This window comes from Erpetoichthys calabaricus, chromosome 12, assembly GCF_900747795.2.
Source record: "Erpetoichthys calabaricus chromosome 12, fErpCal1.3, whole genome shotgun sequence".
Classification (NCBI taxonomy): Eukaryota; Metazoa; Chordata; class Cladistia; order Polypteriformes; family Polypteridae; genus Erpetoichthys; species Erpetoichthys calabaricus.
In genome coordinates this window covers 77,333,816-77,405,904 of record NC_041405.2, presented here as the reverse complement: position 1 = coordinate 77,405,904, position 72,089 = coordinate 77,333,816, and the positions used below count along the sequence as shown (strand labels likewise).

At 38.0% G+C, this 72,089-nt stretch overlaps 1 protein-coding gene and 1 long non-coding RNA gene across 2 annotated transcripts; both read left to right on the top strand.

The window, feature by feature from the left end:
• The first annotated feature begins 62,649 nt into the window (after positions 1-62,649).
• On the top strand, positions 62,650-66,200 carry LOC114661510 (uncharacterized). Its single transcript, XR_003717844.2, has 4 exons — positions 62,650-63,381; positions 63,612-63,677; positions 64,420-64,562; positions 66,054-66,200. It is a non-coding gene; the product is annotated as an uncharacterized LOC114661510 (long non-coding RNA).
• Positions 66,201-67,065: 865 nt separating this feature from the next.
• Positions 67,066-70,390, top strand: LOC114645068 (G2/M phase-specific E3 ubiquitin-protein ligase-like). Its single transcript, XM_028793012.2, has 4 exons — positions 67,066-67,218; positions 68,363-68,532; positions 68,772-68,986; positions 69,963-70,390. Exons 1-4 carry the CDS (start codon positions 67,081-67,083, stop codon positions 70,199-70,201), a joined length of 762 nt encoding a protein of 253 aa, XP_028648845.2. The 5' UTR covers positions 67,066-67,080; the 3' UTR covers positions 70,202-70,390.
• Positions 70,391-72,089: the final 1,699 nt, after the last annotated feature.

The window sequence follows — 72,089 nt, the reverse complement described above, 5'->3', positions numbered from 1 at the left end:
CAGACAGTAGCAGCACAGCACAGCACAACAAATTTATTTTACATTATAACAACATTCTTTTGACTGCCACATTATATTTGGGCATAGATCACTCAGGTACTGAACTTCTAGGCAATTCACATGGGACAGCTTCAGCCAGAGGACTTACTGTGTCTTGAACTCTGGCACATGCAGTGCCTTTGGCTAAACCCCACTACCGCTATATTACTGTATCTGAAGGAACATTTGTTTATTTGTAACGATGTTAGTGATGTCTTTTCTGTGACACACTGTAGTGCCCTGTTACTAACAAATTTCTGTTATTACTGTAACAAAGAAGGATAGAATTAACACAAATTACTTAAAGATTCAATTACATTAAAACAATGAAGAATCTATAAAAATGATCCTTTACGCCTCATATGCATAAAGAAGAGGAAAAGAAGAAATTCAAAACGTGTTGATTGGCTTCATGCTGAACTGTAGCTTTTTTAGAAACCCCTTTTCAAATATACAGTTTGTTATAATTATCTAAATTTGTGTTTGTAAAATTTAACTGATTTCTGGATAGTGTAGTGGAGCCGTCAGTGAGTCTCAAACCCTAAACACAAACACATATATAGTCCTGGTGTTCAAATAATGGTGTGCTTATTACACACAATTCCACAAAAGTAACACAAGCACAAGTACAAATAATCTTTTTCTCTCTCTCACTCTCTCTCTCCACAATTCCTCTCAACACCGCACTGCCCTCGTCCAGTCGAGTGTTGCTAAACGTCCTCCCAGCTTTGATTTGCCTGGATAAGGGAGTAGCCCCCGTTTATTGAGGACCTGGGAGTACTTCCAGTGCCAGGACCACTACCCGATGGAGTCCCTTAAATTGGGGAGAGCATCTCCCTACAGCACCTCCTTGCAGCACCCATGGTTCTCAGCAGGGTTGTATTGATGACTCACTCTCAGGATTCCCTGCTGGTTCCCGAATGGGAGCTATCATGGAGGGCTGCTGCCATCTAGTGTCTTGGGGAACTAGATTTCCCTCTTCAACAGTCTTTCTCTGTCCTTCCTTTTTCTCCCATCCAGGAAAGGTATTGGAACCATGTCCGGCTGGGATGTCTATCCGTCCCCTAGGGCAGCCTTGTTCAGGTGCGACTTCCTTGCTTCTCTTGGCCGGGATGCCTTTTTGTATTCTTGGGGCCTCCCATCCCGGTAAGGGATCTTCCCAACTTTCTGCCGGGATGCTGGTCCATCTCATATGCCTCCTACAATAGAATAATTGATACTGGTTTGACAACATCATTTTCTTTTTAAAGCATATTTTATGTTACCTTCTGTTATTAAAACATGTCTGATATGTTTAATTTAAAGCCATAAGGTTTTTTTTTCTAAAAATCTTACGTATTTGTAAAGATTGTACTTGGACATACTAGCCTAAAAGGGTTAATGTATCATAGAGCAAAATACAGCTTTATGATTAATTTGAATAAATAGGGCTTTAATGTGGCATCATCGATAATGAATACGAAATTAATGCTGTTATGCAGTGATCTCTGTCATTGGCCTGTGCTATGGTCTATTTCCCCACTGAAATCTGTAAGTAAATATTTTTAAAAATGTAAGGATTTTTGTTAGCATAAAATTAAACAATGCTACTTTTATGCATACCTTTTAGCGTTTTTCAATTAGTACATTAAATTGATTAGTATTTTGCTGCCTGTATTATTTTTTAACTGGAATGTATTTATAAATTGGTGTATAGAGGAAAACTGGACTAAGGCTTCATAAGAAAGAACTAATTTAATATAAATTGTCATTAGTTGCTTTGGTATGACTTAACTGAAAAAATGTTTTATTCTGGAATTTCATACTTTATATCTACAAACTGACTGAGTAATATCCATCCATAAATCCATCTTCTGAACCCATTTCTTCCACTGCAAGGTGGTGAAGGAATCTGAATTTATCCCAGCAATACTAGGAAAAACCCAGGATAGGATGTAAACCCAGCCCCTTAAGCACTCATACACTCATACCAGGGCAATTTAGTATCTCTTACTTAACATATACTTTTGGCATGTTGATGGAAAATGTAAAGAAAAGAGAAAGTGCACACACAGTAACTTGTGGGAGGTATCCAGCAATTTAAATACAGTAAGTTAAACAAAGACACTGGTTACAAAATCCTGGCCCATAGGATCGAGGATCTATCCAAGCATATTGTATTACAGTTCACTTGTATTGATCATATTATTATTGATGTCTCTTTTTGTGTCTTGACACACAAAAGTCACTTATCAAAAGATTAACTGAAGCTGAACTTAAATTTTTACTTGGTTCATGTATTCCCCCATTACTGAAAAACCAACTAACCATTTAACCTCATCATTTATCTTCTGAGAGGCTGCATTTACCAACCTCTCTGCTCTCAGACTTTTCATCTTTACTCACATTACCTTCCCAGATTTGCTTAATCCACATCTGGTGATGTTTGAAGCATCAACAGCCTAAATATTGTGTTCCTAGCTTTTATTTTATTTTTGTCTTATAATTAAGCTTAACTTAAGTTTTCCATTTGACTTTTTTATAATGATGGATTTCAGTGCATGCTCATTATGTATTCTCCAAACTAGGACCTTTATACGTTCTTTTAGAGGTAGCTCTCTATATTTTAGCGATGTCACTATTGGACCCATGCATCCTTTAGATCAACTTTATTCCCATATACTTTTTTGATACATGTCAAGTTTGAAGTCACTCACTCTCACTTCAGTTGATGTCTTAACCTGCTTTTGGTTTTCCAGTACTTATTATATAACTGGATTGGACTTAGACTTATTCTGAGTCATTGATTTGTTCACCACTACCTGTTCAAGAACCACCATCAGCTGCTTCTCCTTTCCTCTTCATCTGGGAATTTGTGATCTGCAGTAAAATTAGAATCATTGAAGCCACATCTGCCTTGATTGAATATACTGTAGCTTTCTGTCTATGCTGGAGAAAAGGCGGCTTAATGAAAGGGACTACAAACTGCAAAGATGTTAAAAATGGACAGTGAGATGTGAGTGTTTAAAAAAAAATCTAGAATACTCAAGCATTGCTAACAGAAACAAAATCAAGTTGACTAAACAATATGCAAATAATATGCAATGAAAACATGAAGACTATGAATTAAATTGGGAAGTTATGAGACATTAACCAGAATACCTAACACTAGGACTTCAAGACTAGCACTAATCTATCTTTCTCAGACAGAGAGCTGAAGTGTTGCACTGAGTATTATTGCAGAGCCTTTGCGACATGACGTGTGTGGCTCACGGTTGGCATTCTTTAGCAATGCTACACTGTGTCCTAGCTGAAACTCTACAATGGCAGTGCGATGCACTTAAATAACAAGAAATATGAATATCTTATTTAAAAAGAATGAATCCAAAACACACATGTGGTCATGTGTCTTGAAGATAAAGATTAAGAATATTCACAACAAATGAACAGCAAAAATGTATCTAGGGCAAAAAATATTTTTAGTCTGAGGTTTATCAATTCATAACAATCATACTGTTATATTTTTTACAAAATATTTACTCATTTTGTGTTGGGAGTTGCTTATTCAAATTGAAAGATGTTTACAACAGTAGTAACAAGTAAAGGGTATATTTAAAGTTGATCGTGCTGCTTGATGAAATCTGCCAAAAGGTGACTTTTACTTCCAGTTTCCCTTTGCTATAGAATAATTGTGAGAGACAAATTTGTTTAAAAGTAAAAATGTGTTGGAGGGGGATAGACTTTACATTTTTCTTAAATTAGGTATCAGGCAAATTGTGCAAAATCATGCTAAAGTTGTGCAGACCGAGATGCCAACAATTATTCATTTTATAAAAACGCTGACAATTTGTTTACATGGAGACCGTAGGACAACACTTTCCTGTATTAAAGAGACAAAGAGTGACAGACATAAGACATTCAAGCTGGGGAGTGTCTCATATAGAGACACTTGGTATAGAGAAACACGAGTGAAAGATAGAGGGTGAAGTACAACCTTAACATGGTTTCTGTTCCTTTTAGAGTGAAGGAGAAAAACATGGAGGAAAGCTAACATCACTTTTTTTTAATGTCACTACCCCTGCCTTTTCTGGCTCCCATGGTATTTAGATCACCATCAAGTCTCTGGTTATTTAGGGACCTGCTTTTGAAGCTGACAAGGTGCTATATAAAAAAACATTATTGCCAGCTCAGAGGAGCCATCTTTATCAATGGAGGACACTGATATTTCCTTCTCACAGTTTTCTTTTTCTTTGTTTCAATGAGACATTAAACAGCTAGTGTCTATTTTAAAATATTTAGTATTGATCATTCTAAACTCACACATGATAGATAGATAGATAGATAGATAGATAGATAGATAGATAGATAGATAGATAGATAGATAGATAGATAGATAGATAGATAGATAGATAGATAGATAGATAGATAGATAGATAGATAGATTATGACATACTACATGCATTTATTTATCTGATTACCATGATCTCGATTTTTTTCACCTGCCAGTTGGGCCTCTGCACAAAACTGTCTCAAGGCTGAACTAGCTCTCTGGCTTGGTGCAAATTTAAATGACTTGGAGCTACTTCTGAGATTGGAGTTGATTCTGAACACTCCCTTTAAAGGAATGACAAAGTCTCCTAAATGACATTCAGTTATGTTCTCCCCTAATGGTTAGGTGGGAGTGTACTGGCTTCCTGCTGGTCTTCCCTTGCTGTTCCTTTATCTCGTATGCACTAGCTGGCTCATTTGACCTCTATCATTCTGGAAGAACACTGTATGTTTGATCCCAGAACACTACTCTCTCTTTCTTTCTCTTACTCTAGTGCCTCTGCAGGATTTTTCTCCGAAGCAATCTACACAATAGGACCTGGCACCGCCTGGTGATTTGATTCCAGATTTCTCTGACTGGTATGCAAAGTTGTTTTCTTGATGTCAGTGTGGGTATCTCTCTAGTACAGAGATTTCTTAAGGAAATTTGTCTTATCCAATGCCATCCTGGTGGTGCTTTAAACAATGACAACCTCTTGCTATTCAAATCACCTATCACATAAAGTTATGTACTATATATACTCATGTATAAGTTGGGTCTTGAAACCCAAAAAATCGATCATAAAATCAGACCCCAACTTATGTGCCCGTTCAAAAATGCGACGCTTAAATTTTTTTTTACATCCTCTTGCCTCCACCAATCTCACATCAGTTTCTCAGGCGCATCAAAGTTTGTTGCAGCACCGCAGTTACCAATTTCTTTCGCTACTTCAACGATGTTTAATTTAAGACCAGCTTCATATTTTCTTCAGATCGAATGCTCCATTGTAGATAAAGGATGTTCTTATGATAAAGGTGTATGAAGGTGTGAGATACAAAAAACACAAAACAGTGAAAATGTCCCTTTGGAATATTTCTGGTATTACTGTGTGGTCACGTAGGCACAATACATAGAAAAAAAAAGGCAGTGTGCTCCATGGTTACTCACTCAGGTGGGCGTTAGCATGTCATAATCTCTTAGACCAAGAGCGTGAGTTTTCCGCATTCGACTTATATGACCGACATTATAAAATATGAGAAATTATACGTTAAAATCAACTCCCGATTTATTCGTGGGAGAACTTATCTGCGAGTATATACGGTAAACATTACTGGCATAGGAACTCTTTACAATACTCTCTTAATACATGCTAGGGAAACTACTTGTAGGAAAGAGCAGCTGAATTACTTTCTCTTTAATCCCTCACACCTTCTATCTCTCTTTGATATGGTATCTGACTGTCTTTCTGACTTCAAGCTACCTTTTCCCCTGACTAGTGAGTAGCTTTGTGCTGATTTCTGCTTTCATATTTAGTGTACACTGGCAGGCAATGATCATTTATACCCTTTCATGCACCTTCCTTCCAGGGTAGCCAAGGCTAACTTTGCATAGTCTTGGGACCATCAAACTGGAAATCCATCTGGCATTTCTTGGGCAGGATTGTCCCAGAGCTGTCTAAACTACTTGAGCTAACAGAGACCCAGTCATTTGTCTGTGGCAGGTAAAAACGTAGCCAGAGTAGCTGAATGTCCTCCATTGCCACCCCTTTGTGCGGTACTCACTAGCTTGCTCGTTCTGTGGCACTGACAACAGGGTATAGGATAACCATCCCACAGCAGCTTAGTCACTGCTAATACAGGGAATCATCCATCACTTAAATGCAAAAAACATACTGAAGTTTGTCTCTTGGTAATACTCCTTATCTAATGATGTTAACCACAAGTGTTCCTTCCCTGTTTTGATATTCTGTCTGATGACCTTTCTCTTTCTGGTGGTTATCCTTTGATAAAATAACTTGATTTTTCATGATCTAGTACATAGCTTCCAAATGAGAGATGTTTAAAACAATAGTAATTGGTAAAGGGTGTATTTATAGCTGCATATGCTGCTTGATGAAATCTGCCAAAAGTTGAATTTTACATCCAGTACATAGCTTAATTAAATCCAGCCATTTTCTTATTTAGAATTTGCACACCATTTAATGGCCTTGAGATATCTTATTCATTTCATACAATGCACACTCTACAGTTTTTAGGATATAATTTCATATACTAGAATAATTTATAAGGTATGATGTTAAAAGGCCTTTGAGAAATCCTTTCAGAATATCATGAAATAACCTCATTAGGATGTCTGAAACCTTGGCTGAGACATTAACACAGGAAAAAATGTGCAGCTTTTTACTCTACGTAAAGTTGTCACAGCAGGACAGAATTACCTTTCATCGCAAACCATAAAATACAGAGAAATGTTTACATCCTAACACAAAAAGTGTCATGAAAGACTGCTGAAGAGGTGCTTCCTGAATTATAATATTGGGGATAGCAAAGCAACTGGTAATTTATTTTATACAAGAAAGGTAACTTTAAGAAATGAAGCACAAACAAAACCAACTGGTGACAGAAAAGAGGTTAGATCATACCCTTAAATCAGTCACTGTCTCAAGAAAAAGAGGAAATATCTGTTTTGATGAATTTAACAAATGTCAGCCGTCATTTGATGATAATAGATATGTTCAGAAAATGGCATCAATTTAAATGTCAAAAAAATGCAATCTATTTTTTCCTCTTTAAATCAATTACAGTATTTTATGTGCGGTATGTTACTTGTATTTAATTAAAAGGCCACGGCTGACAGGAATCCCTCTTTCAGAACTGTATACCTATATTCTTTTTGGCATAACATTTTCTTCCTTACTGGGAGGCACAATGATGGATTGGTTTGTACTGTTGCCTTAAAGCTCTAGTGACCTGTGTTTGATTCCCACCACCTTTGAGGAATTTCATGTTCTCACTGTGCTTTACTGTTACATCCCCAAAACATACACGCTGGATTGACTGATTGTGATAAATTTAAGTTTGAGTATATTGTGTGATGTACTGTTGTCTCACTGGGGACTTGCTGTGTGTAAAAGCTGCCAAGACAACCCAGAAGAATAAAAAAAAGTCCAGAAACAGGATGAATACATTTTCTTTACTACTAAGTTCATAAAATACTGAGATATTTTTGTGCTTTTTTAAACATATAATTCCAGATTTTATATCTGAAATCTCTGTAAGTAAAATAGCACAACGCTTACAGCAGTAGACAGAGACTAAAGATATTTGGTAATTTCATCCTAATCTAACATTCCCATAAGGGACAGTAGTGTGGCTCTGGTAACCTTTGAGAATCACTTTGCCTTGTGAGAAGAGCAAAATTATGAAAAAATTTGTAAGACACATAGAAGGCAAAACTGGTCAGGAACAGACCCAAAGTCTAGGCATTCATAGCTAGCAATACAACCTCCTTTTCCATTATGTCACCTTGATATGTAAATTATGACAATAATCAATTGCATAACCTAAAATCACAAGAAAAACGTATTCACAAAGTGAAAAGTAACAATGAGGGAGAAAACACACACGCTGTTTGTGACCAGTGGTGTAGCTTCCTATGCACTGTTATGGTAGCAAATATTAGTAAAGAACAACAACAACTACATTTATTTATATAGCACATTTTCATACAAGCAACATAGCTCAAAGTGTATTACAAAATGACATAAAAGGAAGTTAATATAAAACATAAACAAACAAAATTAGGCAATAATATTATATAATATGTAACAAAGAAAAAGGTACGGTCAAATGGCCAGGAGGACAGGAAAAAAAAATTTAAAACACCAGTTAGGCTGGAGAAAAAAAACAAAATCTGCAGGGGTTCCAAGGCCAAAAGACAGCCCAGTCCCCACTGGGCATTCTACCTAACATAGATGTTCTAAATTAGTCCTCATAGTTTTCAGGCTTCACGTGGAAGAAATTGATGATGATGGTCATGTGGACATCTGGAACACCCACCATTCAATCCATAAACACAGGGGGAAGCATGGTACAGTGGAACCTTGGTTCACGAACGTCTCTGTACACGTACAAATCGGTTTACGACCAAAACGTTCGCCAAACTTTTGCCTCGGTTCACGACCACACACTCGGTATACGAACAAGCCAGTTTCCCTTTCGATTTGTACATGTTCAGTCTCTCCCTGTGCATTTCCTGTGCAGCAAGCAAGAGAGAGAACAAGAGAGCGTGACACACACACACACACACACACGCACACACACACACACAGGCAGCGTGAGAGAGAGGCAGCACGAGAGACAGAGGCACACACACAGGTAGCACGAGACAGAGAGAGCCGCGCACACACACACAGGAGCGTGAGAGAGAGAGACAGACGCGCACACACACGGGAGCGGTCGAGAGAGGCGCGTACACACACAGCATCGTGCTAGAGAGACACACACACAGGCACTCCAGGCTCGCAAAAGAGAGACGCACGCACACACACACAGGCGCGCGCGGGAGAGAGAGAGCGAGCGAGAGAGGGAGGGACGCATAAGGTAGAGAAGGCTTGTTTTTGTTTTCAGTTCTGTTTACAGTGATCGGTTCGTAGCCTGCATTGTTGCAATGTTACTTTTCTTGGTGGTTTATTAAATTACAGATTTTTCAAATGTTCATTTTTTCCCTTGTGCTTAAAACTCATTAAAAAAAATGTTTTTAGCGAGCGGTTCCTAGCACTATAGCGCAAACTATTGCAGTGTTAGTTTTCTCTGTTGTTCAAGGTTTTCTCAGTGTTATTCAATGTTTTTATATTTAGTTTACTATTACGCTGTGCATTCTATGGTATAATTAACTATATTTGTGCTTAAAAACTAATATAAATATATATATATATATATATATATATATATATATATATATATATACATACAGTTCGTACGGTCTGGAACGGATTAATTGCATTTACATACAATCCTATGGGACAAATTGCTTCGGTTCATGACCAACTCGGTTTACGACCAGAGTTTTGGAACGAATTATGGTCGTGAACCGAGGTTCCACTGTACCTTGATCAGGTGGTGATGGCACAGATCGCCACTACAGAAGGACCAGAAAAGACTGTAGAGAACTGTACAGATTAGTAGGGAATTTCAGAACCCAGAGGAAAATAATAATTCAATGCCCATGTTAATAAATAACAAAAGGGTTTTCTCAAGTAACTATACAGTGGAACCTTGGATTGCGAACATAATTTGTTCCGGAAACGTGCTTGTAATCCAAAGCACTCGTATATCAAAGCAAATTTCCCCATAAGAAATAATAGAAACTTAGATCACTCGTTCCACAACCCAAAACTATTCATATAAAAATGATTAATACAAAATATAAAGTAAAAATACATAAAAAATTAACCTGCACTTTACCTTTGAAAAGAATCATGGCTGGTGTGAGGGAGACAAGAGAGAGGATGGTTATTGTGTAGGACGACTTTCATTCTACCTAATGGAATCCAGGCTATCTGTTGACTCACTGGAATTTTCCTCTTTTTTTCCGACTTTAACAAGGAACCTATCCAATGACAGTTGCTTTTGCCTGAAGAGTCACTACACTTGGACACAAAATAAAAAAATGCTTTACGCACTGTAAGGTTTCTAAACTCTTTTGGGATTCCACCCAACGGGACGACACACGGAAGAGCATCCCGAAGTAACCGTAGGCTCCCAGCGCTGTAGCAGTTTGCCGTAAAAGCAAATCTGAAAAGATCGTGGACATGATATAAGCACCTGCCGTTGATGGGTGATACCAGGAACATTATAAATGTGCAGGGCACAGTATTACTTGGCCACTAACCTAGCAATGACCCTAACTGACTACTGTGTCTGTGTATAGGAGAGTGGCAGATCCGGCTACAATAAATAACCACGCTGTCCTTGTTTCAAGCTGAATAAAGCTGAGACTCAGCTTCGTGTTTTGGGGTGCAAGACAGGGACTCACACGTTACAACACACACATGTGCTCACAATGCTATAGTAAACAGTATATGCTCGTACAGATGTTGGCTATATGAGTGAGGCACGCTGACTGAGACAGAGAATGGGAGACGATTGCCCACAATCCCGCAGTGAGAGAGAGAGAAGAACCATCAGCTCAGTTGTGATCACGTGACGCTCAGCAGACAAAGCGTATACGTACTACTCGTATTGTAAGACCTCGCTCATTTATCCAAGTTAAAATTTATTAAAATTTTAACTCATCTTGCGAAACACTTGCAGACCAAGTTACTCGCAATTCAAGGTCTTACTGTATAGGGAAGTGGTTATAATGGGGGGACTAGGAGCATCCCTCCCAGGCCATGTAGATTGCAATTAACAACTGCAGCGAAACGTTTAATTACATTAGGGTTATGGTTAGGGTTAGGGGTAGAAAGAAAGAAAGCCTGGAAAGAAGGCTCACACTAAAAGCTCCTGCAAGTCATGTAACCAGTGAGACTAGACTTAGGAAATAATACCATGTTTGGGGCTGTAGCAGTAGGTAAGTAGTCTAGCCCATTGTTTCCCAACTGCCCATACATGGTCTGCAAAAATCAGTGATTTCCTAGGTCATGCTTTTTAGCTAATATGAAAACATTTCAGATACCATTTTAAAAGAAATATTACATCATGTTGTGTCTGGATGTTTGAAACTCTAAAGGGGAATTATACTTAAAAAGAGTACCAGCGCTAATGTATATCACTTCAGGCATTGTTGGGACAAAATTATGGTACAGATTTCTTTATTATATTTTCCACCTCACCAGGCCAATTCACAGGTCAAAAAATTTGAAAACCAATGATCAAGCCCATCCCAGCTATAGTAGTAGCAGAATGAGCTGTAGTTGTAGTAGTACTAGTAGAAAAGAAAAGAAAAAAAGGATAGAATGCAGTGAAATTCTTCCTTGTATGGCCAACCAACTAGCAACATGTTGCCACTATCAACCACTAAGATAAAAAAAATGTATTAAAATACTCCATTTTATTTAAAATAAAAAACACAGATTAGCTCACCTGATGTGCCAGTGTGACACTGTGTCAGTGTCCGAAACCTCCAGCAGAGTTAACACTACCAGTTATACAATATATATTTTGCTATTCCTTCCTGTTTTAAGTACCCTTGTATGTTTATTCTGGTTAATAAAATATTTTCATTTTACCAGGAGGTTCTAAGTATTTTTTGGTCTTGGGTACAGCTCAAGAATGCCCTTAAGCTAGTGTCACATTACAAAACTGCTAGTTAAGGTAGAAGTTAAACTTGATAATTGCAGTTGCTGATCTTGTCACCTAAAGTTGATCAATTACATAACTACTAATTCCATAGAATGGCAAATTATATGACTCTGTGATGAGTTTCCAGCACAGATTCACATTTCCAAAACACTGCAAGCTTGCCCCTTTTCAAACAGCTGTTTATTTCATGTCATTTCTAAATGCAGAATAAGGAAAAATAAATTAAATGAGATCAATTAGAAGTAAAATGACTCACCAATTGAGAAACTGGTTGGGATAAAACCCTGTAGCCAGTTGAGGTCCTCAGGACTGAGTTTGAGAACCACTGTGGCATACCTGGTTCATGTAAAAGCCCTGTGCTGCCACCAGATGGTTTGGAAGGAACTCTCCCAGGCTTCTTCGCATCTCCATGGACTAATCTTCTATTTTAATATCCAAATCTCTTTAATTAGTTTTTGGCCTCTGTGATTGTGCATAATGACACTGACACTGTGACAGGCTCTCAGTGGGCTATTTTGAAATATACCATCAGCCAAGTACAACCTCTGTTATGCGTTTTCCCCATGCCCCATTTGCTCCTGGCAAACCCCTTATCAACAAGGCAATTTGTACCAATATTGTACAATAAAAATAGAATATACTTTACTTAACAATATGTTAAATCTTGTTGCATATTTTTCTAAAATGCATATGAAGATTTATTTTGTTATATGCCATCTAAAAGCGAAATATGGAAGCAGTCATCCTTTTAGGACTCAAGTGAATCATTTTATGATTTAAGCATAATCTTAGTGATTTGTATTCAAAGCATTTGGCTGTGTGACTTGACATTTTATTTCTCTTTCCTTTAATAACTTCACCATACTGCAATATTGCCTTTGAAGTATAGATTATAATAACCCCTGTGTTCTCCAAGTTATTTTTCCATTTTGTTCATATAGAGAATGATGGCACTGACCCATTGGGAATAGATTTTCGTAAACTTGACCAAGACAGTTGGCAGGGTAAATGGGAGTGTGGCATTTCCTATGAGAGGAAGTGCCATTTGCTATTTGACTGTAAGCTCAGTCGATTCTTATGACAGGTGCCCCACACACTGGCCAGAACAGCTATTAGTAGGAAATACTGCAGGAGATGCTTAGGACCAAAAATATACAGCTCTTGAGTTTGGTAGAAAAATTAATAATAGAGGATGAGTTGCTGACAAGAAGACAGAATCAAAATAAGTACTGCAGATGACTGTAATATTCTAAACTAAAAAACAAATAATTGCAGTATAAAGTTTCTAAATATGGAAAATAACAGCTGTATGTGAAAGACAAAGAGGCAAGTTGGGATTTGGAAGTGAATGAAGACAAGGCAATATACGCAGATGAAAACAACAGAGTAATATATTTTATATTGTGCCTAACTACATGGCAGCTGAAAAGCTACAGTGGTAAATAAGAAGAGGAGAAAAATGAATGGGGTAAACAGAGCATTACAGAAGGGTGCATAATAAGAAAAAATTATGCTAATATTGCAAATAGAGAATAATAGGTAGAAAACATCAGGTAAACGTGATGTGTGTTTTTGTGATATGTTTCAGTTTGTTTACACTTAGATTAATGCAATTCATTTATCTCACATCAATAAATTACTGGTGAGCTGCACTGAGTGTCTGAAACATGGCTCCCCATAGGAAGAGATGGCCTTTTGCTTTGCAGACTCAGATCCCTTTTTCAATTCCAATAAGTAAATGCAGTGGTCAAACACACCACTGTCATGTATAATGTTTGCTTTTGCCACGAAAATTACTTGTGTTTGCCATGCTAGAAATGAATTTATACTTACATTTATTTATTCTGCAGATACTCTTATCCAAAGCAGACTGCAGCTCACATTAACCCAGTAGATGACACATTAGGTTTAATAAAATTACAGATAAATTGACTCAAAATACAATTATAGGTTATTGTATGATAGCAGGTTAATACAAATAAATGCTCATGAAATATAATGATGTCAGGCCTCTGGGGTTAAATGAATTTTTTAAAATGTAAGTTTTGAAATACTGAAGTTGGGATGGATTGGACAGACAATTCTATCTGAGCTGACTGCTTTGTGAAGCAATCAGCTTAAGGTTTTTAATGTATTTTCTGACACTCAAAACATGTTATACAAAAATACAGTTTCTTTTTCCTGAATAATTATAATCAGAGCAATTTAAGTATATGTATCCTTGAAATAGACATATGTAGACTAGTTAAAAAATCAAACACTGTATAACTTTTCTCATTGCAATGAATAAATCCTGGACAAAGATTTTAATAATATTCAGGAAGTAAACTGCATCCTTAAGAGAGAGTTGACTTACATTTTGAAAAATCCTTGAAATACTGGTATTAGCATAATGGTAAAAGCATATGCATCTTCATGTAAAATTCTTTTTTCTTGCATGTTTTAATTTTGGTGAAATAAAGAAGTAAAGAAATAAATTAATTAAAACTCTTCAAGTTCACTTTAGTAGTAATGTGTACATTGCCCTCAGTGATAACGTGTAGTATAAAATCATCCCAATATAAATCATACTTTCTTTTGCATATTTCTATATTTATTAATATACCATACAAATCATAATAACTCTTTTCATGATAATTACAGATATGTGTAACTGTCTCAGTTGCATTGTAGTAACACTGAAACGGTGGTGCAAATTTTCTCTAAAATCTATACATTGAATCAAGATTGATATCTATGTCTATCACTAATAAAGTCTAATTTGTACAACTGTTGTTTATTCTGGAGATTAATGAACTTACACTAAAACTTTTAAACCATACAATTATTCAACGTAGTAAAAGGACCTGGCCAAAAATACTGCAGAGTTAATGAAAATTGTTTATCACACAAAGTACTTCTTTATCATTGATAGAATATTTTTGCTGTGTGTTTTTTGTCCTTTGAAATTTATTTTTACATTTTATATTACTTCTTGTTATAATTTGGTACTTTATTAAATATTTTTGGATTTTTGTGATGCCTTGTTTGCAGTATATTCATCTATTTAGGGGTTTTGAACCTTGATTAATCCAAGAATAACATTAGTTTTTCATTTTAAACTGATTTGAAAAAGTAGAAAATACAGTATTTATCATTTTGCTTGATATTAGATGCCAGCATTTTATGCACTTTTTTGTCGCAGTTGCTTTGGCATTACTATAGCATTGCTATGAGAAGAAGAAGAAAATATATAGTGCTTTTCTCACTACTCAGAGCACTTAACATATGCAATGGGGAGCCACTTTAGCCAAACCGATGTGCACCATCCACCTAGTTGATGCCGTTTTGTGCTAGTACGCTCACCACACATTAATTATTAAGTAAAGGTGACCACAATACCCAAGCCATGGTTTACAATTTAGCCTGAACATCAGGGGCCTCATGTATACACAGTGCGTAAACACAAAAATGTTGCGTAAGCCCATATCCACGCTCACATCGCGATGTATAAAACCTAAACTTGGCGTAAAGCCACGCACATTTTCACGGTAGCTAAATGCTTGATGTACGCAAGTTCTCTACTCGGTTTTGCAAACTGGCGGCACCCACCGTCAAAGCAGTGCTACTGTTCTACTGTGGTTTCCCTTTCTTTTTTAGATACACATCCTTGACGTGGCTTTATAAATACACTGAAATTAACTGCATATTGTTTATTAGTTTAACGCATCTGATTGTAATTAACCTGTAACAATATAATGGTCCACAGAATGGTCAAACTATTCTAAATACCATAGCTGCTTTAGCATTGTTACTCTCACTGCACCTTCTTCTTCTTCTTTCAGCTGCTCCCATTAGGGGTTGCCACAGCGGATCATCTTTTCAGTTTCATCTTAAGAACTATAAACGCACTCAATCAGTCCATCAAGTGCTCCTTGTAGAAGTGGTTGTACTTATTAGTACAATCACCTCACTGTAAACTTGCACTACAGTTATAATATTGCACAACCTGAGCCACTTTATATAAAGCGCATATTTACATATGATGACAATATCATTTTTAAGATGAAATGCAGCAAAATATGTTTGTTATATTATACAGATAAAACTTTAACTTCATTTAAATAATCTATATTGTTAATAATTAAACATGTGAGGACACGGTGCTGTAGCGCTAGCGAGGAGCTGGTGCTCCATTCACGGATTGTTCCTGTCTCGGGCTGTATTCTTGCTGGGGCTGGCGCAACACTGGAAGGATAGAATAATTAAGCATGTACTACGAAGATATTTCAATGTTCCTTAAAAGTTTTGATGAATCTGCATTCTAAGTTTTCAGATGGCTTAACGTCTATTACAGAGCTGATTGTGTGGCGATTGGGTATTTGGAGAAAGAAAAGTAAGGACAGGAATTGGGGGTTAGACATGAACAATCACTATGCCACCGTGTTCCCATGTTTAATAAGATGCTTTAACTCCTATCATCATGAAAATGATATCACGTATACATGTCAGTATTTTAATTATTCAGAGAGCTGTAATATTACGAATGTAATGGATTCTGTGTCCTGTCGGAGGAAGAGAAAGCCCGTTAAGGAAGCAGGTAGTGATTCACACACATAGAGCACACAGAATATCAAATACAAAACATATTAACGTGCTACCTTAGTTACGATGGGATTTGAGAAACTAGTAAATTAAACGATGTTAAGATGAAGTTTATGATGTTCTACTTTAATGACAAAATAAACTACGTGATTAAAGTGGAAATTTCGTGATTAAAGTTGACATTTCGTGTTTTTTTCCCACTGTGTGCCTATTTTTTTTTTCTCTGTACCCTAATAAGCTTTCATATGACACCCAGACGGTGGGCTACGACTTGCCTTTTCATGGCGACTTTGATATGTGACAACTTCTTTTTTATTTCGGGCACTGTGCGACTTTGTGAACTTGAGCTTTCAAGTTTCTCCGACACTCTATGTCACTCAATCAACTTCCTTTTGTTGTTTATACCACTGTTTAAACCAACAAATAGTACGTTTTTTCCTTGCCTCCACTTGGTATTCGCTGAAATTCTTTTATTTCCCCTGCGCTTTTGCCATTGCCTTTTCACAGAATGCTGAGCTTAAGGGCTATTTATATTGATTTGCTTGTTCAAAGAGGCATAATTCTGTGGGGAGTTTGGGGAGTGCCAGCAGGCGTGTGCACGTGCATTACTTTTCACTCTGACCGGGATTTATGGAGCGGAAGAACATGGAAGTTGGTGAACACACAGATTTGTGCATCTGGATTTTTTTTGTGCGTATGCACATTTCCACTTTTGTCCTTACGCCATGTTTTAGTGTGAATTCTACGCACGGTGTTATGCATGAGGCCCCAGGAAACAATCTGCTCTTTATGAAATATACCCAGGAATCTTTTATAACCATATAGAGTCAGGACCTATGTTTTATATCTCATCCAAAGGATGGCACAATTTTTACAGCATAGTGTCCCCGTCACTGGACTGAGGTGTTGAGTAATGTCCCCTCCTGGCCTCACTAATACCTCTTCCAACAGCAACCCAAGCTTTTCCTAGATGGTCTCCCATCCAAGTGCTGGCCAGGTCTGAGCATTCTTAGCTTTAGGTGGATTACCAGTTCTGAAGTGCATGTGGTATGGCTGTTGGTATATGGTAGACATCTAGGGTAATGCTGTGCATGTCATTAGAGGTCATGGGTATAATGTTTAGCTCCGTACACTTCCTGGCATCCAAGATTGCATAAAAACAGTGTTGGTGTATAATTCCTGTGATAAAACTTTTTCTTGTTTAACAAATTTGCTTATGGTATTTATGTATTTGATTTCTAGTTTACATTTCAACTCTTGATGACAGATTGGTTAGATTTTTGGTTATGACTTCAGTTTCATTTTTTAACTGCATTTCATCTTCTGATCCTCTGCAATAAAATTCTCACTGTTTCATTCAGTAAACTTAATAGGTAGAGTTATTCTAGCATATTAAGCAAACAGCTTTATTAGGATTTCATATATGGAACAGAGTAGATTAATTTTCTCAACTGGATAATTAATGTTGAATAGTCCTAATTTTAGCCTTCTACTGTTTGAACATGCCAGTTTTATGATGTTGCATATATATTACTTTAAGAAAACTGTCTGAAGAAAAATGGAAGCCCATTGTAAACCAAATAGATCTCTCCCCTATATACTATATTGGTAAAGAGTTCAAAATCTTAAATTTGCTTGAATACGTTTCAATTTCATGCACTACTCTCATTTTCTACAATTATCTATTTATCAATATTTTAGCCAAAAATATATGTTTTAGATGCTGTGAGCATATGAAATGGATATGGGATGCAAGTATTTTAAGATTTTCTCTTAGTTATTCTAATATCATTTGCTGTTGTTGTTCCACTGAAGCTAATAATATCAGAAACTTTGTTATTCTAGGTTATGCATGAAAACACAAGATTACCATTTTTTTTCCTGCCCATCCCTACAAAAAACATGGGGCAAGTAACAGATTAAAACATTTTCACTTTTGGGTATAGTATTCCTTTAATGCTTTATCTCATTTACTGTCTATCTATTGTATAATCTGAAAGATACTAACGTATGTTGTTTTCAGACTTTTTTTAGATTCATTGTACAATAAACACTATGGAAGGTTTTGCAAATTCTACCTTATTAAGACATTTTAAAAGTTTATTAAATAAACCAATCATTGCATTTATGTAATAGATTTTGAATGTTTTATTATTTTCTGCTCATTTTGTTACTGACATATTCTTACTCAAATTAATAGCAATAGAAATTCTCAAGATATTTACATAACATAAAAGGCAAGGTGTAATACACTCTCACACAGATCTAAAAAAATGTTTAAAATAAATGAAGAGTAAATGATGGATAGAATAAAAGAAAATTTGAAGGAAAACAGTTTGATTGAAGTGGTAGGACCAAGTTGTATAGAAAAGATTGATCAAGCACATCAACCCCACATATAAGTGGGAAGAAATGAAAAGGAGGAAGAAGAAGAAAATAGTAAATTTATCTTGACTAATCAATTTTCATTTTGCAATTGTGTTATAAAAATCTAGTTGTATGATTAAATAGCATTTCTTGCCAGATGAAAGAAAGACAACAGTAGGTATATCAAAAAAAGCTTTTTATTTTGAAGCCCTTAAAAGTACAATTAATAAAAATTGACACTGCAATATTCCAGGAATAAATTCTGTTACCATTGAAGCACTAGGGAGAGCATTCAGAAGACCCCATAACATATTTTCTACCACTTAAGGTTGCAAATGTACTCCCGTGTCTTTGGTATCTTTTAAGTTATTGACTGACATTTTTAAATTTATGAAAGGAATTAGTAAAGTAGAGTCACACTGTTATTTCAAACTGAGTTCAACAAGAACATGGAGACAAAGTTGGAAACCTATAAAGAGTAAATTCCACACAGACATTGAAAGATTTTCTACAGGCAGAGAACCACAGATACAAGCAGTACAGTAAAGAATAACCTTTAGGCAAGTTAAAAAATTAACTTGGATATTAGGATTGGTGAGCTTTGTTGGGCTGAGTTGCCTGTTCTCATCAAATTGCTTCTAACATTCCAATGCTGTAATGTTTTTACAAGGCTGAGGTTTGGGTGGGAGTGTGGAGCTAAGTACATCAGTTGGAGGGGTGTGTTGCTGCACTTTCACATTAATAAGTTGTCTTTACTCTTTCTGATTGACTTTAATAAAAGGAAAAAAATGTAGAATAAAAAAGAATAAAAGAAATAAAAAAGAGACCTCCTTAATATCTTTTTGGTTTCTTCTAGAATACAATTAGATTTTAAAACAAATAAAATGGAACGATTTTCTTATGTTTCCTTCTTCTCCGACTATTCTCTTGAGAAAATGACCCTGGTATTTTTATATGTGATTTTAGCAGAATCACTCAATGGGCTCTTATTTTCCAATATCTAAATACAGTGTTGCCTTGACTTACGAGTTTAATTCATTCCGTGACAGAGCGCGTAACTCAAATTACTCATATGTCAAATCAATTTTCCCCATTGAAGTGAATTGAAATGCCATTAATCTGTTCCGGACCTCCAAAAAACACTGCAATTTTTTTGTTACATGTTTTTAAATAAGAAAAATGTACTTATAAATAACGAATATTGTATAAAAACACAATACAATATGGTTTTATTAATTATAATGTACAGCATTTACCTTGGAGATCAGACGACTTGAAGATGCTGACAGAGGTGGAGGAGAAAGGCTGAACTGAATAAGTGAATTTTATTCGCTGATTTTTGCCCTTTTGGCCACGCCTTCCTCACTTTCATCTGCAGGGGTTTTCGATAAAAACCTGTCCAATGAGGTCTGTTTCATCCTCCCTTTCAGAAAGTTTCTGAAATGAGTTAGGCAATTGTCATTAAATAGCGCCGTCGCACACCCAGTTGCAACTTTTTTTGGGTGTTTGTTTAGAAAAAAGTCTGAAAGTTTCTCCCACATCCCTCACATTTCCTTTATCTCACTTGTAGAGATAACCTTCTGCGCCTCCTCCGCATCACCTATTTCCTGCAAAACATCCATGTGTTGCTGCGTCTGTAGCTCCTTTATCTCCTCCATTGTCAGTTCCTCGGAGTGCTCCTCAATGAGCTTGTTGATGTCACCTTCATCCATGTCCAGAGCCATGGACTTGCCGAGGGATACAATCTCCTTCACCTCTGCCGTTTCGGGTTCGAGTCTTTCAAAGTCCGTTTCAGACACAACCTCAGGCCACAGCTTCTTCCACGCAGAGGTCAAGGTCCTCTTTGTAACACCCTGCCAGGCCATATCGATAATTCTGAGGCATATCACAATGTTATAGTGGTCCTTCCAGAACTCTTGAAGGGTGAGGTTTGTGCTATTCGTCACCTAAAGGCAGCGGCGGAACATGTGCTTGGTGAATAGATTCTTGAAATTAGAAATCACCTGTTGGTCCATGGGCTGCAGGATAGGGGTGGTGTTGGGTGGAAAGTAGAGAATATTTATAAACTTGAACTCTTCGAGGATGTAATCTTCGAGATTAGGTGGGTGAGCAGACGCATTGTCCAGGACGAGAAGGGCTTGCAGGGGTAGGTTATTTTTCTGGAGATATTTCTTAACATCAGGACCAAAGACCAAATTTACCCACTCCACAAAGAACTGCCTGGTGACCCACGCCCTTGGGTTTGCCCTCCACATAACCTGCAGTTTTTCTTTCAGAATCTTATGTGACTTAAAGGCTCTGGGGTTTTCTGAATGATAAACGAGCAGCGGCTTAATCTTGCAGTCGCCGCTCGCATTGGTGCACAGTGCGAGGGTTAGCCTATCCTTCATGGGTTTGTGGCCTGGCATCCTCTTCTCTTCTGCCGTTATATAGTCCTCCTTGGCATCTTCTTCCAGAAGAGTCCTGTCTCGTCACAGTTGAAGACTTGCTGGGGGATGTATCCTTCGGCTGCTATAATTCCGACAAAAGTTTTGAGGTAATCCTCAGCTGCCTTCATATCCGTGCTCGGTTCCTCATCATTCCACAACAGAGTGAATGGCATTCCTTTTTTTAAATTTCTCGAACCATCCCCGACTGGCTTTAAACGGCTCACCCGATGTATCGTCCGTCGAAGTGGCTGGGGTCTGCTGCAGTAAATCAGCGTAAATAGCTTGTGCCTTCTCGCAGCCTCTGTCACGGTATCTCTGGCGAGCTACTTCTCCGTCAACCACACCATCAGCAGCTTCTCCATATTTTCATGGATAGATGTCCGCTGTTCAGAAATTATTTTAACGCCCTTGGCTGGTGTTATAGCCTTTATCGACTCCTTCTGCTTCAGTGTGCAGATTGTAGAAGTGCTACGCTCGTACTGCTTCGCCAAGTCGATTACACGCACGCCTTGGTCATGTTTTTCGATAATTTCTTTCTTTAATTCAATGCACATCATCCGCTTCTTCTTCTCAGCACTGTCATTCGCACTCACTTTCTTCAGACCCATGGTTGGAAAAACAAAGTTTGCAAAATAACTGCAAGCACAAATGCAAGCATAACACTGATGCTTCCATTGCGAGCTAACCACCTAAAGTGAATGAGTGAGACACGGGATGCTGGGCGGATGTTGCGGCATTCAGTTTGGCTCGTAAGCCGAATTTTAGCTCTCAACTCAAAGGAAAAAATCGGCTGAGAGATGGCTCATATCTCGAAAAACTTGTTAGTTGGGACACTCGGAAGTCAAGGTACCACTGTATTTCGTACAAGCATACTGAAACACCCATTTATTAAAATGGGCTTTATTGTAACTTCATCTATTTTGATTGCGTTGTGCATTTACAATTCTCTTTTCCGTGGACTTGCCTTACTTTCATCTTTCTTTGATCTTATTGTTACCTTTCTTTGTCAGACAATCTAGATCTGTTTTAAGTGACGTGACACACATTATACCCAGCAGGGACACTAGTTCCAGACTGATGGGCATCTTATCGGTATATACATTATATATATATGCAAATGGACCCAGGGAGATAGCACACATCAGGGCATTGTCTACCACAGATCACTAGATGGCAGCTAACCCCCCCAGATTGTGGCAGCACCATGGATTCCCACAGGGCATCATGGGAACTGGAGCTCTTTGGCTTAGCCCTGCTGGGTTCTGTGCGTGCCACCAGTGGGTCTGTGCGGACTGGTGAGTCCTACTTGGTTGGATTCCTGATGCACCTGGAAGTGCTTCTGAACCACAACTTCGGGACAAGGGAAGTGCTTCCGGGTATAACATAAAAGGAGCTGCCTGCCACAACTCCAAGAGTCAGAGTCGATAGGAAGAGGACGAAGCTTGCCAGGAGGAGCAGAGGAGGCAGAGAGAGAGGGAGATTGAGAAAGAAGATGTCAGAAAACAGAGCAGTAATGCTTATTACTACTGTATTGTGGTTGTGGTGTGGGAAGAGTTTCCCATAAATGAAATCTTCTTACTTATTGAAACTTGTATCAATGCCTGTGTGTGTCGGGTGTTTGGGGAGCTGGAGTGCACCCTAGTGGCCACTATATATATATATATATATATATATATATATATATATATATATATATATATATATATATATATATATATATATATATATATATATATATACATATACAGTGCATCCGGAAAGTATTGACAGCGCATCACTTTTTCCACATTTTGTTATGTTGCAGCCTTATTCCAAAATGGATTAAATTCATTTTTTTCCTCAGAATTCTACGTACAACACCCCATAATGACAATGTGAAAAAAGTTTACTTGAGGTTTTTGCAAATTTATTAAAAATAAAAAAACTGAGAAAGCACATGCACATAAGTATTCACACCCTTTGTTCAATACTTTGTCGATGCACCTTTGGCAGCAATTACAGCCTCAAGCCTTTTTGAATATGATGCCACAAGCTTGGCACACCTATCCTTGGCCAGTTTCACCCATTCCTCTTTGCAGCACCTCTCAAGCTCCGTCAGGTTGGATGGGAAGCGTCAGTGCACAGCCATTTTAAGATCTCTCCAGAGATATTCAATCGGATTCAAGTCTGGGCTCTGGCTGGGCCACTCAAGGACATTCACAGAATTGTCCTGAATCCACTCCTTTGATATCTTGGCTGTGTGCTTAGGGTCGTTGTCCTGCTGAAAGATGAACCATCGCCCCAGTCTGAGGTCAAGAGCGCTCTGGAGCAGGTTTTCATCCAGGATGTCTCTGTACATTGCTGCAGTCATCTTTCCCTTTATCCTGACTAGTCTCCCAGTCCCTGCCGGTGAAAAACATCCCCACAGCATGATGCTGCCACCACCATGCTTCACTGTAGGGATGGTATTGGCCTGGTGATGAGCAGTGCCTGGTTTCCTCCAAACGTGACGCCTGGCATTCACACCGAAGAATTCAATCTTTGTCTCATCAGACCAGAGAGTTTTCTTTCTCATGGTCTGAGAGTCCTTCAGGTGCCTTTTGGCAAACTCCAGGCGGGCTGCCATGTACCTTTTACTAAGGAGTGGCTTCCGTCTGGCCACTCTACCATACAGGCCTGATTGGTGGATTGCTGCACAGATGGTTGTTCTTCTGGAAGGTTCCCCTCTCTTCACAGAGGACCTCTGGAGCTCTGACAGAGTGACCATTCTGTTCTTGGTCACCTCCCTGACTAAGGCCCTTCTCCCCCGATCGCTCAGTTTAGATGGCCGGCCAGCTCTAGGAAGAGTCCTGGTGGTTTCGAACTTCTTCCACTTACAGATGATGGAGGCCACTGTGCTCATTGGGACCTTCAAAGCAGCAGAAATTTTTCTGTAACCTTCCCCAGATTTGTGCCTCGAGACAATCCTGTCTCGGCGGTCTACAGACAATTCCTTTGACTTCATGCTTGGTTTGTGCTCTGACATGAACTGTCAACTGTGGGACCTTACATAGACAGGTGTGTGCCTTTCCAAATCCTGTCCAACCAACTGAATTTACCACAGGTGGACTCCAATTAAGCTGCAGAAACATCTCAAGGATGATCAGGGGAAACAGGATGCACCTGAGCTCAATTTTGAGCTTCATGGCAAAGGCTGTGAATACTTATGTACATGTGTTTTCTCAGTTTTTTTATTTTTAATAAATTTGCAAAAACCTCAAGTAAACTTTTTTCACGTTGTCATTATGGGGTGTTCTGTGTAGAATTCTGAAGAAAAAAAATGAATTTAATCCATTTTGGAATAAGGCTGTAACATAACAAAATGTGGAAAAAGTGATGCGCTGTGAATACTTTCTGGATGCACTGTATATATATATATATATATATATATATATATATATATATATATATATATATATATATATATGTGTGTGTGTGTGTGTGTGTACGTGTGCAGCTGGATATCTACAAAGTGAGCAAATGAATAACATATCTTAAATGTTTTTAATTCCTAAGCTTTCAATTCCTACCAGGATCATCATCAGAAGAAAATGATTAGACTTGCAGGAATCCAAAGCAATATATAGAAAATAAGTAAGGGAGGTTGTTGTTCATAAAGTCTTATTTAGTATTTGCATGTTCTTCTTTTTCAGCCTGCATATGCTAGGTTCATGTCCAAATGTCTGTTAATGGCATTTTCATTAGCTATCCACTTTTCAGCCAGTTCTCTTACACTTTTAGTATTAGCCTTTAATTTTACTTGCACTGAGTCCCATTTAAATGTGTGTCCGGTTGAACTTGAATGTGTGTAAATTAGAGACCATGGGTCCTTTCTTCTGACTGCATTGCAATGTTCCTGTACACATGTGGCAAGTGTTTTTGATGTTTGTCCTGCGCATATCACTGAACAAGCATTCTACGGTATGCTGTAAAACGCATTCCATGTCTCTGCTGTTGATTTCTTGCTTTTAGCATGAAAAAGGACTGTGTGCACTCCAGAGTGTTTGTAAGCTTGCATGCTATTTTGATTCCTGCTCTGGACAGGCTACATGCTGTTCCATCTGATAATAAGGAAGTGTGTGCCAGGTGGGATGAGGGGTCAGGTTGGAGTTGATTGTTTGCTGGGGTCTCTAGCGTCTCCTATGTAAGCATTGTCTGATGAATGTCTTTGAGTGTCGTTTGATGTGAACAGTTGGTAAAGATAGCGCCTTTTATTCTTTTTAATCTCCTTGGTGTTACAATGTGTGTGAACTCTCCTGAACGGAGTCTTAACACAGCTCCGTTTATGTGATGATGGGTGATTGGTAGCAAAGTGTAACATTCGGTCTGCATAACATTCCTTACGATAAACACCAGTGATCAGGGTGACGTTATTATCTTTTTCAATGGATGACCAGCAGAATGATTTCAATCAATGAAATATTTTCTGCAATCCAGTTTACTATGGAAAAATAAATAAACTGACACATGGAAATAAACTGGACATTAGAATGTGCTTCCTGTAAATAAAGCTACTTCATCAACGGAAGTTGCATCCTATTAAGAAGCTGATATCCAAATGAATACAAATTTCTGGACTTCTGGCTGCTTATATACTGAGGGGATCAGTAGGGGCAGGTTTTCTGGAAATTGGGTGTAAATAATGTCACTGTTTTTCCAGTGTCTCACTATCCTCTCTAAAAGGGAACAGCAGAAAGTTGTTAATGATTGTTCCTTTATTATCCTTCCCTGTCCTGCTTACCTCATCAGCAGTAGGAAGAAGGCATAAACCTTATCACATTCATTTTATCTAACACATTGCTTTGGCAGTAATAAAGTACTAGCAGAAAGGGCTTTACAAGGGGAAATTGTTATATGCAGAAAAATCTGACAGCACCACATTTCAAACATATGAATGGTTTTAGTATTGTTTTATTTTAACTATTTATACTGCTGTGCTCCAATTAGATCTTGGTTATTCTGGAAGAAAACACCTTCAAAAGAGATTAGTAGTGCAGCATAGATGTTTCAGTGCTGGACTTCAAACCCTGAGGTTGAGGGTTCAAATCCTGCTACTGTGTGACCATAAGCATGTCACTTCACCTGCTTGTGGTGTAATTATAAAACACAAAAAACCTGCTTTTGTGTTTTGCTGCACAGGATTACTTTTGTTTTTGTTGCCTTCTGCTTGCCTGCCTAAATTTGACCTCTGCCAGTTTCAGAAATATTTATCTGCTTGTTCATGCCTGCATTTCAACCAGTCATGGTTTACAGGGCAGCACCCCGCTCTGTCCGAATTCCAGGGGCTTGATAAGACAGCTAGTGCTAAGAGACTTCACTACATGCATTCCTGCCTCTGTGGACACATCTTATCAGTGTGTATCTGACACTCCCCTTTGTGGATGTAAGAAGTATTGCTGTGCTACCTGTGTGGAAACACAATGTCGAGCCAAATGAGTAGGTTTAAGGTTAATTCTTTGAGGTAAAAATACTACATTTTTTGTTTCTTTCTGTGCATGATTAAGGACAGCAAATTAAACAAAAGGCAAGATTATGTTGACTTAAAAGAGGTCCAAGTCAGTTTAAGCAAACAAAGGAATGTGAAAGGAATAAAAATATGTTCATATCTTACTTAGAAGATTAATCCAAGTATACAGTATTTTAGAAGGTGAACACTCTCTGAAAGCTGGCATACGGTTTCTGATAAAAAAAAATCAAATATAAAAGGGTATTAGGAATTCAGCACCATCCAACATTTTGCTGCTAACAGGTGCTATTTTTTGTCATGTCAGACTGTATTAACCAGCCATATATAATTATCATGAGGATTTTTATGGATTCATTGTGTATTCATTATAGGAGTAGCTAAAGCCATTGATGAACTACCTATATAGCACAGTTGCTTGTCGACAGAGAAGCCTCCTGTATATTATGACTTTTGTGTGGAAACGCAAATAATGGCACTTTACAATAAGAAAGAGCCAATGGCATTGTTTTACACTGTATGTGTAGATTTATTTTATTTCACTTGGGTTCACTTGGATTCAGCAGATTTGTCTATGGTATATACATTTTGATAAGATTAGAATTCATGGCATATTTGGAAATGCATTTAGGCAAGCACAAAATGGGTGCTGCAATTAAGAAGGAAAACAAAAAAGGGCCTAATTATAGCAGTGTTGTACAGGTAATGCATGTGAACTGAAGGGACTAAATAAACTCAATTTCTGAATCAGGTTAAAAAAGCTGTCTGTAAACTGTAAATATTTCTCCCACAATAAATGTGGAAAATGCATGCACAGTAATCCCTGCTTTCAAAATAAATCTACTTATTTCAAATATGAATATACTTTAAAGCATTTCTGATTTCATCAGGAGACAAAGGGCCCTGAATCTGCAGAGAAGGTCACATTATAGAGACTTCTCCGCAGCAATTTGACTCATAACTTGGGTGCACCCGCACTCTAAGTTCCTTTCACTCCTGGAATAAATTAGTGGCATACAAGGTTTCCATGACAACAAGTTTTGCTATTGCAGGGCAGTTAATGCTGCACTGTGAATACCATTCTTTTTTATTTATAGATTAGCTATATTTATCATGCTTTGTAGAGCCAACATTTGCAAAACATTATACTGTTGGAAGATTTGGGATTTGCATGATATACTATGCTTTGTAACAGTGATAAAATAATGTCTATGTCTAACATTATATACATATACATACATGCATACATACATACATACACACACATATATATATAAAGTCATATGAAAAAGTTTGGGAACCCCTCTCAGCCTGCATAATAATTTACTCTACTTTCAACAAAAAAGATAACAGTGGTATGCCTTTCATTTCCTAGGAACATCTGAGTACTGGGATGTTTTCCAAACAAAGATTTTTAGTGAAGCAGTATTTAGTTGTATGAAATTAAATCAAATTTGAAAAACTGACTGTGCAAAAATTTGGGTACCCTTGTAATTTTGCTGATTTGAATGCATGTAACTGCTCAGTACTGATTACTTGCAACACCAAATTGGTTGGATTAGGTGTGTCCAATCATGAGAAAAGGTATTTAAGGTGGTCAATTGCAAGTTGTGCTTCCCTTTGACTTTCCTCTGAAGAGTGACAGCATGGGATCCTCAAAGCAGCTCTCAAAAGATCTGAAAACAAAGATTGTTCAGAATCATGGTTTAGGGGAAGACTACAAAAAGCTATCTCAGAGGTTTAAACTGTTAGTTTCAACTGCAAGGAATGTAGTCAGGAAATGGAAGGCCACATGCACAGTTGCTGTTAAACCCAGGTCTGGCAGGCCTAGAAAAATACAGAAGCAGCATATGTGCAGGATTGTGAGAATGGTTACAGACAACCCACAGATCACCTCCAAAGACCTGCAAGAACATCTTGCTGCAGATGGTGTGTCTGTATATCGCTCTACAATTCAGCGCAATTTGAACAAAGAACATCTGCATGGCAGGGTGATGAGAAAGAAACCCTTTCTGCACTCACGCTACAAACAGAGTTGCTTGTTGTATGCAAATGCTCATTTAGACAAGCCAGATTCATTTTGGAACAACGTGCTTTGGACTGATGAGACACAAATTGAGCTATTTGGTCATATCAAAAAGCGCTTTGCATGGCGGAAGAAAAACATCGCCTTCCAAGAAAAACACCTGCTACCTTCTGTCAAATTTGGTGGAGGTTCCATCATGCTGTGGGGCTGTGTGACTAGTTCAGGGACTGGGGCCCTTGTTAAAGTTGAGGGTCAGATGAATTCAACCCAATATCAACAAATTCTTCAGGATAATGCTCAAGCATCAGTCACAAAGTTGAAGTAATGCAGAGGTTGGATATTCCAACAAGACAATGACCCAAAACACAGTTTGAAATCTACAAAGGCATTCATGCAGAGGGAGAAGTACAATGTTCTGGAATCACCGTAACAGTCCCCTGACTTGAATATTATCGAAAATCTATGGGATGATTTGAAGCAGGCTGTCCATGCTCGGCAGCCATCAAATTTAACTTTTATCATCAAAGGCTATTGGATGTGTCTAGAAGCTGTTATATTTGCAAAAGGAGGCTCAACTAAGTATTGATGTAATATCTCTGTTGGGGTGCCCAAATGTATGCACCTATCTAATTTTGTTATGATGAATATTGCATATTTTCAGTTCATCCAATAAACTTAATGTCACTGCTGAAATACTACTGTTTCCATAAGGCATGTCATATATTAAAAGGAAGTTGCTACTTTGAAAGCTCAGCCAATAATAAACAAAACTCCAAAGAATTAAGAGGGGTTCCCAAACATTTTCATATGACTGTACATACATACACATACAGTACATGCATATACATATTGTGATGTGTGGGTCACAGACTTGCACAAGTGAGAAAGAGGTGAGTACAGATTTCCAAAAAAATTAGATTTATTGCTGTGCTGACAGGAACATTGTCAAAGCATTTATTCACAGAGGAGATGTCATTCAAACACAATCAGCATGCACAGTGACGATGACATAGTCCTGCATTAGTTCCCTTCTCAGATTAAAAGAGTAGATAGGCTTCCTGCACAAGAGATGAGACAGTGGCCAGTTTCAACACTAGAATCCTTGAAGCCTACGAAAAAACTTTCAATCCCAGGCCACCTTAAATTCCTTCGCACCTCTCCTCAACAACATCTTTTGTTTTGCAAATACAGTGGACCCTTGACTTACGAACTCAATTCGTTTGCGAGGGCTGGTTGTAACTCAAGTTGGTTGTAAGTCAAGACTATTTTTCCCATAAGAAATAATGGAAATACCCATAATGCGTTCCGAACCTCCCACTGCAACACTTACTTAACCTTTTCATAATAAAAAAAGGGTTGTATAATGTGCATAATTTACGAAAACACCAATAATTTTTCTAATGTACTAACCAAAAAGTAATAAAAAGTGCCTAGCCTACCAGAAACAACAATTTCATACTGTACTCACCATTTAATTTGACATCTTTGGGCTGCAGGAAGGGAGGAGGAGGAGAATGAAACTGAAGGCTTTTTAAAGGCTTTCTTTAACTTGCGCTCAGGCATTTGCAATCATTTCAATAGCTTCTTTTGCGTTAATTTTAATCTCCTCCTGCCTACAAGTTATTCTGAGGAGAATTTTTCTCAGCATTTCCTTGCGATGATACAAGGAACTGTTTCTGAACTCTTCTGAGACCTCCCCCCCCCACCCCTCAATGGGAACGACGTGCTGAAGTGCATCCTGAAGCGCGATTGCCGTGAAAGCTTGCTTGTCCATTGCCGTGCAGATATCACATGCATATCACCCATCGATATCTTTTTCTGTTTGCTTTGGCTGAGAGACTCAGCACAGCTTTAAGCCGGCTGTTGCCCCAGCAACAGATAAACAGTCTTCCATACGGAGTTTGGACTTTGGCATGTCTTCTAGTTGAGGGAGGTCCCAAGAGAGTTTACAAACCTGACATTTTATTGAATGAGTGCCGCATTAATAGGAATGTTTCTGTTTGTTTACAATCGCGCAAGCGGATACACGTGATCGCATTCAGGTCGTAACGCAAGATGTTGGTCGTAAATCAAAATAAAAATTTTGGTCGTAAATCAAGTTGTTCGCATGTCAAGCCGGTCGTATATCAAGGGTCGACTGTATCTCGATCAGCACAAGCAGCAAGCAGCCTCCTCTCCTGATGGAACTGAAGTTCTCCCAGTCTCTGTATCGTGGTGTGAGGTGCCTGGAGTTGTATTGGGTAAATAATATATCGTTATTTGGAATACATACATTTCATGTGTGTTCCATGTCTACAAAGATCTGGGTACGTGTAGAATGAAACGAAATGTGAGCCAATAAATGCTGATCACATACCTAAAACAGAAACTTTTTCCATGTTATACTAATAATGATGTGAAGAGTATAATGTGTGAGACTTTAGTCCAAATATCAAATAAGCAAGTGCACTTTTATTCAAGAATATACCCAAAGAAAAAAAAATCATTCAGTTTACATATTGCTGTCAATGAGTTAAAAACCCAAGCTCAAATGTCAATCAACAGAAAGTTGATATGTATTATTAGATGGAGTTGAGGTAAGAACTGCTGCCTTATAACCAAAAGTTTCTGGGTTAGAGTCTGGGGGCTCCACATTTGAGTAGTGAGCTGCTATTATTATTGCTATATAAATATAATAAAAAATACATTTGATTGTCTGTAACACCCGGTTTAAATTTTGGCTACTTGTAAAAGTTAGCACTTTTTTTATTATTCAGTTTTATTCTGTCTGTGACATTCACATGGTACAACGAAACTGCATCTCCCTCTCTGAGTTGATGGGGTTTATATCCATTCTTTTCACAAAAGCAGCAATCACCACTGTAACAACAGACAGCTTCTTCACAGCGCTTTCGCTGGCTAATAGACTGCTGCACCACAATACACGGTGTATGATGTGCCAGCTGTAAAGGAGTTGGAGCCAGACTAGGGTACACCCTGTGCCTCAACATGGCTTGGGCCCCTTTTAATCTGAGGGTCGAATCCAACAGAGTTTTAACATCGCTCCGAATCATCTCATCACAGAGGTCATTGCTTATGTCAGACAACACAGTATCAATAGCAAATTTTTCCACAATGCGCTTAAAGGCGTTTCCATGGAACCACCTTTGGATAAGGTCTACTAAGTCCTGCACCTGCCCCTGGATAGGGTGATAGATGGAACTTGAACCCCCTGACCAAGGAGCTCATAGCTATACAAAGAAGGATTTGATGCTTCTGGAAATCATTGTCATCAAGTTCTTGGGAAACATCAATGCTGCAGAATTTTTTGTGGCCTTTCCCAAATCTATGCCTCAACACAATCCTGTCTCTAAGCTCTGTAGGCAATTCCTGCAACTTCATGGGTTGCTTTATGTTTTGATACGTATTGTCAACCATGTGACCTTCCATAGACAGGGGTGTGCGCCTTTCCTAATCATGTGCAATTAATTGAATTGACCACAAGGAGACTTTAAACAAGGTGCAGAAATATATCAACAATGATCAATAAAAGGGGATGTACCTGAGACATATTTCAAGTGTCATAGCAAAGGGTCTGAATACTTGTCTCAATATACTGTTTCGGTTTTTTATTTTTAGTAAATGTGCAAAAATGACTAAAATCCTGTTTTCACTTTGTCATTCTTGGGTATTTACATACAACTCAAATATAATGAATAGAAACTCTAAAGCCTTGCTAAACTGACAGGCCTTTGCCTTGTAATGTTCTCCAGATAAACATTCCAGTCATTCACAGGACAGTCTGAAGCAAATATTGCCCGAGGAAAGTCATGTGTTTCACAAATTTCATTTAGGAGCCAAATTAGTTTCCTGCCTCTTGAGACTTCATAAAGTAAAACTTCCTGCTACATCATTATTTCTCCACATGTTACACAGTAGCCAGGGCAAAATGAAAACAAATGAGTCAGCCAGATGAGTAGGCTGGTACATTACAGACAGGCTTACAAAAAGATGCTGAAAATGTGAAGAATCATAAAAGGCCATGTGGTATCTCATTCTTTAAGCCTAATTAGGTATTTCTGATAGGGAAGAGGGTGATTTTCTATAGTCTTTTGGTATTGAAAGGATTTTTTTCTATGTGTCTGGAGGTCTCACTCCCACAGACCTTTTAGCAACCTTTCAACATTTTTTAATCATTGATGAGAAAAAGAAACAGTATACAGCATGTAATTATTGCAAGGTTCATTTTGAGCTTTGAAAATTTATCAGATATTAACTCTTTATCAGTAATTCAAGGAAACACACTTTGATTTTAACATCCATTAATACAGTACATACATTACATTACATTTTGGAGTGTGAGGCATCACATTATTCCCAATCAACAACATAGACTATGTATTATTATTTTGTTTCATAACAACATGAAATGTTATGAAGCTGAGAGATTTCATATTGAATTCATCTTGTTAGTGTCAGGAAACAAGTATAATTGTAGAAAAACATATTCCTAAAGTGATGTACAAGAGGAGCAACAAGAAATTACTGAAATTATTGTGTTCTTACTGCGGTTGGTAAAAGTTCTGCCTTATTCTACTGATGTAATTACTTGCATCTTGAACTGAAATACTGTCTTTTCAAAACATGATTCATAATGGACTTTGTTCATTTGCTTTCACCTTTGCCGAGTGCTTGATCAGCCTTAAGCATGGGACCAAAGCTATGGAGCCAGGTAGTTCCAAGCATAAGAAGAAGGCGTCACAGTGAAAGACAGGATCTGTATTTGTGTATATGATTTGTTTCAACATTCAATGATTAACTAATAAAACAGACAAACTTTAGTTATTTACAGCATCTTAGAATGGTAACTCACTCACTTCATTTTTAATGACATTTGACTGAATGATTTAAATCCACAACAGAGCTATTTAACAATTCCTGACACCCTGGGGCATGTTCATTGAAGAATGTGTTTTAACAGATAACTACACAGATATTGTAACATCTTCCAATAATTTCTTTAAGAGAACATAAGTCTGAATATAATCTTTAGTGAATTTCTGTAAGTCAACAACTTTAGTTATTTACAGCATCTTAGAATGGTAACTCACTCACTTCATTTTTAATGACATTTGACTGAATGATTTAAATCCACAACAGAGCTATTTAACAATTCCTGACACCCTGGGGCATGTTCATTGAAGAATGTGTTTTAACAGATGACTACACAGATATTGTAACATCTTCCAATAATTTCTTTAAGAGAACGAAAGTCTCAATATAATCTTTAGTAAATTTCTGTAACTCAAAGTATAAGGATAGTTTAAGAAAGCAGTTTTCAAACAATGATGCAGTCACCCTTTGCAATCCGATGTAAAATATTGTTAGCTACAAAATATATGAAGATATGCACACAGATGTCTGTTTTAATGATTACAGGGCAGAGAAACCTCTATGAATAAGATTTATTTAAAAGTCTGATGGTCCAGCACCTCAAGTCTGTTACTTATCCTTCAGCTTGGCAAATATAATATGCAAAAACATGCTTCTGATTTACGTCTTCTGATCTGTAACATTTTTCATCATCTTTTGTCAGAACCATTTTTGTAAATTTTAGTTAATTGAATTCTTTCCTAATTTGTTGCTAATAATGGCTATGAAGTAACAAACACACTTTTAGTAACACATTTATTGTTTTAAATAAAACTGCAGTAGTTTCCTGATGTACTGTCATGGTTAGTCTGAGCAGAAAAAAAACTATCATGTTGCAACCTTGGTTTGCCAAATTTGATATAAGAAGAAATTCCTCCTCCTTCAAAACTGATTATAAATGGTGACAATCATGGTGAGAATCATTTCTCATGTTCTTTACTAAGATGGAAATGTACATTCTTTGACAAAGTAAGGTCAACATAAAGAATGGTTTTCCTCCATCAAGCTAAGCAGTTTAATTTCCCCAAACAGTGTTGGATTGTACAGGTGTTATTAAAAATATCCATAAATACTCCATACCAATGAAGTTAGTGCTGCACCTTTCAACTCAAAGCACAAGCTACAGTCAGTTGTTTGGACAGCAGAAAAGACTAAAAGCCAGAATGGGAAATAGATTCATGTCCTATGCAAACCCCAGTTCAAGAAACAGAGGCGCAATCAAGGACCTCTTTCACCTAGTCAGCCACTTCCTTCATATATTAGTACTACATAAATATTACATTGCTTGGTCTTTCAGAATAAGATCCACTCATCATTTCAATCTCTTTTTTCCTAAAGCAGCCACCCTAGGCTGCTTGATACATGACGGCCTTCTCTATGCAATCTGTTGAAGGTATGGAGTGTGAATGTAATTACCCAGGATGTAATGATGGATATGTATTACAGTATATGCTGTATATGAACGTTCAACATTGTATTATTATTTCTGCAAGTAATATTGAGATATTATATATAGTGTACATTTCCCAAGGCTGTTATTGTTATATTACGGCTCAATAGCTATAACAACAAAGTAGTGCAAGGCAATAACGCTTTTAAAGTAGAATCAGTTCAGTCTATATTAAAAAAGGGGTGATTAAGCAAACGCCACGAAGAAGGATTTGTATTTTCCAACTGAACCCAGAAACTGCATTGTAATTTTAACAGTTTTAAAGCCATTCACACTAGAAAACTTCTTATACATTTGACTGCATTTTCTTCTTTTTATTTATGTCCATAAAGTGATGTTATAACTTTTGAGTGCTGGGCCCAAGGAACACTTCAAACTCTCATTTTAATTTTACTTTCAAATGCTAGAACATATTAGTCAGAGCTTTTATCTGTAGTTCTTTCATTTTAGAGCATTCATACATTAACTAAGCTGGCAAACACAGATAGAAACTGTGGCTAACGTGTAACATACTTCAAGTTGGACTTTAATATGTACTGAATAAGACTCCAAGTATTGATTTAGCTCCTGGTAATGTGTTAATATGGATGCATGTAGACAACATAAAGAACAAATACTATAATGCAAAGCACATCTGCCTTTATTCTCAAATTCTATGTGCTATTGATGGCTTTATAATTCAAGTACTGGAATCATCCATAAAAGCTCAGGGTTACAGGCAGAATGTTTCAGTGGTGTTTTTCTAGATCACTTATTAATATGTACAGTACTAGTACAGTATATGTTATCTATTTTCATTGTATCTGTCTTTATACCAGTACACTTAAAATGCTTTCACAATAATGTTCTAACTTTTTGCTAGTAAAGCCCCTCAAACTTTTTGAGTTTTAAACTGAAATAAGTAATGAGCATTCCACAGCCGATTTTGTCCTGAAGTGGTAATTGTTAACCTAAAGTGTACAGTGAAAGTTATACTGTAGACTGAATAAGTAGCTTATATAATGATTTGAATTATCCCGACTGCAGTCAAATCACAAGAATTGGGTGAAACAATCCTCAAGCATCAGAGCAGTGGCATGCCAGAAGAAGTAAGCACATTCCCAAAATAGCATAATAGTTTTCCAGTCCTTTCCTTAAAGATCAGTATGTAGGTTTATTCTAAATTGTTTATGTGGTACATTTCACATCAAAGTGTATAGGACAAGCACACAGCCTGTTTTTTCTTGCACACTTCAGAACAGGTAATCAACCTGAAGCTAAGCATATTCAGGACCGGCCAGTACTTGGGTCGCTCAATTATATGATCCATACGGACTTTAACACACTTAGCACTGCTGGATTGTTTGGTAATCCTCTCCTTAGTAAGTACATTTGTACGTAAGTACAAACCCGTACATTTAATGATGAGTCAGCAGTTTGGCTTATATACAAGGTAATTTACACATCACGGGTACCAATATAGATGCATTTCTTGAAATTCTTCTGGGTATATGTTGGAACATATATTTACGGTCCTTTAACTTTATAAATATAGAGTTAAGAAATCACCACCTGGACAATTTGTGTCACCAGGGAACATAGTTTTCAAATGCTGAAAATATCAATATATCAATAAACAACCAACAAAACAAGAGATTACTAGTCCTAGAATACTTAAGAAGAGTAGAATTGGAAAGCAATAGAAGTGTAAATTTATTGTTGGGGACAAGACATGCCATTATGGGCCTTTGTACAGCCTTGAGTGTAGAAACTGTAATCAGTTGTCAGTGTGTACTTTTATTGAACTCAACTTCTAGCATGCTGAGGATAATACAAATTCTGCAAACGTAATAGAGATAATGACATTTCTTTATAAAATTGATTATCTATTGATGGAAGCGGTGTAATAGTGCTTTAAAAGCAGGCTCTGAAGCAGGACACTCAAATGCAATTCCCAAATGCTCCTGGTCACCAGTCAACCAACATTTGCTGGAAATCCCAGTCAGGGGAATATTTGTCACTTTTCTTTTATTTAAAAAAAGCTTAAGGTGTACCCAAGAGAATATACATCAGTCTACTTTTATTGCATTAGAGCAATCCACAAGGCAAAGATTAAAACAATTTTGGACACACGTCACTGGTGTGCCAGTAAAACAGTAATACAGTACTCACATTGTCTCTTCATCGGGTAACTTGACTGAATATATTTAAGTGCTGACAGTTTGGGTCACCTGATAATTTTCTTAGGCAAAAACTTCATTTAAATGACAAAATTTTGTTTATAAATACACATCTATATATAAAAGTAGATGTAGAAAGTATAGAAGAATGAAACAAATCTTTATATATAATACACTACCGTGGCTGTTTGTTTGTCTGTCCAGGATTTTAAATCACCTGTAGCTCACAAACTGTTTGAACTATTGACCAGAAATTTGGTACACATATACTATGTGACGTCTACTATCCGCTTTCGGGGTGATGATTGAACTCCAAGGTTATTCTTTTTTTTTTTTTATTTTGTTTTATTGTAGAATCAACTCTCGCAGCAGCCACCAGGGCAGCTATGCAGCACATGCGTACGGGCGCCATTCTCATCCCTTCGCCGTCACTTCCCCTACCTCTTCATATCTTAAATCATTCTTGAGACAGGTTGAAGACTTAAGCGGCAGCTTAAGTGAAAAACGAAAGAAAATGTACGTACTAAATAATTGCAACACAAACATTACCTTAATCAATTTTAATACGAAAAGATGCCGACAAAAGAAAAGAAGAAGTGGGTCGCTAGGATGGAGAAAACAAGAGCTGCTCAGGAAGCAGCAAGCACATCAACCTCTAAGCAAACAAATGCTAAACGTACAGAGAAAGAGGATGAAAACTAGGAATGCTCAAGTCAAGTGTATTCAGTGCACGTTATTGCGCAGTGCGCCGTTACTGGTTTAAAGATAAACAGAAAAGTCTGGAACCATATACCTTAATGGTAATATTATTATGACATTTTTTAACCACTGGTCCATTGAGTTTTTGCACAGAGGACAATTTATTTCACTTACACTGTTTGGTTATTAGCATCTTGCTATTAAGTGATACCAGCTTGCTTTGTTATTCTCTGTAATGCCTTCTACACTATAATTAAGTCACTAAGTAAGGACTTTACAAAGTATTCAAGCAAATTTATTCACTTTATAGCATTGTGCTTAATACTGTTGCCTTACAACTTCAGTGTCAGCCCAAGGATTGTCTGAGTGGAGTTTGCTGTGCTTAAGTTATCCAAGTGTCCAAGTAGGCTTTTCTCTGTATACTACAGCTTTTCATTGACATCCTAAGGACATCAGATTAACTGGCAACTCTAAGTTTAAAACTTATGAGTCTGCAATGGAATGGTGTCTCATTCAGGGTTTTTTGCTGAAATAGTCTCAGGTTCCCCACAAGACTGATCTGGATTAAGTGTGCTTGATAATGGATGGATGGAGTAATTCAACGACAAATACTAGAAAGGTGTATAAAGTTAAAAAAAAAAACTGCACAGAAGCTTACAATGTTTGTCATAAGAAACTGCAAGAACATTTTCTTATTATTTTAACATATTCTGCTGGCCTTCTTATAATTGGTACATTGTATGAATCAATGGAGTATCTAACACATTTATCCTTAATTACTTTACTTTTTGACAAAAACTAATTGTGAATTTCTTTAGCTTGAATCTTCTTGAAATCAATATTATACTAGATTATTTTTTGTGTAGGCACTGGCAACAAAAAATATCATGAAGTGCAGATAGTCTTTTTGTTTCTTTTTGCTACTGGTGGTAGTAAGTGTTGGCCACCATCTATTGTGCTGAACTCATGCAAACAAGTTTTGTGTGTAAATATTAGATTCATATTTACTTGGATGTACATTGAAACAATTAGAATTCTTCAAATTAATTTTGCTGGGCTTCTTTTCAGCGGGCATAATACACCTATGCAATAATTTAGAAATGAAATAGAAGAGATTGTGTGCACATGCACTCCAGAAATATAGTACATCCTTTGAAACCAAGAATGCAGAGATATAGCTATACAGATATATAACAGATATATGTATAAAATGAATGCAAATGTTCATGTCGAATAATGTAATATTTTTGATTTCTTGTATGCAGAAATATACCCAAAAACAATTATAATCATGTAACCTGAACTTTAAATAGTACATGTGAAATGGTATAGCTTAAATAAGCACAGCATCCAAAATAAAAGTATAAATTCAAAAAATAAAGCAGATTCCAAACAATATCCATATTAAAACTTATGAAAACCTGTCAATAGAAAAAAATAATTGATTAAAGGTTGAGTGGAGAAGGAATGTCCAAGAACAAGTTATATGAGGGAAGGACCACAGAATGGATTCCACAAAACTGAATGGGTGTTTGAAACAAAAGGATGCAGTTAATTAATTTCCCAGCACACACTTGAGTATGTAACTGTTTGTAAATCTCTGTATAGTCTTATGTCTCAGTATTTTTTCTAGAAGCAGAAACTAATTACCATTACAAATTTAGAGGCAAATTAGAAGGTCACCTTTGGAAAAAAAAATTACATGAAGCACAAGCCTAAAGATGTCCATAAATATTGCCCAGCTTCTTTATCTCCCTTTCTCATAATTTCTACATCAAGCAAGTGAGAAATTAGATTTTTTTTCATACCCTCAAAGCAGCAATTAAGAACAAATCAGTAAGGTGGCTCGGCATTTTGTTTTGTGCAGTGATCTGAGCTTTGGAAATGCAATACTGCTCCCTAGTGTTCGAGACTGGAATGTTGATGCAGTTCTTCTTAGAAATAGCCACTGCAGTTTTCTTTTAGTTTCATATGTATTTGTTTTGGCTTTTGCAGAATTTTTACTTCTGTTGACATGAATGTGTCAATGTATAACATTAAGTAATCAATCTATTAGTTTTGTTAATGCTGGAAAGAATCCTTTATTTATCCATCCATTTCCTGATGCCAGTTAATCCAATTAAGGGTTACAGGCAACCAATTTTTTCCCAGCAGCAATGGGCACAATGTAGGAAGCAACAATATGGGGTACACCCTTGCATGTATCCAGACTCACTTACACCAGGCCAATTTAAAGTCACCTTTTACATGAACATCTTTGGAATGTTAGAATTTGCAAGCTTAGTCCTCTGGGGCTGTAAGTGACAAGACTAAAAACTGTGTAGTTCTTTATATGAATTCAGTGCAGTTCTTGTAAACTGAACATCATATTCTTATTATTAAAGACATACTGTATGTGCTATATGTGTATTTGCTATATACAGTACATAAAAATGTAATCCAGGGAATAAAGGGTACAGCCCTGTAACTATGACTCTGTATAACTGCTAACTTTGATGGCATATTTCCACAATAATAATTATTCTTATTGTATATCACACACTCACACAAGCCTGCATTAGTTTCCCAGACTGGCATATGTGGCTCACTTCAGGTTAATAACACAGATATTAAAATACCTTTCCTCTTACCTACCATCTTTTAGCTTATTTATTCCTCTCCTTCATCAAAATAAATTCTAACCAAACACCACTCCTGTCTGTTCTCATGACATGTAGCCTCCCTTATTTTTCCCATGAAGGGTATTCATATAAACACAAAATTATAAACACAGAATACGTCAATTCAACCATTGTGTTCCTAATCATAAAACGTTTCCATCATGAAAGGGTATAGTATTCTTACGGATATTTCCCCTGATGTCTCAAATTACCTACTGTACTTACTCTTTTCATCAAGCTGGCTCTCAAATTTCATAACATATTTCAGTGATGCTGCCTATAAATATGATTTGGCCATCAAGATTTAATCAACCACTAGTCTAAAGCAGCCACCAAGGGTGGTGCCTTTTCCAAAGTAGCCATTATCTGTACATTATAGTACAGGGCAAAGATATTGACTTTTAGGGGCTTTTATACTGCAAATACTAAACTAGGGCTTTCCAGGCATAACCCTGTGGTTTTTGGCTTTCTGTTTCAACTGTTTCTTTAATTACAGGGCATTCCCTTCCTTCAACTGACACCATTTAATTAGACCACTAAATTCTACTTTTATTTACATATAGTAAATATTTACTTGCAACATTAAGATAGTAAAGATACATATTTCTAAATGTAGTGGCAGATTGTGTTCTTCTGTAGTTAATTCCTAACATTTTGTTCTCCATATCAGAGTCACGTGATCAGGAAGTACAGCAGGTAGGAATGCAGTCAACCTCCAATTTAATTCTAAGCTGGGATGCCACTTCTGTGGAGAGAACCATTCTCTCCTTGTTTATTGGGATTTCCTCCAAATATTCAGATATTAATTGTCCATGCATAAATGTGTGTATGGCTTGTTGAAATGTAGCCAGAAGAAGGTACTTTGATGGGCTCGTTCCTACTTAATGCAGGGTCAGAAAATGGGTGGATGAGTGACAACTTTTGTTAAAACATTTTTAAAACATCCTTTTTCATGTCAATCATGTGCTACTTACTTTCATCAAAAAATGAAAAAAGTAAAACATCTTTGTCAAATAAAAATGATGAGAGAATTAATTTAAAAATGGAAGCTGGTGTTGAATATAAAAACTGTTTGGAATGAAATGCAGCAGACATGGGGATGCCCTAGGAACAAGTTTGGGAATTCTAGCATTAAGCACATATTAAAGCCATGTGCATTCTGCTCAACATCATCACTGCAATTACTGGGCTTTCTAAACCATCACCAAAGCAGATACAAATGAATCACATTTTTCCGTAGGCAAAAGCTGACATTTTCTCTTCATTTTATAAGGTGAAAGCAACATTATCCTTTTGCAAATAAATGCAAATAAACCTGGATTTTACTGTCTCTTCGTATGGGTGTCCCTTTTTCATTTACAAGCAAGAAAAAGAAGAAAAGTCTAGTATTTCATTTAAGGGTAATTGTGCTCATCTAGTTAAAAAAGAAAAAAGCAGACAACAAAAACAAAACTAAAGCATCAGACCAAATTAGAAAGACTAGTGCATAGTGTACTCATAGTGCAGAGAAGAAAGAATATGTATAGAATACAGTACAGTATGTCACACAAGATAGAACATTCGGTATGAACAATAATGATTTTCAGTACATGCTGTATATTCTTTGTGTCCTCTTGCAGTTACTACTAATATATAGTATCTTTTTGTTTTAAGACATGTTAGTGTGACCTTTACCAAATGATACACAGCAATTGTTCTAACGTTATTGACATGACAAAATAAAGACTCCTGAACTTTATCACATGGAATGCAGTTTCAATAATTGCAGAGCTTCTTGGTCACATAATGCACTTCCTAATTAGGAAGATTTTGAAGTTTAGTAAAAAAAAATATACATGATAGATAGATAGATAGATAGATAGATAGATAGATAGATAGATAGATAGATAGATAGATAGATAGATAGATAGATAGATAGATAGATAGATAGATAGATAGATAGATAGATTTCCTGCACTTTACTCCCACCTGCTGGACAATGTTTAAATCAGTTACTTTCCTGATCTTTAAAAATAATGTAGGTATTTTTACCCACTATATCTCAATTCTAAGTTATAAATATGGTTACATAAAGGGAGTTTCTAGTATCATTTAATATAATGTTCTTGTGTACTCCAAAACATTTTTTAAAAGTGTCCAGATTGTTATCCCTTTTAAATAGGCTGATGTTCTATTAATTAAAAACTGAAGCAACTTTCAAAATTACATTCAAAATCAAACAATGCAGTTACATTTTTTTTTCTAGCAGCTAATATTGAAAGTTAAATATTTATTATCATTAACTGTTTTATATCTAATTTAATGGAGCAGCTCGTTAAATCTGGCCACTTCTTAGTTTTCATTGTCTTAGTTGTAGTCTTACACATTACTGTTTCAGATTTAAGTAATCATTTTTGTACTTCTTTTATTTTTCTCTTTGTTATTTCCTCTTTATTCTTAATTGCTTGACCATTAGTCTAGTGTCTTCAGATGATACATTTCACTTCTTTAGCAGGCTATTCTCTTTTTATCTTTGCCCTGACATGCTAAGAAGAAACTTCTTAATATATGATCTTAGCTTTACTTTCTTTTAGTTTTGAACAAGATAAAAAACACCTAAGGATTATTTTAATACCTGTGTTTGTAGGGAAACATTGTGAATATGTACTTTCAGAAACTCCAGTGTTAAAATGATTTTATAAATTCTGTTGGAACGTTAATTTTAACCCAGTATGAGAATGAAAATCAGCCTTTTTTGCTACATCTTTGAGTTTTCTGGCCAAGAGGCACAAAATATAAGGATAGAAATTGATCATGAATGTCCTAAAAGAGCTCAGGCTCAAGTTGTTGTATATCTTATTCAGAGCTGGTGATGGGATGACCCAATAGTACACATTATAGAGAAATATGCCATAGATGCAGTGTTAAATCTAATAATTGAAGTACTGCATGAAGAGATGCTCAGAGCTTATGTACATTATCCTACTGATTTTGTAAGAAGATTGAAAGAGATTCAAGCCAACTGGAAAGAGAAGCACTATCCCAGGTTGGAACCAACCTTACTAAGAACAGGTACCGGACTCTTCCTCAGATATCTGCACAGTGATCACAAGAGCCTGTTATCTCAGCAGTTCTTTCCTTTAGTGAGGTTGCAGATATGACAAATAATCCAGTTAAAGCACACTACAAAAGTAATACTGGAGTGATTCTTCAATGTACTTGCTTCTAATGTTGACCACCTGATCACATAATCCATAAATATCTTTCACTGGCAGAATCATTGAAAAATTGTCACTGCAAAGTAGTGTTGTTCAACTGTTATGTTTAAAATTGAGAGAAAATAGGTCATTCTTGAATATAACTAAGGCTGGCTGGACAGGATGTACATGCACTGTTGGACTCTGGCAGCAATCTGTGTGTGATCCAGAGAAAATGGCTGGGAAAACTAAGGTGTAAGAGACTGGAAGAGGTAGAAATATGTAGTGTCTATAGTGACTTAAAAAATGTGAGACTGTACTACTCCTAATAAAATTCAGGAGAGGAAAATTATAAAACATGGACATCAATTCCAGACACTTCCACACAACTAATAATTACAGTATATTCAAGTGAAACAGTATTTCTCTCACATCCTTAACATTATGATTCTCTCTTGTTCCTGGATGGACTGCCAATGTTGCTTATGGGGAGGATCATTTGTTTTGTTCTAATAAGAAACTAGAGATTACACCTGATTTAAGTAGTGAATCTAGACAGGAGTTTCCTCTCAAGAGCTAAGAAACGGTGTACAGATCACTAAGAGCCTGCATCTGAACCTCCTGGCTCTGTTCCTTTAGCTTTCATCAACATTATCAAATATCTGCCCAATCGAAGCAGACAAAATTTCACAAAGCCAGTATTCGCTCAATGTACATTTAAACAAGAACAATTTATAGATGCCCAATTTTACAGAGAACAAGAGACAGACAGTTTGAAAACTGCAGCCATAATCAAGGAACAAAAAAATCCGGGAAAGTATTAAGTTAAGCTACATGGATGACATAACTCCATTCAAACACTACATGTCAATCTTTTAAAGGAATGGAATGACTTGAAAGAAGTGTTTACTGCATTAGCTGATGTTTCTAATGAGCCCAAAGTTTCCAAAGGGGATAGCTTATCTGTCAGAAAAAAAAGTCAATTGCAATCAATTATGCAAAAGATCATGAACATATTTTCGGCTCTACCTGGGAAATTCAAACTTGCTGAACATAAAATAATGTAGAGCCTGGTGTTAAGATCCATAGCTTGAGTTAGGTGCATTCCAGAAACGTTTATATAAGATTCCCAGAACTCAGAGAGGAGCCATTCAGCAGCGGTTGAAGGAAATGCTTGAAATAAGCATAATCTGTGAAAATGTGAATTTCCCCTTGGGATTAATAAAGTATCTATCTATCTATCTATCTATCTATCTATCTATCTATCTATCTATCTATCTATCTATCTATCTATCTATCTATCTATCTATCTATCTATCTATCTATCTATCTATCTATCTATCTATCTATCTATCTATCTGATCTGTGTAAGCCAAAGTGAATGGAATAGTTCGATTTTAATGATTCGTAAATGAGCCTTAATGTCTTTGTATAGATTAGAGGTCTACACTACTGCCGGACTTGCAGAGCCCAATGCAATTGCTTGGAACGCGGGACTAATTTTTAGTATTAAAACAGGACGTACATTCATTCAATATATCAGTTACAACACATGCATATACTGTCTCATGCACAGCCTCCTTAAGATTGCAGGCCCAGAGACAGCCTTACTTCCACTGTGGTTGAAGCTGCATTAAAAAAGGAGAGAACTAGACTGCAAAACTCACTAAAAGGAAGTCTGACATTTGGCAGTCATTTTCAGTTGTCATCAATGGCCAATTGCCATTTGCTTGTTGCGATAAATGTGCTAACATATAGTGGACACAAGTCAAGTACCTCAGGTTTAAAGTGCCACACATGTGCAGTAGCGAAGGGTCAAACTAAATTGACATTCTTGCAAAACCTGTCAAAAGTAACAACTGATGCTGAAAGCGAAGCACTGGATAAAGGTGCAGATTTTGTTTGCAAGGATACTGCATTGCAGCACAGCCTGGTGTGGGCTGTTTTCAACTTGAACAATACGTGGTTGACACAGCAGCCAAAACTGGAAAGTGTGAAGTTTAAAGATATACTGCCCCATCTGTATCATGACGCATGGTAGAAAAAGCCCAAAAACTGAGAAAGGATGTTGTACATGATATGCTAGAGATAAAAACTTTGAGAAAACTTCTTTATTATTTGTTATCATTCATTACATTAATAGAACTACAATCTTTTATCAAGAGTGCTTTTTATGACCCCATTTGAAGCAAGCACAATTAAAATGGGTGAAAACATTCATGCTTTGCTGTTTGAAAAAGTAAGAATTTTCAGAATTAACTGCAAACATGACCACTGCCTTGTGCAGCTACACCAGACTAAACTATAGTGCCCATTCTTAACACAATTCTCTCAAGTGCTTTTATACCAGCAGTGATGGAAAAAGCAGTTGAAGTTGCAAAGCTTCAGACTAATGCAAAAAAGGTTGGTCAGGTATTTTAAAATACGGGACAACAAGGCACGTTTACGAGGTTACTCAGTCTGTGGAGACAAGATGGGATTCTAATTTCAAAATGCTGGATTCAGTGTTGCAGCAATTTGATGATCAACAAAAAGATAATTACAGCTGTGGTTTCTTTTCTGAAACCATTCTAAGATGAGATGACTGATTGAGAATCAGATATTACGGCGTCTGAAACATCTTGTCAACAAACTATTCAACACCAATTCCTATCCACATGCTCTACTAAGTAGCAACATTTAAAAAAAAAAGAAAAATTCTTATATAAAACTCTAATAGCTTTTGAAAGTGGGGAGTGTTTGTTAACAGTAATAAAACAGTAAAATCAAATAGAAAACATATATGTGCGACTTGTACATAGACAGCACCTAACTTCCTTGTCCGTTCCACATTTTTGTTGAATAAATAGCATTTATTAACATAGATCGTACTTTATTTTAATATCGACTAGTAAGCGGTTGCCTACTTACAAAGCTTAACAAGACACATTGCTTACACTGCTCTGTTTTGTTCCATCCATCCATCCATTATCCAACCCGCTACATCCTAACTACAGGGTCACGGGGGTCTGCTGGAGCCAATCCCAATCAATACAGGGTGCAAGGCAGGAAACAAACCCTGGGCAGGGCGCCAGCCCACCGCAGGGCACACACACACCAAGCACATACTAGGGACAATTTAGAATCACCAATGCACCTAACCCTCATGTCTTTGGACTGTAGGAGGAAACCCACACAGACACGGGAGAACATGCAAACTCCACGCGGGGAGGACCCGGGAAGCGAACCCGGGTCTCCTAACTGCGAGGCAGCAGCACTACCACTGCGCCACCATGCCGCCCTGTTTTGTTTCTTTCTGTGAAAAAGATTTGCAGACTTGTACTGAGAAATTATTATTTACTTCTCATTGGAAGATCTGTATTAAATACTGACGAAGCAGAATCGTTGCAAAAAATGTGAAAAGGACAACTGGGCCAAAGAGGGGAAAGGTTCAGTCATCTCCTTGTACATGATCATGTTAAACAGGCTTATCAACCATATGTGACTTTTTTTCCTTAATGGAAGCACTGTGTTTCTGCAGGCAGGAGTGGGACAAACCCGTCAGGGTGCGAGCGGGAGCGGGACAAATGAGGCCCAGTGTATGCAGGAGCAGGCAGGTACAGGATGGAGTAGTGCAGGAGCAGGCAGGTGTGCCTCTAGTATAGATTTTAGTTGACTGAATAAAGTTTCTAAATTTGAGACCTGCCCAATGTCCCGTGTAGATGAGTTATGAGAAATATTTTGCCATATTTTACATTTCTACCTTATATTTAACTGAAAGAACACTGGCACATAATCTGTTGAAGGATCCAGTTGTGAGAAAACTGCACTCTCCAGCGTGGATGTGTTGTATGAGTTTGTTAGGCTTCCATTTGGACTTCGTGGCAGTTGTCGCAGGTGGCTTGGGGGGTGACCCGGCCAGGACGCCCCGGAGGACCGGAAGAGGGCTTACGCCTTCCCCAGACCACGTGGGGGCGACCACCCTGGTACCTTTGAAGGACGAGGTCTGGGAGGAGGCAAGGAGGTGGCCTGAAGAGAGAGAGAAGGCATTGTGTGTTGGCCAGGACTTTGGGGACTTGGGGACTGAGGAGCACTGAACTGTAAATAATGCACTCTGTAAATAAACGTGTGTGGGGTGATTTGAACGTGTCTGCCTGTCTGTGTCCGGGTCATGTACCACAATGGCACCCAATGTGGGGCCCTCTGCCTGTTCCAAGGCAGGGACCCCAAAATAAATATTTTGTGGATGGCTCGGGGCAGCAGGCACCCCCGCACACATACCGCGGATGCGGAGTGCTCACGGCCCCGATAGCGAGAACTAACCCACAGACCGCCACTGAACTGCGGTCGGATTCTTCCTGGTGCAGAAAAGCAATGATGGGTGTTACAGGAGTGCAGCGGGCTCCTATGAGTGCGGTGCCGCTGAAGGTGCCCGGGACGGCGTGGCATCTAGGAAGGCCATGCCAAGGCAGCTACCTCGGACAGACGGGATCTGAGAGGTGAGTTTCCTGCTCACCGGCAGCCGGCCCTGCGGCCCTGCGGACCGGAAGGCCCTCCCCAAGACAGGCACAGGATTGGAAGGTGTGTCTTGTGTGCCCGCCAATGACTGGATGGAGGCGGGACCAAGGAATGTCCGTCTCGTGCTGGGGAGAGACCCAATTGGGCCGGAGGAGAGGCCCCTCAGGAAGCAGTCTGCAGAGCCATTTCCACAGGTGCTACGTGCCCTCCGGGCAGAGTTGCTGAAGCCGGAGGGGAAGGCGGTCATGTCATTGGAGTTGCTGCGAGCCGCGACAGGACGGCATGACAATGGATTCTTCGGCCGGAGCAGTACGGCGGGGACGGTGAGTAAAGCCGACCCTGTAAAGCATACGGGAGATCCCACCGAAAAGGCCCGTGATATGAATGATCAGAACCAAGTAGGGGGATCTCCGACAGTGGATGCAGCGGTGAGAGCTATGTGCAAGGTGAGGGGAGAAAGACCGAGAGGGCTGGCAGGACGGGGGCTGATGAGTGCCCTGGGTCCTAGCGGCCTACGCCCAGAGCCCGCGGCAGTCTCGCATCGGTCTATCAGGACGCAGATGGGACAGGATCTGCGCATTTGCCATACACAGACCCAAACCGTCAGGGCGTTCCAGAGGAAAGGGAGGAATCAAGGGAAGAATGCAGATTCCTCCGATAAGGGAGGACGTGAGGCAGGACGCTCACGTCCAGAGAATGGCTGCCCTCTGCGAAGGCAGAGGGAAACCTCAGAGTCAGCGAGGATAGCAGGAGTGCGAGTGGTCCCGTTTGTTGATTCAACAAGAGGGGCACGGAACCCACGGAGGGGGTGCCAAAAGAGTAGGCATGGTGGTGTCCAGACAGCGTCTCCACCCCTGTTTTTGTTCTTTATTTAACAGGACCGGACCCTGGCACTTCAAGAATAGGACACACTTCGGGAATCAGCTGTCCTCACGGGACGAGCCGCTCCGCCTGACGGGTCTTCGCTGGCGATGTGACAGTGTCACAGGTGGCTGGGGGGGCGACCCAGCCAGGATGCCCCGGAGGACTGGAAGAGGGCTTACGCCTTCCCCAGACCACGTTGGGGCGACTGCCCTGGTACCTATGGGGACCACTGGTACAGAGCTTTGAAGCTCAACCCTGTAGGGGCCCGTGGTCACCGCCAGGGGGTGCCCCAATGCCTTTGGAGCCCTGGACTTCAGCACTTCCGCCACACCCGGAAGTGCTGGGGGGGAAGAGGATCGTGGACACCCAGAGTGCTTTCGGGTACACAGCCGGCACTTCCGCCACACTGGGGAGTGCCGGTGGAAGATTACCGGGAAGCACCTGGAGCACATCTGGGTGATTATAAAAGGGGCCGCCTCCCTTCATTCAGGACTGGAGTCAGGTGGAAGAAGGACGAGGTTTGGGAGGAGGCAAGGAGGCGGGCTGAAGAGAGAAAGAAGGCATTGTGTGTTGGCCAGGACCTTGGGGACTTGGGGACTGAGGAGCACTGAATTGTAAATAATGCACTCTGTAAATAAACGTGTGTGGGGTGATTTAAACGTGTCTGTCTGTCTGTGTCCGGGTCATGTTCCACACAGTTCACTATAATGTTTCCTCTATGGAGTGGCCTGGTATGTGCAAATGTTTTTTCATGTGATCAACAGTTTCAAAAAGCCAACAATTTTTCAGTGCCAGTATTAGCAATGCATTTCTGTATATAGCAATAAAAAAATTGCACATTCTATTTGCAGCATTGCATTTTTAATGTTACATACTGAAAAATGAACTCAACTGATATAACAAAGTCTGTTTATAAAAAGTTTATTTCTATGCACAAATGTAACTGAATATTTAAACAGTTTGTCTTCTAATTGTTTGTCTTCCATAATTTATAAACTCTGTGAACATTAACAGTCTGTCCAGAATTTAAAAAGAGTTTAATTCTCATTAAGGTTTGCAAATGCTCAACATCTAAATGATTTCTAGATTTTGTTTTTACAGTATATTATTAGTTCAACCAATTTCTCTTTCATGGTCATCCCTTGAGGCCTGAAATGTGCCACAAATGTCAAAAAGTGAAAATTACTTCTTGAAGTGATTCTGTTGTTTATTAAATACACCCATAAAGAAAAATGTCTTTACAGTTCCAGTTTCTATTTTTCCTTTCACTATCTTGAATTTTTGATACTGGTTACAAAGATCCCCAAACACCATTTCTTTAATGTACTACTTGCACTTAGGGCTGATTAAAGGGACAAAGAAACAACAACAGACTGTTTATTATAGTGAAATTCAGTTTGAAACTTGCTTACATTAGGTTGGTAACTGATTTAGTTCACTTCATTTTTGTTTAATTTTGTTTCAAAGTCGGGGCTGTTTGTGAGCGACTATGTATGAGCGACTATGCTCATACTCACAGCTTAGAGGGAAAGCTGCTCCAATAACATAACGGCATATGATGTCACACATATTATGTCCTTACTCCGAATATGATGATATGTATCTTTTAGCAATTTACCCAGAAAAGTAAATTGTCAGAAATGTATTGCCTTGGTTACTCCATGTGTAAAGGTTTAATCAAATAATGAAAGAAAAAGACAAATGAAGGATTTGCATATCCTCGCTCAAAAAGGCAAAAGTTTCTTTGTGCTTTCTTAGAACTGGCTGGCTGGTTAATATAAGAAGTTTATACCTAGTTTTACTGCTCGTGCTGCTACTTTAACTGATATAACAAAGGATAAAATGAATCACACTCTTGTTTGTAATAATAATAATAATAATAATAATAATAATAATATTTTTTTATTTAATAGGTGCCTTTCTTAACACTCAAGGTCACCTTACAATGAAATCAAACAACATTACTAAAATAAAAACAAAGAAAATGATAAATCAAAAAGCAATAAGGTACAGAGGTAGTAGCAAACATACAAACATAACAGGCAGCAACAGTTAAATTCATAGTTGGTATGCCAGTTTGAAAAGATAAGTTTTGAGGGCAGTTTTAAAATATGTTATTGAATCGAGTTGATGAATATGAAAGGGAAGAGAATTCCAGAGTGGAGGAGCACTATGAGAGACGCTCGAGCTCCCTTAGAACAGAGTTTGATGTGTGGTACAGAATGTAGAGCTGCAGATGAGGATCTGAGTGCACAAGAAGGAGTGTACGTCTGTAGGAGATCAGCGAAATAGGGAAGAGTGAGGTTGTGGAGAGCTTTAAATATTAAACAGTATTTTGTATTGCGTGCTTAGAGAGAATAGGTTTAATATGTTCAGTGGATTTAGAACAGCTGATCTAATAGCATTACAGTAATCTATTGGTGAGGTGACTAGGGCGTTAACCAATACTTTAGTACTGTGTTGCGTAAGAACAGTAAGAAGTCTACAAATGTTTTGGAGATGGAAGAAGGCAGTCCAAGAAACATTACTTACTATATATGGGAAGAAAAAGAGAGATTACTGTCTAGAATGATGCCCAGGCTCTTCACTTGGGTAGAGATGTTTGCGTTAATATTGTTAATTAAAACAGAAGAATGGTTAACCTTAGCAAGTGTGGATTTAGAACCAATGAGGACCACCTCAGTTTTATTGCTGTTTAGTTGGAGAAAAGTGAGAGTCATCCATGATTTTATGTCTTGGAGACATGCCATAAGAGTATCTGGAGGAAAAACAGAAGTGGATTTGGTGGATAGATATAGCTGTGTGTCATCAGTGTAACAATGAAATTTAATACCATGGTGCCAAAAGATATTACCTATTGGGAAGTTATAAATGAGAAAAAGAAGCGGCCCCAAAACAGAACCCTGAGTAACAACTGCATTCTCAGATTTAAAGTCCTTTACTTGAACAAATGGCCTCCTATCAGTGAGGTAGGAAGAAAACCATTGGAGGATAAGGCCACAGACTTGAAAAACTAGATATCCATCCATCCATTGTCTCCCGCTTATCCGAGGTCGGGTCGCGGGGGCAGCAGCTTGAGCAGAGATGCCCAGACTTCCCTCTCCCCGGCCACTTCTTCTAGCTCTTCTGGGAGAATCCCAAGGCGTTCCTAGGCCAGTCGAGAGACATAGTCCCTCCAGCGTGTCCTGGGTCTTCCCCGGGGCCTCCTCCCGGTTGGACGTGCCCGGAACACCTCACCAGGGAGGCGTCCAGGAGGCATCCTGATCAGATGCCCGAGCCACCTCATCTGACTCCTCTCGATGCGGAGGAGCAGCGGCTCTACTCTGAGCCCCTCCCGGATGACTGAGCTTCTCACCCTATCTTTAAGGGAAAGCCCAGACACCCTGCGGAGGAAACTCATTTCAGCCGCTTGTATTCGCGATCTTGTTCTTTCGGTCACTACCCATAGCTCATGACCATAGGTGAGGGTAGGAACATAGATCGACTGGTAAATTGAGAGCTTCGCCTTGTGGCTCAGCTCCTTTTTCACCACGACAGACCGATGCAATGCCCGCATTACTGCGGATGCCGCACCGATCCGCCTGTCGATCTCACGCTCCATTCTTCCCTCACTCGTGAACAAGACCCCGAGATACTTGAACTCCTCCACTTGGGGCAGGATCTCGCTACCAACCCTGAGAGGGCACTCCACCCTTTTCCGGCTGAGGACCATGGTCTCGGATTTGGAGGTGCTGATTCTCATCCCAGCCGCTTCACACTCGGCTGCGAACCGATCCAGAGAGAGCTGAAGACAACATCATCTGCAAAAAGCAGTGACCCAATCCTGAGCCCACCAAACCGGACCCCCTCAACACCCTGGCTGCGCCTAGAAATTCTGTCCATAAAAGTTATGAACAGAATCGGTGACAAAGGGCAGCCCTGGCGGAGTCCAACTCTCACTGGAAACGGGTTTGACTTACTGCCGGCAATGCGGACCAAGCTCTGGCACTGATCGTACAGGGACTGAACAGCCCTTATCAGGGGGGCCGGTACCCCATACTCTCGGAGTACCCCCCACAGGATTCCCCGAGGGACACAGTCAAATGCCTTTTCTAAGTCCACAAAACACATGTAGACTGGTTGGGCAAACTCCCATGCACCCTCCAGGACCCTGCTAAGGGTATAGAGCTGGTCCACTGTTCCGCGACCTGGACGAAAACCACACTGTTCCTCCTGAATCCGAGGCTCGACTATCCGACGGACCCTCCTCTCCAGGACCCCTGAATAGACTTTTCCAGGGAGGCTGAGGAGTGTGATCCCTCTGTAGTTGGAACACACCCTCCGATCCCCCTTCTTAAAGAGGGGGACCACCACCCCGGTCTGCCAATCCAGAGGCACTGTCCCTGATGTCCATGCGATGTTGCAGAGGCGTGTCAGCCAAGACAGTCCTACAACATCCAGAGCCTTGAGGAACTCCGGGCGTATCTCATCCACCCCCGGGGCCCTGCCACCAAGGAGTTTTTTGACCACCTCGGTGACCTCAGTCCCAGAGATGGGGGAGCCCACCTCTGAGTCCCCAGGCTCTGCTTCCTCATTGGAAGGCATGTTAATGGGATTGAGGAGGTCTTCGAAGTATTCCCCCCACCGACCCACAACGTCCCGAGTCGAGGTCAGCAGCGCACCATCCCCACCATATACAGTGTTGACACTGCACTGCTTCCCCTTCCTGAGACGCCGGATGGTGGACCAGAATCTCCTCGAAGCCGTCCGAAAGTCATTCTCCATGGCCTCCCCAAACTCCTCCCACGCCCAAGTTTTTGCCTCAGCAACCACCAAAGCCGCATTCCGCTTGGCCTGCCGGTACCTATCAGCTGCCTCCGGGGTCCCACAGGACAAAAGGGTCCCGTAGGACTCCTTCTTCAGCTTGACGGCATCCTTCACCGCCGGTGTCCACCAGCGGGTTCGGGGATTGCCGCCACGACAGGCACTGACCACCTTACGGCCACAGCTCCGGTCAGCTGCCTCAACAATAGAGGCACGGAACATGGCCCATTCGGACTCAATGTCCCCCACCTCCCTCGGGATGTGGTCGAAGTTCTGCCGGAGGTGGGAGTTGAAGCTACTTCTGACAGGGGGCTCTGCCAGACGTTCCCAGCAGACCCTCACAACACGCCTGACCGGCATCCTCCCCCACCATCGAAGCCAACTCACCACCAGGTGGTGATCAGTTGACAGCTCCGCCCCTCTCTTCACCCGAGTGTCCAAGACATGTGGCCGCAAGTCCGACGACACGACCACAAAGTCGATCATCGAACTGAGGCCTAGGGTGTCCTGGTGCCAAGTGCACATATGAACACCCCTATGCTTGAACATGGTGTTCGTTATGGACAATCCGTGACGAGCACAGAAGTCCAATAACAAAACACCGCTCGGGTTCAGATCAGGGGGGCCATTCCTCCCAATCACGCCCTTCCAGGTCTCACTGTCATTGCCCACGTGAGCATTGAAGTCTCCCAGCAGAACGAGGGAGTCCCCAGAAGGTATGCCCTCTAGCACCCCCTCCAGGGACTCCAAAAAGGGTGGGTACTCCGAACTGCTGTTCGGTGCATACGCACAAACAACAGTTAGGACCCGTCCCCCCACCCGAAGGCGAAGGGAGGCTACCCTCTCGTCCACCGGGGTAAACCCCAATGTACAGGCTCCAAGTTGGGGGGCAATAAGTATACCCACACCTGCTCGGCGCCTCTCACTGGGGGCAACTCCAGAGTGGTAGAGAGTCCAGCCCCTCTCAAGGAGATTGGTTCCAGAGTCCAAGCTGTGCGTCGAGGTGAGCCCGACTATATCTAGCCGGAACCTCTCAACTTCGCGCACTAGCTCAGGCTCCTTCCCCTTCAGAGAGGTGACATTCCACGTCCCAAGAGCCAGTTTCTGTAGCCGAGGATCGGACCGCCAAGGTCCCCGCCTTCGGCCACCACCCAACTCACACTGCACCCGACCTCCTTGGCCCCTCCCATAGGTGGTGAGCCCATGGGAAGGGGGACCCACGTTGCCTCTTCGGGCTGTGCCCGGCCGAGCCCCATGGGTGCAGGCCCGGCCACCAGGCGCTCGCCATCGAGCCCCACCTCCAGGCCTGGCTCCAGAGTGGGGCCCCGGTGACCCGCGTCCGGGCAAGGGAAAACGCCGTCCAAAATGGTTTTTCTTCATAGGAGGTTTGTTTAACCGCTCTTTGTCTCATCCCTCACCTAGGACCAGTTTGCCTTGGGTGGCCCTACCAGGGGCATAAAGCCCCGGACAACAGAGCTCCTAGGATCATTGGGACACGCAAACCCCTCCACCACGATAAGGTGACGGTTAAAGGAGGGGTAAAAAAACTAGATAGTCGTTTCAAAAGTATCTGATGAGATATGGTGTCAAATGCAGAGCTGAGGTCAATAAGCACAAGAATTGATAAAAGTCCCATGTTAGGTGTCCGGAGCAGATCATTTGTGATTTTGACCAGGACAGTTTCTGTGCTGTGTTAAGGACAAACCCAGATTGAAACTGTTCAAAAAGGTTATTTTTTGAAAGATGGGACTGAAATTCTGAGGCAGCTAACTTTTCGAGAACTTTAGAAATGAATGGAACATTTGAGATAGCCCGATAATTGTTAAGGATATTAGGGTCTAAACCAGGTTTTTTCAGAATTGGAGTAATTGAGGCTGTTTTTAGTGAGAGGGGGGCTGTGCCTGTAGTAAGGGAACAGTTAACTATAGTAGTTATTATGGGGGAAATATGTGACAGACAAGATCTAATTGGCATGTGGAAGAATTAGATTTTGTTATAAGCTCCGAGATATCATTTTCAGCGGGTAAACTGAAATCTGAGAATAGGGTGGTTGGTAAGGGAATATGGGTGATAGTGGAAAGTATGTCATTTTCTACATAAATAGAAGAAGCAAGTTGCTGGTGGATTTTTTCAATTTTTGAGCTGAAGAAATCCAAAAAAGTACAGCAGTATATAACAGAAAGGTCATGGTAAGCGACATTTTCTGGTGGTGTACATTAGTCTATTCATTGTAGAAAAAACAGCTCTAGTATTTTTCCCTCCTGCATTGATAATGTTAGAATAGTACAAGGGGGGCTCTGCCCCCTGCTCGCTTCGCTCGCCTACCCCCATTGTTGGGTATCCTGAAATACATTAGTCGAGCTCATTCGTCTTGGAGCCATGCTCGCTTTGCTTGCGGCATTTCAGACGCGCGGTGTAGGCGCCTGCGTTCATTGATTTTATCCAGCCTGGCTCGTGTTTGTATATCCGTCAGTCGAGCTCGTTCGTTTTGAACCCGTGCCTGCTTTGCTTCCGCAGTTTCAGACGCGCGTTGTAGGCACCTGCGTTCATTGATCTTATCTAGGTGGGCTCGTGTTTGTATTGTTGAGCTGTATTGTGTTTGAATTCGGTGTAAAGCGTTCAGCGGTTTGTACAATCCCAAGCAGCACATTATTCCTAACTTCTCTCCGCAGTAGTGCCACTCACAATATGGCGGTGACGCCTGCGCCTTCTGTAGTAGTGCCACTCACAATATGGCGGTGACGCCTGCGCCTTCTGTACTATCATTGTGGACCTGTGGGGCCGCCGTAGCCTCTTCCGTTTGAATCTGGGCTGCAGCGCAGAATCCTCTTTTTTGTGTGGCCGTGTCGGTAGTCATTAGCTATGGGCGCGTTGTTGCTTCATTTCTCATTCACGTCAGTTGAGCTCTTTCGTTTTTGGGCTGTGACTCCTTTGTGCGCGGTGGATACAACTTCACTTGCGGTGTATGAGACGTGCGCTGTACGCGCCTGCGCAGTACGTCTCATGGTCCCATCGCCGTGTACCTGCGTCCATGCCATCTGGTTTACGATTACGTTAGTAATATGGATACAGTTTTAGCAGCAGAGAGAGCATTTTTGTATTTTAACATATGATCTGAATACATTTCCTTGTGTACAACAAGACCCGTCTTTTTAGCTAGGCGCTCCAACTGTCAGCCCATGGCTTTGAGCTGATGGAGTTCAGATGTAAACCAGGGAGCAGTGCGAATAAATGAAACAGTCCTGTTTTTTTAAGGGAGCTAGTGTATCAAAGGCAGAAGACAGAACAGCATTGTAAAGGTCTACTAATTCTGATGGTGTGGTAGCAGGAGAAACAGGCTGGAATTGCAATAAATTTATAAGGCTCTCTGGGTTTACATGCTTGACATTACGATATGAAATTACACGCTGAACCTTAATTTTACTGAGAGGTAAGCTAACATCAAATGTAATCATTTTGTGATCTGAGATAGGTAATTCAGTAGGAATAAGATTGTGAGATATGATACCAGTGCAGCAAACTGAGTCTAAAATATGACCCTTGTTATGAGTCGAAAAGTTGACATATTGAATTAAATTAAAACAGTCAAGGATTTCATTAAAATCATTTATCAGTGCATCAGTTGGTATGTCAATGTGTATGTTAAAATCACCCATGAGAATGACATTAGTACACATTGCACACAAAGTTGTTAAAACAGTAAAACGTTCTGCAATAAAAACATTTGATAGTTTAAGAGTTCTATATAAAACAACAATTATAATAGGTGAAGGTCCGCAGAGTTTGCCAACTAACAGTTCAAAGGATGGATACACTGGAAGAGGTATCGGTGATAATTTTAGGTCTTTGCGGTTAATTATTGCGAGACCGCCTCCCTTCCCCAAAGAACAGGATTTAGAGATGCAGACAAACCCCAGAGGGAGAGCTTGATTTAGATGAAAATAATCACCAGGTTGCTGCCAAGTCTCCGTAAGACATAAACAGTCCATCTTAGTGTCTGTAATAAAATCACCAATCAGCAGAGCTTTGTTAGAGATATATCGAGTATTACATAATCCAAACTTCAAAGCGTCTATGGAAATATATTCCAGTGATTTTATCAGAGGAATCAGCACATTATGATCAATACGTCATTCAAAAATACGAGGACAAGTGCATCCTTCAGACCAAAGTGAAGGAATAGACCCGCTACTACTCGTGCTGAGACAAAAACGACGACGGTGAATATAGTTTGGTCGTTGGAGAATGGTGCAGTGCAACAGCAATTCACAGTTTGTTCGAAGTCGATACAATTCATCTGGTGATTATTTAAGTTTTGCAGACTGCATTAGATAACAAAATAGACATAGTAATCCATGACAACCAATTGAGGTTTATCATAGCAGATTTCCAGATATCACCCAAGCAAATTCCAGATTGTAAGCAAAGCAATTTACCCCTTGTGTACCTACTTGGCCCAATTAAAATAACATGTTAGCCAGTAGACTGTCACCACTGGGATTTCCACAAGCACTCAGCAATTGACAAGGGGCAGTTTCTACCACCTATTCATCAAAGCTAGTGAGAAAGTTTCTACTTACCCACACAGGTTGCAGCCAGCAAAGAACAGTTCTACAAGGGCTTGTGTTAAGGCCAAAACAAATACGTGTTATCAGTTTTTAATCCAATGCAAAGGTGAAGGAAGATACGAGGCAAAAGGCAAAACACGAGTAAAAAAAACAACTAGTAAAAGTACACAAACAGAGCACCGGCCGACAGAAATGCCAGCATTCACTTCCGGTTCCGGACACCTGTCGACCTCAATAGAATAGAAGCCACAATTGATGATACTTTTGAAAAACTTTTACACATCTGAAAAAGCCATTTTTTCTTACCATTTTATTTTGAACATAGATGTGAATACTTTTGGTTTGAGTGTCATTTTATATCCGGTTTGTGATCAACAAGAACACCAAATCAAGTATTTATGTCAAATTGTTAAAGGAATTTAATTATTCTGCTCTCACAAAGGACTGTCTGGCAATAAAATGGGCGATTGAAATGCTCTTTTATTACTTATGGGAATAGATAGATAGATAGATAGATAGATAGATAGATAGATAGATAGATAGATAGATAGATAGATAGATAGATAGATAGATAGATAGATAGATAGATAGATAGATAGATAGATAGATAGATAGATAGATAGATAGATCTTTATGCAGCTTTACACTAGTTACTGATCACACACCTTTACAATGGTTCTAAAGGAATAAGAAGCTAATTCAAGACTCACTACACAGTTTTTTTGATTGCAGCCTTTTACTTTTTTTAGTCCAGCACCATCTCAGTAAGCAACATATTAACACTTTTTATCCTGACTGACAGATCCTGTTACACTATTAATTTATGACATTGTATGGATACAACGAAAACACACCACCTTACAGACATGTCAGAAAGATGCTGGAGCAGCTGAATGTTAAGTGCCTTAAGGTGCAAGTCTCATATCTCATGATAATAAAGCATTTAAGACCTAGTTTCTAAAGCAAGAAGTCTTTCCTCAGCTGGGGTGTCTCTGTCTTTCAGATCCTGGAAGGTGGCATCCTCAGCACTCTGCAGGAAAGCAGCTCTGAAGAAGATGCCTTTGAATTTTGTCAAATCTGAGAAGCCATGAGCAGAGTTGAGTTTTGTTGAAGATGAAGTTTTCTTAGGTGTTTTTAACTGTTGTTGACTCCAAAAATGACTTCTGCAAGCTCCAGAATAAAGTGTGCTTGGAAATAAACTGTTTATTAATTCTCTTAGTGCAAACCAGAGCCCAGAATGCAAGAATATTAATTAAGTATAATCAAACTAATGCAAGAAAGACAATTCACTGTAACATGTGGTTTGATATACCATTGATGTAATATAATGTGGGAAAGTTGTATAATATCTGTAATATGATCAGTAATTTTACAATTTTCTAGATGAAGTAACCTCTGGTTTAAGTTTTACCAATATTACAGATTAATGATACTGTATACTATTTAATTTCAGATTATTAAGACATGGCAGTGCAATAAAAAGTATAGCTAGTACACTGATGCAGAAAGATGTAGTGACAATATAGTACATGAGAGAATGTCACAGCAGACACACACATTTAAAATAAATGCATAAATAAAAAGTATCACATATAAACATGCAAGATGCAACAGACAAAACAAGTAACAATAAGATCTTAAAACTGAATCACTAATGCAAGTAACCTTAAAAAAAAGAAACTCTAGATATGATTAAGAGATATTAATCATAGCATCACAACACCTGTACTCTTGGTAAATGGTACAGTATACAGACACATTAATACATCTTTGAGATTTTTCCTAAAATAAATCTTAAGTATTTTTGCTTCTAGAAATAATTTCTAAAAGAATGCTAAAAATTTTGAACTTCATTATTAATTACATTATGGTAGTTATGATTCTATTAATTACATCATTCTCCTCATATGTAACTTCATAATTTTAGACTAATTTAATTGACTTATCTTTATTATACGCATGAACTAAAAGTTAGACATTCCCCTTAAGGCATCATGTCAGTTCTGCGACACAGTGATGTATGAGCCTGCCAACTAGTGGTTTGAATTCCAACTGAACCTCTAGAGCACAAGAAATATATTTTCAATGATGCTGTAAGATAATTTTTTCCTTAATTAAAACTGAATTGTAATTAACTTGCACTGAAGATTGTGAATTGGAAATGCTGGCACTTCTAAATACATCTAACTTCAGATCTAAATCTTTGAATTATTGCCATATTGTCTAGATTTCTGTACTTCAAAAACACAATTGTATTAAAGGTAATGCTAAACTCTTATGTGTATTCTCATGGCCACTTCCCCTTCTCACTGAAAGTTACCACACAAAGGCCCAAGCATAGGTCTCACCACCTCACAGAATACAAAAAAAGAAAAAAAAAAAAAAAAAAAAAAAAAAAATATATATATACCCCCTCCACGTAATTTTTTGCTATATATTGCCTTTGATTCATGTAAGTCTAAGCATTATCCTCTGATGAAGACCCCTGGCAGGGATTGAAATCTCAGGAATAAAAATTACTTTATGATACGTGATTCATTTTTCTCCCTTTGTGGATCTCCAGCTGCATATATATATATATATATATATATATATATATATATATATATATATATATATATATATATATATATATATATATATCCATCCATCCAACCATTTTCCAACCCGCTGAATCCAAACAGGGTCACGGGGATCTGCTGGAGCCAATCCCAGCCAACACAGGGCACAAGGCAGGGAACCAATCCCGGGCAGGGTGCCAACCCACCGCAGGACACACACAAACACACCCACACACCAAACACACATTAGGGCCAATTTAGAATCGCCAATCCACCTAACCTGCATGTCTTTTGATTGTGGGAGGAAACCCACGCAGACATGGGGAGAACATGCAAACTCCACGCAGGGAGGACCCGGGAATCGAACCCAGGTCCCCAGGTCTCCCAACTGCGAGGCAGCAGCGCTACCCACTGCGCCACCGTTCCGCTATATATATATATATATATATATATACATACATATATATATATGTATATATATATATATATATATACATATATATATATATATATATATATACATTCATACATATTATGGGGTGCCAAACAGGCAAATACATTGATTTTCTGAATATATAAAGTCATTTTCGGAATATATAAAGTCATTGTTGGAATATATAAAGTCATTGTTGGAATATATAAAGTCATTACTCATTATATAAAGTCACTGTCGAAATATATAAAGTAATTCCTGAATATATAAAGTCAAAACTTGAATATATAAAGTCAGCGTCGGAATATATAAAGTAATTCCCGAATATATAAAGTCAAAACTTGAATATATAAAGTCATCGTCGGAATATATAAAGTCATTGTCGGAATATATAAAGTCAAAACTTGAATATATAAAGTCAGCGTTGGAATATATAAAGTCATTCCTGATTATATAAAGTCATTGTCGAAATATATAAAGTAATTTCCGAATATATAAAGTCAAAACTTGAATATATAAAGTCAGTTTTGGAATATATGAAGTAATTCCCGAATATATAAAGTCAAAACTTGAATATATAAAGTCAGCTTTGGAATATATAAAGTAATTCCTGAATATATAAAGTCAAAACTTGAATATATAAAGTCGGTGTCGGAATATATAAAGTCATTGCCGAATATCTAGAGTGAATCGACTCAGGCACATGTTTAGTAAACTCTGTGGGGTCCTAATACAGTGAAATGAAACAAGTTAACCGAAAGTTAGTCAAAATGTTAATAAAAATAAATTTCAACTAATATTTTCATATAGGCCTAATATTTGTGCTCCTCTTTTATATATATATATATATATATATATATATATATATATATATATATATATATATATATATATTTAATTTTTCGATGGGCGCCTTATGAGACATTCCTCACAAGACTGACCGACTGTGAGAGAAGTTTCAGAAAAGCGTTGTACAAAAAATACAATAAGAATTAGTAGTTTTTGCATTTTGCAATGGATAGTAACACAGCAAGGCAGGTTGTAAGAAATTTAATTGAAAATGAAGAGTTCATAGATACTATTACAAATGCGTGCAGACCATATCCCCGCCCAAGTACAGTAGAACAAATCTGAATTGGCTACGTGTTCAACATCAACGGTGCACGCTTCTAGGCAATATCAAACACCTCAACAAGAAGTGAGCAGTATTTTCAGTAGAGGACATAAAGTGCAGTTGCCGGTGTACAATCTGAGAAAGAACTCTCGAGCTTCAAGTGGATTTTACAGGTACGTACAGTCTGTAAAGCAGAAGCGGGGATAGACAAACTGCCTAAATTAAAGACATTTTCGTTCTTTGCCCTGTGGCGGAGAACAATCAGGCTTATGTTTATCCAAATGATAACAAAACAGTAAGCTTTTTTCTAATTTAAAGCGTTTTGCCCTTCTACCGGTTGTGATTTTTTACAGTGGGACACAGCTAATATAATTTAAAATTCTTCCGAAATTAAACGGTTCATTTGGCTTTCGGTAGCATGTATATTTGAATGTCTTTATTTTAGAAAACTTATTGGATCGGGAAAGCCGTCAGTAGAACATCCGACGTTTTCCAAAGAAGTGGTACTCCTTCCAGATGCTGAATGCCAGAAAGTGCCCAGAGCTGCAATTAAAGCGTGGCTGTTCGAGTCTGGTCATATCAAGTCAGCGGTGGAATTCAAAGTGTGTTGGGATGAAGGCATGGTGATGAAGGCTGTTCGTGAAGCGTTCAAGCCAAAGCTTGATACATGCGGGTTAGTATTGCATTTCCTTTTGTATATTTCTTTCGCTGGAAGTGCATATCTTGTAAATGTAAAATTTAATAAACTATTGTTTTATGTTTTATATTTAATTGTAATTATGTATTACGTTATCTATCAATTTTTAATCTTAGGCTTCAAATTTTACTTGGATGTCACAGCAAACTGGTGGTGCCATCCTTGACGAGCCTCCAAACTTTAAATGGCTTTGTGATTAAAAAGATATTTCATCAGAAGTCTATCTATATAAGACCAGATACAACACTGTTGACTTTTCCTGAGGCATCTGTAAGTTTGTATTTTAAAAACGGTTTTATATTGGACATCAGTTTATACTTGGAGATTGTCCCTGTAACAAATTAATGTTACAGGTTTGCACGTGTATGTATTCTTAATTTTACTTAGGTAGTTACCAAAGAAATGTTTTGAAAATTTTAAAATGAAGGCTGTGGAATACTTTAATTGCTAAATTTAAATATTTTTACATGTGATATTATTATTAATATATTTTATTTTAGCCATCAAATTCTGAAGGAGAAATAATTGAGGAGCAGAAGAGTGAAAGAGATTTTGAATCTTTAGAAGTATGTGAATGCTTTAATATCAGTATACAATGACTTGGGTTGGTACAGCTTATTATAATAATGCACTGTTTTTAAAAAAAAACTGAGACCAGTTTTTAACATCATTGGTAAATCTGAATAGGTGTGAAGAGGTGTTGCAGGAGTTTTCTATTTACAATATACATGGAATTTTGTAATTGTCCCAGTTTATACTGTTTAAAATTTTAAAAGTAGTAGTATTTATAAACACCTTTCTTATACACCTTTGTTTTAAGTTTCTTTCTTATCTGTTGTCCACTTTTTGATGTTTTACTGTACCGTGATTTAATAATGAAATATCACTTTAAATTGTAAAGGCAAGTTTTTAAAAAAGAAACCCACCATCATATAGTGTAATTTTTAATGCTACTTCACCGCTCCGAGAGTCTAAGTACTAATCATGGCCTGGTAATCATGTGGAATGTGTGCATTCTTCTTTGGGCACTCTAGTTTTACTGCAATTTTGTCAAAGGATGAAGGTTAGGTTAGTAGACAGTTGTAATCTATGTTAGTTAAAATGGTCATTTGTGAGTGAGTTTAACCCACACTGACCTGGTATCTTGCTCAGAGTTAGTTTCAACTTAGCGCCAAATGCCGCCAGATATGGCTCTGTTGTCCTGAGAGTCATTTTCTTTATTAAATATATTCAAAGGTGCATGGTTTAAAGCATAATTAAATTTGTTATGTTTCTACAGTCATATTTATTTTTGATTTTTCATTATAGAAAAACAGAAGTGATGCCATTGATGCAATAAAAATTCATAGCACCGGAAAAGTACAAGAGCAATCTACTGTGTCTCTTAATCAAGGTGCAATTTTTACTCCGCTTGCACAAAACTTTAATGAGACATCAGGGGAGATTTACAGGTGGGTTACTGTTTAGAACTGCTCCCACAATCTGTTTAAGAAGAAAATGTTTTTTACATCAAAGATATTTGTGTTCCGGTCAGAAAAATGGCCAAAATCATCTTCTTGTCTTAAAGGTGATTTGTTTTCACTGTAGTACTTAGAACAGAAATGCTGTGGTTTGAAATGTCAAATCTGAAATACTGAATTGTGTGAAATGTAAAATTTAACTTTAATATTTTCCTCAAGTGATGGAAAAAAGTTTAATCCCAGGGTTTTTCTGGCAGTCCTCTAGATGTTGTAATTTTTAGAACATGTTCCAATTTTGGCAATAGTTAGAAAACACAGAAGAACGTTCAATATTTGGTTTATGTAGAGCAGTTCTGCAGCCTTTCTATGGAGGTCTAAGTGGTTACTTTTTTAAATAACTTAGACGTAATATTTTCAATGCAGTTTTTTTTTGTATAACATTTTTCTTGGAGTGTAGGCACAGAGCACTGGTTCTCTGGTAAATGCAAATGCAGACTTTACAAATGACTGTTTATATAATGGATGCACATACAGATACAGAATTGTTTTAAACAGACTGGAAAACAAAACAGTCTGAAATCTTGGAAAGTGAAAGGAAACTGGTTTTGTTGACAGGTCTAAACAGAGATGTTATAGTTTTGTACTTTAATTGATTAAATTGCTCAATTTTCAGAAGCTGTTTATACTTAAAGAGGATTGCTTGATTAAGGTTTTATTATTAATTATATTTCTGTTCACTTCTTATTCAGTCTTCCACTTTTTTTGCTTTCAAACCTTACTAAACATAAAAAAGAATTTTGTTATTTGCTTCAGCGTGTCATATCTTAGGTATGTCAGGCAAGGAAATGGAAAACCAAAATAACTAAAGTAAAACTGAAACTGACAGGATGCAATAATTTGTTCAGTGTTTGACAGTGTTTTAATTTAAGTGAAGTGAACATAATTTACTGTGTGTCCAGTGGGAAAGCCTAAACATTTTTATACATTCAAGCACATTAAATTTTTTTTCTCTCATTTAATTACTTTCCTTGTTGTCAGTATTTGAGTGCACTTTGTGAATTTTCTTTACATTTCATACATAAATTTTGAATACATTTGTATAAAAATGTATCAATATTTGCTTAAATTCATATATTAATATCAACTATATGTTGTCCACTGTATAGGATGGCACTTTCAAAGAACATTCTGTTGTCCTTTAAACTTGTTAATAGTTTGTTTACATTTGCAAGAATATTTTGGAGGTATCAAACTAAACAGTAAAACATAACCTACAGAAACCAATGTGCACAGTCCAACAATTGTTTGTGGAAAGATTTTACGATTTGATTAAAAGTACAGATTGTTAGTATACCAGGGACTTTTTTGTATTACTTTCAGAGTCCTACAAATTAAAGTTAAAGTTTTGCTTTGATTGCGAATAATTAATATTGTGAAATTAATTCTACAATATTTTCCTCTATGAACATTCTTTCTATATAGTGACTATGTTAACCTTCTTGAAAATGAAGAATACTTGTCTGAAGATTCCGATATTCAAGAAGCAATTAGCAGATCATTGATGGAAGAGACATTTAAAAGCCAGCAGTATGTAGTTTAAATTAATGTTGGGTTGAACCCCAAATATTTAAAAAAATTTTCACAGACAGTTTAAATGTATTGTTTAGCTGTAAATGTTTTATGATGTGTTCAATCAATTTATCTTTGGAATTTTCGGTAGACTGCTAGTCATAGCAAAAGGAAGCTGTAGGCCTGTAAATGTATATAACTTACTGAGATGCAGTTGCGACAGGATATTTCAGCATAAATCCTTATGTAGAATATTAACCGAGCAATATTTAAATTTTACAGAGATACATCATTGTCTGTTGAGCAAATACTGATGCCACTTACCACTGCAATAAATGAACATGAAGTTACTCGGTTCAATATAATGCGAAGAAATGTTTGGGATGGCACAGTGAGAGCAATGAGTAGACCAAACTTTACTCCAAAAAAAAGAATTGATGTAAAATTTACTGACGATATTGGCATTTCTGAAGGAGCAGTAGACCTTGGTGGTCCAAAACGTGAATATTTTCGCTTATGCCTGAAATATTTGAAAGATTACAGTGGAATGTTTGAGGGTGCTTCAGGGAGCAAACTTTTAAGTTGCAATTCAGCAGGTATGTTTGCAAAATTCTTTTTACTTTATTAGTTAATATTTGCCTAATGCCTTTATCCAATAAGATGAAAAATTTTGAGACAACAATTCATTCCATTTCTTTTTCAATTATAGCCCAGGTAGGAGTAGGGACTTGGTCACATAATGTCAGTGGGGGGATTTAAACCTACAACCTCAGTGTTTGACGTTCAAAGCCTTAACTGCTTGATTAAGTTATCGTTCTAATGGATTTTTATATAACTAAATGTTTTGCTTTTATGACTGATTTTTATAAAACCTTTTTTATCAATCTTTCATGCAGCATTAAAGGAAAATTGCTATTTTTTTGCGGGACAACTGATAGCAATGTCTGTTGTACATGGGGGGCAATCACCATGCTTTTTCTCCCCAATTCTTTATAAATCCTTGGCCAAAGGTCCAGAAAATACTGAAGCAGAAGTTGAGGATATTCTTGATATTGATATTCGTAATCAACTTATAGAGGTATGTTCAACACAACAATCTGTTGTTTTTTTATTTCTGATAAAATAGGTGCCCATGGGGGCCAATGCTGAACAACAGCAAAAAGCATCAGAAACGTCTGTGAAAAAAATCTTATCCACTTCAAGTCATTTACTTGTATGCTCACAATGTCTCAAACACACATGTATTTGTATTGAAATTTTGTTAAATAAACCACTTCCAGAAAATAGTATCATGAATGAAAATGTTACATACTCAAATGCGAGTGACCATTTCAGTTGAAGAACTGCATACCTCCTTAATTCATTGGTCACAAGTCCAGCCCAATAACCCCATAGATAGATAGATAGATAGATAGATAGATAGATAGATAGATAGATAGATAGATAGATAGATAGATAGATAGATAGATAGATAGATAGATAGATAGATAGATAGATAGATAGATAGATAGATAGATAGATAGATAGATAGATAGATAGATAGATAGATAGATAGATACTTTATTAATCCCAGGGGGAAATTCACATTAAGTCTGCCTCATGCTTGTGCACGTCTGAGATGCTTCAACAAGCAGAAGATCGGTTCAACTCTGCACTTTCACAAACTGATGCAAAATAATCCCAAGGTACTCCTGTTGTGGCTCAGCACTATGAAAATAAATCTAATAATGTTATGTAGGTCTACAGTTTTAAATACTAACTTATGGTTCGACATGTTCCATTTCAATTCACGAGAGCATTTTACAGAAGTGATTTATTTAACAATATTGTAGTTAAAGTACATGGGACATACGATGTGATGACTTGATGTGGATTATGTGACACTAGTAGGGTGTGATTTTTTCATTGGAGTTTTTATACTTTTTTCTCTTGTACAATGTTGTTCCCCATAGATGGCAGATCTATCAGAAGCAGTATATCCATTCTGCATAAAAACCTTAGATTAAAAATTATCTGTGCCATTATCAACAACTACATAGGGTAAGCAACAAATTACAAAAAAAAGGATAGAGCAATCCTTTAAATTTCTTGAATAAGTAATCTATACTACAGTCCACTGTTAAAGAAAGGGTAAGTAACAATCACAAAATTACATAGTTTACATTTGGTCCAATTTGTAAACAGAAAGTACCGTAATTTAATACTGTTATGTCTCCTTCTAGATAAAAACAGCTACATCAGACACACAATTGCAAGTGGCTATCAGTAGAGTATCCTGCATTTTAAGCCTTTCTGGGTGTTTCAAAAAAATCACCTTGGAAAATAAAGGAGCTGTTACCAAAGATGTGGCACATTGGTATGTGTTACAGAGAACAAGAACTCCATTTGAAAGGTATACAATATCAATTTCATTACATAAATATTTATTCCTTTTTATACCCTGAAAATTCAATGTACTTTTCTGAATTTCAGATATTTTATTTCATAAATTAATCAATATGTACTTAAAATATTTTATTGTGAAAGTGTTACTTACAGGTTCATTATTGTTACATATACATGTAACATATTTAATATGGAAGTAGTTATAGGAATTGGGTTTTACTGAGAATTTTTATTTTTTATTTATAGATTTCAAGAAGGACTGCAGAGCCTTGGAGTTCTTTCAGCATTGCAGCAGTTTCCACAGCAGCTTCAATCCCTTTTTATTAAATTGGAGAAAAAATTAACAGCTATTGAAGTTGAACAACTTTTCAAGTTTCGTATGTCAGAGGAAGGAAGCAACAGATATGAAGCTGAATTACTTGTAGTGGGATTTTGGAGAGACTATCTGCAAGATGCAGAATGTAATGTATAAAAATATGCTTATTCAAACATTGATTATTATAATATTACATGTATTTTACAGGTGGCATAGTAGAATACTACTACTTCACAGTTCCAGTGTTCTGAGGTGGAATTCCGCACCAGGTTGTTATTTGTGTGAAATTGTCATGTTCTCTCCATGTCTGCCTGGTTTAAGTTAAGTGGCATCACTGAATTGGCCTCGTGCAATTCTGAGTTGTGGGTGTGTGCTGTATTGTGTCCTGTGATTGACCGGTGTCATATCCAGGGACTGTCCAGCCTGGTGACTGATGGTGCCAGGTTTCACCCTGGCTTCTTGAGACCCTTAACCTGATTACATGTATTTTACAATGTCATGTTATAATACTACAAAATAATAATTACATTTAAACTTCATGCTAAATGTTAAATGCTGTCCCAGTCATTAATCAAGGTTAGGTGTAATATTTAATTTTTTTGCTTGCCCTTTTAAACTGAGACACTCAATGAATGTACTGAGGCGCATAGTGTTACGAGTATTTCCTCTGTAGAAAATATAGATTTTTTTCTCTGCAGCTATGCGTCACCTAAGAGATGTAAAGTTGAAAATGGGGTAACATACTACAATGATGCAGGCCACATTAAGAAGTGGTTCAATGGGGTTTATAAAAAACTATATTTAATGCTTTGGTAAAATAATTGTTCTGGTATATTTTTGGTACATTCACCTTTGAAGCTTCAGCTGCTATACATGTGGGTTGTTTACATGCTACAGAACAAATTTGGTTTTCCCCAAATTCTATTCATAATGAAGAATGAAGCTGTAAGTTTATTGCATATCCCTTTGCAGAGTTAATTGTTTCAAATAGTCTGCACTGTACTGTTTTTCTTTTGTTACACAGTAAGATACCTAGCCCGCCATTGGTTGTGAAGTATAAAAATGTAAATTAAGCTACTAAAAATCTGTGCTAACTAAAGTAACTTTTTTCTTATTTTCAGTTTGTGTTGATGCAGTGACACTGGAAGAAATACTTATTTTTGCAACAGGAAGTGATTCAGTTCCTCCTCTTGGTTTCTTTCCTGAGCCATCTTTGGAGTTCTTGCACTGCAAGTCAAAATTCCCTTTGGCGAATACCTGCGACTGCATACTTAGGATTCCTCTAACCAACAATTATACTAACTTTAAAAACAATATGAATTTTGGCATTAGAAATTCCCCAGGGTTTGGAAAGGCTTAATGAAAATGATGATGTATATTTCAAACATTACACATTAAGCAATAAAAAAAATCTTTTGTGGTATTTGTACACTTTTCAACATCAGAATGTTTCATTTGCAAAAAGAACAAAGTTACACTGTGTTTTTAATTATTGTTCATATATTTGAAATAAATTAATTTTGTATTGTCAAGGAATCAGGTATTGTTTTCTCTATTAGCATTGCTTTTGGACTTGTTATTTAGGTGCAGGTTAAATGGCTTATTGTTATATTCATGACAGTGTATGAGTAAAGTGAATGGTAAAGTTATTTAATAGACTACTTCAATTTTGATGTTTTTGTGTTGTGGACAAAATCTGTGTTGTGAAAAAGTCATCATGGGCTTAATTAAAATTGTTAAAGGTTTTTTTTTTTTTTTAACTAATTTATTGGCCAATACTTGGGTTATAAGGAGGCTCAGTTTCAGATCTTTTTATGATTCAAAATAACACATTACATTTACAGGTATATAGGATTCTTCTCACTACTCAAAGCGATTTGGAATTGGGAGCCACTTCAGCCATCACCAATGTGTAGTATACACCTGGATGATGCAATGGCAGCCATTTGTGCCAGTACACTCAGCATACATTAGCTATTATGTGGTGAAGGGGGAAGAGAGATAGTTAGATAATTAAGGACAGGGGATGACTAGGGGTCCAGAATGTAGTGGGCGATTTAGCTTGGACATCAGGATACACCCTATTCTTTACGAAGCATGCCTACGGATCTTTACATGACCACAGAGCAAGTTAGAACTTCGGTTTTACATCTCATCTGAAGGACAGCACCATTTTTACAGCGTAGTGTCCCCATCACTGCAGTGGGGCATTGTCATCCCCACACAGACTACAGGGTAAGTGCCCCTGCTGGCCTCTCCATCAGCTCTTCCAGCAGCAATCCAAATGTTTCCTAGTTGGTCTAGTACTAAATGGGTCCAAATATGTTTAGCTTTAGGTGGATTACCTGTTAAGAAGTGCAGATGACATGGTTACAATGGGCTACAACAGGCAGTTGAGTAGGTTTGTGGAGTTATTTTTTCAGAAACGATACAAATGGAAGAAAAAGCCAAAGATTTGATATTGGAAACTTGAACAGTTTCAAGGGCTACTAATTTAAGTGACTTGCACTGAAGACAGTTGTGTTTCTTCATTTATCACAAAAAAAAAATACTGAAAATACTGTTTTCATTGGTATTTTAAACTTTTACTCATACAAACAATATAATAGTAAGTAGACATACTGTAAATTTAGTATTGTAACTTTCATTTTACAAGAATTTACATATCTTGACAAAACAATATCCTGTCATAACAAAACTTCAGGTACTGTACTATTTAATGATACATTATTAATGTAAATCCTTTTAACAAATTCAGCATTTTTGACTTGTATGTACTTATGATGAATCACTAGTAGAACTGTAATTATTTTCCAGAAAATCACATAGGGTGAGATAGTGCTGAATCCCATGATTCCCATCATCAGACAATGGATTGACTAAGTTTTGTAAATGATTTTCCACCTGATTATCAAATGCAAGTTCCAAATCATACACATTATCAGAAAAATTTGTATAATCAGACATGGGACCAAAAAGGTCAATACCATAATTTAAATTGTTGGATTCAAGCACTTCTTGACAAACTGAATTTTCAGAATGTTGCAATATGCCAGTAGTCCATAACTGAAGTGGAGATAAGTTGTGTTCAGTACTAAGACTGTGATGATTCCACTGGTTAACAAATTCTACTAAAGCTCTGTTTATTCTTGGCAGGAAAACATAATGCAGTATACGGATATTGTCTAAGTTTGTGCTATCTAAAATACCAAGGTTCTCCATAAAAAGAAATATATCTTTAAAATACG

What these genes read in the sequence shown, in the direction of transcription:
- LOC114645068 (XM_028793012.2), top strand. Translation starts at nt 67,081, where the DNA reads ATGTCTGTTGTACATGGGGGGCAATCACCATGCTTTTTCTCCCCAATT. An exon ending in TTCGTAATCAACTTATAGAG is followed by an intron (nt 67,219 to 68,362) that starts GTATGTTCAACA and finishes GTCTCCTTCTAG; the next exon opens with ATAAAAACAGCTACATCAGA. An exon ending in CTATCTGCAAGATGCAGAAT is followed by an intron (nt 68,987 to 69,962) that starts GTAATGTATAAA and finishes TCTTATTTTCAG; the next exon opens with TTTGTGTTGATGCAGTGACA.